This window comes from Bufo gargarizans, chromosome 2 (assembly GCF_014858855.1).
Source record: "Bufo gargarizans isolate SCDJY-AF-19 chromosome 2, ASM1485885v1, whole genome shotgun sequence".
Lineage (NCBI taxonomy): Eukaryota > Metazoa > Chordata > Amphibia > Anura > Bufonidae > Bufo > Bufo gargarizans.
The window spans coordinates 210,544,999-210,617,087 of NC_058081.1; the positions used below are offsets into that span (position 1 = coordinate 210,544,999).

A 72,089-nucleotide genomic window follows, 5' to 3' on the forward strand; every position below is an offset into this window, starting at 1 on the left:
AAATCTTCATAAGGCTGTGAATGGAAAAGTAAAAATATTATGGCTATTGGAAGGCGAGAGGGATAAAACAAAAAAGTGAAAATAAAAATTGGCCCGGTTCTTAAAGTGTTAAGGGACACTGCCTGTGGGAAATGAAGAAGTTAATATTATATGTTCACACTAATTTTACATAGCAACCATTTAATGTATTGTAAGTTCCTAAACTCAAAATTGTTTGCTATAAGCAACCTATTGGGTGAAGACTGCATGACCTGATAGTTTTCTGGACTTGAGGATGGGTGGGTCGTTAGTTGTGAAGTGAAAGTGCTGCACAGTAAAACGCCTCTTTCATTACTCTTTCTGGATCATACTGATGAAGATGGCATACTTCTCTGAAATTCTCTCTGTCTGCTTAATGCTATTACCTACAGGTGAGAGTAAATATTTTAAATGTTGGTGCCTGCACATTATGGAGCTATTCCCATTCACACCAGACATTTTTTTAGATAAGTGCTTATCCTTGATCATATCGCTTGGGGGTTTCTATTTTGGTTTGCAACAAAATGAATTTGAGAAATGTCATTTCTAGTTGTGATGGAGGTTGTCACTGATTTTAAACTGTTCAATAATGGATTAACATGTATACATGACTGATGCTTTTATATGGTTATGTTAGCTTATTAATCCATCCATCCATCTCGTCATTAGCTGCACTGCATGCACAGTACCATACCTTTTTTCCGTAGTATCTCTTGTAACTGTTATTTCTTCAATGCTACATTTTGCAATTCATTGTAACAATTAGGAATACAAAGGTGTCTCAGTTTGTTAGCTCTACACATATGCCTATGAGTTGCATAGGTGCTTGGTCCATATTCCAGATTCCTCCCTTGTCTGGATGGTTTTTCACTGTTTTTAAAGGGGTTTTATGAGATTTTAATACTGATGATCTATCCTCAGGATAGGTCATCAGTATCTGACTGGTGGGTGGCCGACACATGGGATTCCACCAATCAGCTGTTTAAGAAGGCAAGGAGATCCTGTGAACACTGTGGCCTTCTGGCAGCTTACCAAGCACAGCGCCATACAGTGTATAGCGGCTGTGCTTGGTATCGCAGATCAGCCCCATTGAAGTGAATGTGACTGAGCTGCGATAGCAAGCACAGCCGCCAAATAATGTATGAAATTGTGCTTGGTAAGCACGTAAAAGGCTGCTGCGTGGTCCCAGGTGTTGGACCCACACTAATAAGATACTGATCACCTGTCCTGAGGATAGTTCATCAATATCAAAATCTCAGAAAACCCCTTTAATGTCTATTTTTTTTTAATTCCATTTTTCAACAGTAACATTTTATTTAATTGAAGACACTTTTTTTAATACATGGGATGTGTGACTATAAAATGTGTCTGTGAAATACTGTTACACAGGGAGTGCAAAACTTTTCACCAGATTGATTTTAGTCTTTCCATTTGTCAGCTATAAGTAAGAGCCTTGAAGGCTCAAAAAGCATAAGCAGGAAACCATTGTTTTTGGATTTTAATGTATGAAATAAAAGTCACGCTTTTCCATGTATGGTGCAGGACCTTTTGCCCTTTTGCTTAAATTCCTATCTGTCACAATACACCATGCAGCGTGTGCAATCTAAAGCATGTTATAGAACAGGAGGAGCTGAGCAATTTCATATATAGCTCTGTAGGACATATTCAGTAAAACTTGCCGTTTTTTCATTTCATTTAGTTTTTTAAATTTTTCATTCTTTTCATGCATAAATGTCCACTCCCTGCTTCACTATTCAAGTGCCAGCACTCTCATCGTGCCTGCTGGGCGAAACAGTGGATCACCAAGGTCAGGGAATGATAATTCCACAGTCCCTGTGTTCTTGTGCTAAGCACAGCAGATGACATGTTATCACTTTATCGTTCCTGCTCCTAGGGAGAACACGTGTGCTCCATTTACCAGGGGCTAGGTAAGTGTTATTTTTTATTTTACTAACAACACTGGGGCCATCAATACTGTGAGGGGACATTAAAAGGGGCATTCTACTGTGTGGGGACACTAAGGGAGTATTATACTGCAAGGATGCACTAAATGGGACATTCTACTGTGTGGGTACACTAGAGGGGGCATATTACTATGTGGCAACACTAAAGGGGTTATTCTACTGTGTGGGGCCACTAAGGGAGTATTCTACTGCAAGGGTGCACTAAATGGGACATTCTACTGTGTGGGTACACTAGAGGGGGCATATTACTATGTGGCAACACTAAAGGGGTTATTCTACTGTGTGGGGCCACTAAGGGAGTATTCTACTGCAAGGGTGCACTAAATGGGACATTCTACTGTGTGGGTACACTAGAGGGGGCATACTACTATGTGGCAACACTAAAGGGGTTATTCTACTGTGTGGGGCCACTAAGGGAGTATTCTACTGCAAGGGTGCACTAAATGGGACATTCTACTGTGTGGGTACACTAGAGGGGGCATATTACTATGTGGCAACACTAAAGGGGTTATTCTACTGTGTGGGGCCACTAAGGGAGTATTCTACTGCAAGGGTGCACTAAATGGGACATTCTACTGTGTGGGTACACTAGAGGGGGCATACTACTATGTGGCAACACTAAAGGGGTTATTCTACTGTGTGGGGGCAATAAAGGGGGAATTCTACTGCTGCAGCACTAAAGGGGGCATGTAACTGTGTAGGGACACTAAGGGGGCATAACTACTGTCTGAGGGCCCTAAGGGGGCAATATACTGTGGGTGGGCCCAAAGGGTACTGGGGAGGATTGGGACATGTATAGATAGACATTGGGTAGAGTTAGAGGCATGGCTTAGAGTGCCGCTGATAATGTCCCTCCTTTTTAAAAGTTGGGAGGTATGGGGTCAGATTTCTGACTACTGCCAGTACTATTACAACTTACTCTGCAATTACAAAAAAAATTTACACTGGAGTTGTAGGTAGTATTTCTATCGTTTTTTTTCCTTTTTGTCGTGTTACATGTTTATATACTATAGAAATATTGGTTGCAAGTTGATGAACTTATGGCTTTTTTCGACCATATTAACTATGTAAGTTTAAATACTATTTAATTACCAACAAAGGAATACAGACTGGATGCCCCTAAATCTCAGCTGTGAGAAGTATTGTCAGCATGGGTGAACTCAAACACGCCAGATTTGCTGTATACATTTCTGCAACTGTTCCATTTCTCTAAATGGAAGCTGCAGAAATCCATATTCTTTCCACCAAACCTTAATTTAGTTTCAGAAACTTCTGCAACAGGTTTGTGAATATCCCCCAAGAGTTTGTCTTTAGGTGTGGACAAGATGTTTTGTTTAAAAAAAAAAAGGAGAATGCAAATTTAGGTAGAAGGGCAGCATCAATTAGTAAATAACGAAAGAGAATGTCATATACATACTTACAGAAGTCTTTATTTGGCAATTGAAAGTGGGAAGTAATGTCAGAAAACTACATCAAGACAGAACCAGAATATAGATGTTTAACTCTTAGAGGACCATGCGATTTTCCATTTTTGCGTTTTCCAATTTCACTCCCCGCCTTCCCAGAGTCCTAACTTTTTTATTTTTCTGTTTACATAGCTTATTTTTTGCAGGACAAGTTGTACGTTCTAATGGCGCCATTTACAGTTGCATACAATGTAATGGTGCAATTCTGACAGCAACACTGTGCTCACCAACTAGCCGCTGAGAAGGTGGAGTAGAGCACCAATCAGCTCTTACTATAGGTATTACACACAGGGACACATGCAGAAGGCTACTTTTTCCTGTAATAAACCAGCTATGTACTTATAAATCAGATGTAGGGTGGCAGCTCGCAGGGAGAGAAGAGGCAAGTTAGGATGCCTTCCTCTGCATACGGGTGACCATATTCAGTACAGTACACATAAGCAATGCTCATTTAGAGAGTTGCAAAGAAAACACTTTAAAAGCTGACAAAGGTTGACAAAATTGACTAATATAGTATATCACAAAAAGTCATTAAATCTCTTTCCCTACACATTTGAAAAGAAATAAAACCAATTGTTACACTTGAGAATCATCCAACAGTTTTTTGTCAAATTGATTTTGACCCCAAAGAACAAAAGCTTCCAATAAAAGATATTAGAAAATCTATTGTTATTTCAAATACACTTTTTTCATTAATCGAAACAAAATTAACCTTTTTAATTAACCCAAATGATCTGCTAATATTAACATCCTGTGTCATCTTCTTTGCAGCTTTTTATGCGAAAACCAACAAGGCTGCAGATAAGATCCTTGTGTCAAGTGGTGATCATATCAATTTAAACTGCTCTATAAATGCAACGTTGAAGAAATACACTGTATACTGGGAATTCCTCAACATGACCGGATACAGAATCACCAAAAAAATGGATGCTGACCATAATGAAGGAAATACTGACACATCATATAACATTGATCAGGCCAAAATATATGATATTGGGAAGTATAACTGCACCATACATAGGATAATACCACCACCTAGCAAGAACTTGTCAGCGTCTCTTATCCATCTCTTTGTCCAAGGTAAGATAATACAATAAAATAATGCTATACATAAAATAGACTCAATTTACTGATGAACAGCTTGTGTATTATTCTTGTTGCACATATTCATATTACCGACAAGTATTCACATTCCTGACATATTGTTTATGCCATCATTGATTAAACCAACACACTTATTCAAATTGTGCACAAACATGCAAGGCTTCTATAGAAAATGCCTATTTCTTAGTGTCTCTTCTTTCCTTTCTGTTTCAAAGTAAAATATAAAGGATGGTTGGGAAGAATTGGCCGATACCCACAATATCATAAATGTAGATATACAGTAGTATCTATCTAATACAGTATATACAAGCATTATTTATGGTTAATACATATAGCTAATTAATAGATTAATTAGACCACAATGCAGCCATTTAGCCATAGAAGGTATACAAAAATGAAGAACATATAATTCAGGCAACAAAATGAGATTTACAAATGACCATTTTCTAACGAGGAACAAAGCAGCAGCAAAAAAATAAATAAAATTGTACTTGACTCAATAATTCTCTCTTTTTCCAGCTCCTCCAAACATGTCTCTAAATTCTACAATTGGTGACAATGATAATGTAACTGCCCAGTGTTCCCTTCACGAATTCTACCCAAAAGATGTGAATGTCTCCTTGAAAACAACTTGTGGAAATGTCCAATATCTGAATGACCCTCTACTTACAAGAAATGCCGATGGAACTTATAATGCTATCCATGGGTTTTTTGTGAATATCTTCAACTGTGTCCGCATTATAACAGTGACCTGTGTGGCAGAACATCAAACTGGCGGGTTAAACATTTCTGTTAAACTCATAAAAGGAAGACCAGGTAAATCATTAGACATGAATACTGTATGGTGCTGTAAATACAGATCTAAGTGCAAAGTCTACCAAATAACAATATGAAGCAACAACCACTCCAGCAGCTTGTAGTATTTGACTATGTCCTGTTTTTTTCTGCTTTTGCAAACTTCATTGTTTAATATAAGACAAAGAAAGCCAAAGATTTACCGGTGTCAAAAATCCTCTTTACACTGCCCAATAATCAGGGCAATTATAGGGAAGGAGCATTTCTAGGAACACTAGTTCATGATAATTCCCTTCTTGTAAAGGTGCCACCAATCAACTGAAGCAGATTGTGCTGTGTACACTGTGATCTGCTGCCCAGAAACAATGAATCTGTATGGGGATGAACAATCGCAGAAGGGATTGCTAGTCCCCATATAGAGAAGATGACTGCTACCTGAAAATGCTCTGATGAGCACACAATAATCGTGAATGAACAGTTTGTTCCTGATAGTTTCCTGCTGAGTCGGCCTGTGTAAACGGGTCTATAGACACGATTCAGCAAGTTGATCACACCTACAGTCATGTATACCTTATAAGTGTTTGCCCACAAAATGAAGGAAAATATTGCAGAGTGCTTCTAACAACATATAGCACCCTCTATAGCCTTCCCCTTGTCCCTTTTGGGGTGCCCTTTGAACAGGCCTACTATGCCTAAAGGTAAATATAGACTGACCCTGAGCATAAAATACTATTTTTAATATATATATATTTTTAAATGATTAAAATGCAATTGCCCCCTATTGTGTTTTAAACTGGTCTTGGTCAGTCAGCAATTAACCAACAGAATAAATTAAATTATTCTAACTGAAAGTATTCTCGTACAAAGCATGCATGGCATTTGTATTTACAAAAATGATAAAATGTACCATCTAAAAGACAAAATCTTTCAAAAGAAGAAAACAAGGGATACAGGTCAAACTGGTATCATTTCAGCTTTATACAAATAGGTTCTATTTGACTCAACTACTCAAGATATAGGGAAAGTCTTCTCCTGTCTATAACTCATGAGCTGTAGAGTGATGCAGTCAAATCTCTCATGTTGGTTTCCTATTTCTTTGTAGAGCTCTCTTTTTAGAGGAGGGAGACAATATCTCTCTGCTGGATTGGAGAAAGATCACCTTCACACACACATGATCTGATTCACCTCTTAAAATTCTTTAGTACTGCATGGTCCATGCCTTTCTCCCAAAATACAACAGAATATAGAATATTTCTTTACTCATTAACCAGAATTGTAGTGCTCTATGATTACAATGTTTCTATTACTCAGGCTGTGCTCTGTACTTAAAGGGAACCTGTCACCAGGATTTTGTGTATAGAGCTGAGGACATAGGTTGCTAGATGGCCGCTAGCACATCCGCAATATCCAGTCCCCATAGCTCTGTGTGCTTTTATTGTGTAAAGAAAAAAACTATTTGATGCATATGCAAATTACCCTGAGATGAGTCCTGTCCCTGAGATGAGTCACATACAGGACTCATCTCAGGTTAATTTGCATATGTATCAAATGTTTTTTTTTTACACAATAAAAGCACACAGAGCTATGGGGACTGGGTATTGCGGATGTGCTAGCGGCCATCTAGCAACCCATGTCCTCAGCTCTATACACAAAATCCAGGTGACAGGTTCCCTTTAAGGAACTGTATATCAATAATATGTGAACTTGTTTTACTGGTTGTACAAGTGGAATATTTTTTTATTTGCTAGTTTATTAGAGCTAGGCATGTATACCTGAGTTAGTCTGTCAATGATTGTCAAAAGATCTGTAATTACCTCATAAAAACAGCTTTCATTAGGGTTGAGTGAACCCGAACTGTAAAGTTCGGGTTCGTACCTAACTTTAGGATTTTGGACCCCGGACCCGAACATTTCCGTAAAAGTTCGGGTTCGGTGCTTTCTTGGCGCTTTTTGAAAGGCTGCACAGTAACCAATCAACAAGCGTCATACTACTTGCCCCAAGAGGCCATCACAGCCATACCTACTAATGGCATGGCTGTGATTGGCCAGTGCAGCATGTGACCCAGGCTCTATATAAGCTTGAGTCACGTAGCGCTGCACGTCACTCTGCTGCTACAAGAGTAGGGAGAGGATGCTGCTGGTCTTGTGATTTCAGAGAGAATAGGAGAGAAACTCAGCGATAGTAACATAGTATATAAGGCCGAAAAAAGACATTTGTCCATCCAGTTCAGCCTGTTATCCTGCAAGTTGATCCAGAGGAAGGCAAAAAAAAAAAACCTGTGAGATAGAAGCCAATTTTCCTCACTTATGGGGAATAAAAAATTCCTTCCCCACTCCAATCAGGCAATCAGAATAACTCCCTGGATCAATGACCCCTCTCTAGAAGCTATAGCCTGTAATATTATTTTCCAGAAATACGTCCAGGCCCCTCTTGAATTCCTTTTTTCTGTACTCACCATCACCACCTCCTCAGGCAGAGAGTTCCATAGTCTCACTGCTCTTACCGTAAAGAATCCTCTTCTATGTTTGTGTACAAACCTTCTTTACTCCACACGCAGAGGATGTCCCCTCGTCACAGTCACAGTCCTGGGGATAAATAGATGATGGGATAGATCTCTGTACTGACCCCTGATATATTTATACATATTAATTAGATTTCCCCTCAGTTGTCTTTTTTCTAAAGTTAATAGCCCTAATTTTAATAATCTTTCAGGGTACTGTAGTTGCCCCATTCCAGTTATTACTTTAGTTGCCCTCCTCTGGACCTTCTCCACCTCTGCTATGTCTGCCTTGTTTACAGGAGCCCAGAACTGTACACAGTACTCCATGTGTGGTCTGACTAGCGATTTGTAAAGTGGTAGGACTATGTTCTTATCACAGGCATCTATGCCCCTTCTGATGCAACCCATAATCTTATTGGCCTTGGCAGCAGCTGCCTGACACTGTTTTTTGCAGCTTAGTTTGCTGTTTATTAAAATTCCTAGATCCTTTTCCATGTCAGTGTTACTGAGTGTTTTACCATTTAGTATGTACAGGTGACTTGCATTGTTCCTTCCCATGTGCATAACTTTACATTTATCAGTGTTAAATCTCATCTGCCACTTATCTGCCCAAGCCTCCAATCTATCCAGATCCCTCTGTAGTAGTATACTGTCCTCATCAGTGTAAATTACTTTACACAGTTTAGTGTCATCTGCGAAAATTGATACTTTACTATGCAAGCCTTCTACAAGATCATTAATAAATATATTGAAGAGAATAGGGCCCAATACTGACCCCTGAGGTACTCCACTAGTGACAGTGACCCAATCTGAGTGTGTACCGTTAATAACCACCCTCTGTTTTCTATCACTGAGCCAGTTACTTACCCACATACAGACGTTTTCTCCCAGTCCGAGCATTCTCATTTTATATACTAACCTTTTATGTGGTACAGTGTCAAATGCTTTGGAGAAGTACATATATACGACATCCATTGATTTGCCGCTGTCAAGTCTAGAACTTACCTCCTCATAGAAACTGATTAAATTAGTTTGGCATGACCGATCCCTCATGAAGCCATGCTGATATGGCGTTATTTGCTTATTTCCGTTGAGATGCTCTAAGACAGCATCTCTCAGAAAACCTTCAAACAGTTTACCCACAACAGATGTTAAACTTACCGGCCTATAGTTTCCAGGCTCTGTTTTTGGACCCTTTTTGAATATTGGCACCACATTTGCCATGCGCCAATCCTGTGGGACATTCCCTGTCAGTATAGAGTCTGCAAATATCAGAAATAAGGGTCTGGCTATGACATTACTTAATTCCTTTAGGATACGGGGGTGTATGCCATCCGGTCCTGGCGATTTGTCTATTTTAATCTTTTTAAGTCGCTGATGTACTTCCTGGGTCAGACAGGACACTTTTAATGGGGAATTTATTTTAACATTCTGCATGTCATCTGACAGTTTATTTTCCTCAGTGAATACATTGGAGAAAAAAATATTTAACAGCTTTGCTTTCTCCTCGTCGCTCTCTGCGACTCCCCCCTCATTGCTCTTTAAAGGGCCGACACCTTCAGATTTATGCAAAAACACAAATGCAATCGCACTCTGCAAACCAGCACTCTGCCCTGCCTTTATGCTGGATGTTGAACAAGGCATTGGTGTACATTTTGGCCAAAGCGTAATAAGCCACTCACCACGTCAAGGTCGCCTTCATGAGTGGTCCCTAACAATAGTTACTACCTGTTATGGGCCACGACAGCCACACAAAGTCCAGGGAGCGCAGGTACAGCATGCACGCTAAGCACACTCTGCTTTTAACCCCGTCCGGTGCCATTACAGCTTTCATCGGATCCAGGGATGCAAGTACCAACATGCATGCTGAGCCCACTATATACTTCTCCTGGAACCAAATGGCTACTGGTAGGTGCTATATAAGCACACTCAGTTTTATACTGACTTTAAAACCAGCCGCCAGGGCAGATTAACTGGTCAGGTGTGCATGGCTGCATGGAGATCGCCACGCCTCCAATATATACTACAAAGAAAAAATGTAGGGGGTTTCAGCCTGCACAACCTTGTATGCAGGTGCTGATTGTTATGGCAAAATACAGATACAAACGCAAAAACACAAATGCAATCGCACTCTGCAAACCAGCACTCTGCCATGCCTTTATGCTGGATGTTGAATAAGGCATTGGTGTACATTTTGGCCAAAGCCTAATAAGCCACTCACCATGTCAAGGTCGCCTTCATGAGTGGTCCCTAACACTAGTTCCTACCTGTTATGGGCCACGACAACCACACAAAGTCCAGGGAGTGCAGGTACAGCATGCACGCCAAGCACACTCTGCTTTTAACCCCGTCCTGTGCCATTACAGCTTTGATCGGATCCAGGGATGCAAGTACAAACATGCATGCTGAGCCCACTATATACTTCTCCTGGAGCCAAATGGCTACTGGTAGGTGCTATATAAGCACACTCAGTTTTATACTGACTTTAAAACCAGCCGCCAGGGCAGATTAACTGGTCAGGTGTGCATGGCTGCATGGAGATCGCCACGCCTCCAATATATACTACAAAGAAAAAATGTAGGGGGTTTCAGCCTGCACAACCTTGTATGCAGGTGCTGATTGTTATGGCAAAATACAGATACAAACGCAAAAACACAAATGCAATCGCACTCTGCAAACCAGCACTCTGCCATGCCTTTATGCTGGATGTTGAATAAGGCATTGGTGTACATTTTGGCCAAAGCCTAATAAGCCACTCACCATGTCAAGGTCGCCTTCATGAGTGGTCCCTAACACTAGTTCCTACCTGTTATGGGCCACGACAACCACACAAAGTCCAGGGAGTGCAGGTACAGCATGCACGCCAAGCACACTCTGCTTTTAACCCCGTCCTGTGCCATTACAGCTTTGATCGGATCCAGGGATGCAAGTACAAACATGCATGCTGAGCCCACTATATACTTCTCCTGGAGCCAAATGGCTACTGGTAGGTGCTATATAAGCAGACTCAGTTTTATACTGACTTTAAAACCAGCCGCCAGGGCAGATTAACTGGTCAGGTGTGCATGGCTGCATGGAGATCGCCACGCCTCCAATATATACTACAAAGAGAAAATGTGGGGGGTTTCAGCCCGCACAACCTTGTATGCAGGTGCTCATTGCTATGGCGAAATACAGATACAAATGCAAAAACTCAAATGCAATCGCACTCTGCAATCCTTCATGAACTTTATTACTTGAAGAAAACTACAGCTTTTTGACAAAAAAACGCATATGTCAAATAAAAAATGCATCCAAAACGCAACAAAAACGCAAGTGGAAAAAATAACAAAAAATTGAAAAATACTTAAAGATATGGAATGTCTGATAAAAACAAACATAAAAAGCACTTTCCTGATATAAAGAAAACAAAAACAAACGATATAAAGTGAAGGAATTATACTGGCATGTACTCCATGTCTGATCTTCGAATTTTCCAAACAAGAGTATAAAAACCGACTAAAAGTGAAGTAGGGTCATTACCACTGAGGAAGGGGAGAAGCGTCCCCGAAACGCGTTTGGTGTCCAGTGATCTGACCAAAAGATCTGAATATGACCTACTTATAAAAGACTCTTTACATCATATGAAAAATAGTGCACTTTAAATTCATCTGGCTGCAACAATTACAGCTTGAGTCGGAAGAAAGAAACAACTACCGAATCCTTCAGTGCCGATACGTCACTTCCGGAGCGAAGAGTGCGTCTCTGAACCCACGTGGGACGCTGAACAGAGTAACAGCCGGGACGCCGGCTCTCAGCGGGGCTCTGATATATTCAAACAATCGATCAGCACATATGAAGAAAAGGTAAGCCCACATAGTGGGTCATTACTCGGCATATCTCAACTGCCAAATTGTTAAAGTCTATACCGAACATAAAAAGGAACATTTTATTGAAAGCCCAATATAATTTAAATACTTATTTCATCGGACTTTTCCTCTTATCAAGAAGTAGAAGAGAAAGGATCCTTTACCTTCATTATTCCCCTTTGCCATTTTTCCCTTTATAGGTGGTCAATTGTGAAGGAATAGAAGTAATGTCCTATAGAAATTAAGGAAATATATGACCTTGGCGTATTTGTTATTGTATTAAGATTGTTGGTCTATACACAATTTATTTTAGCCTTTTAACCTTTTATGTATTATTAATAAATATTGTGACCTGCTTGAGAACCGTGTGACCCCATTTGTTTGAGAGTGCCAGTCTCCTAGTAATATATCCATTTCTTTAATTGTGAAGGGTGAGTCACTCACCGACTAGAGCACCTCATAGTGGCTGCAAGTGGGTGTAGCTATTTCCTATAAAACACTTTTTTCTGACATACTAAATGGGGATTACAACAGTAAAAAAGTAAAACAGTGTATGGTTAAACAGCGATCTACAGACAAATAGTTGTGTGGGTGCGGGACACAATCGTTTTACCCTGCCCTGAGCTCATTGACCAAAAAAAATAAAAAACTTTTAGAATTCTGTTAATTAGGTGGGAGGCTGCAGCCATTTTATGCAAGCTCAGTGCACCAGCACTGCATCTGAGCTTTTGGGACATTGCAAATCACCATTTTTTTGGGCAAACGACAACATCTGGATTAGTCAGTGTGCAATTTAAGGTAGAAATACACCCATCATTTTCTGGGGTTTGAAAAACACACTTTTTTTTCAAAAAAAAAGTATTTTCCAGATCTGCAAGTGTTAAATTCAAGTTTAATATATATATACAGCTTTCATATTCTGTTACCAAAAAAACACTTCAACAATCTACAACATCTGGATTAGTCATCATGCAATTTAAGCTAGAAATACACCCATCATTTTCTGGGGTTTGAAAAAAACACTTTTTTTTTACAAAAACACTATTTTCAGGCCTTGCAGCTGTCACGACCACGGTTATGGTAATGACTCTTTGGTCGCATGCGGTTGTCAGCGGTTTTGGTCTATGTTTTCAACCACAGGTGAGGGCTTTGGATTTGTTGCCTCACGTGTGGTTGCCGCTGGCAACATAAGGTTGTTGGCAGTGGAGCATCCTGAGCGGTTGCTAGGCGCTCACTGTCACAGCATGCGGTTGCCGCTGGCAACTTATGTTTGTCTGCACTTTCCCTGTTTGGTGTGCACAGGGTTTATTTGTGTGATGTTGTTTGTACACCTCCCTTTTCCGTAGCCTTCTCCCATGCCTGGTGTAGGAAGGGTTAACTCCCTTCTGTGTGTGTGTGAACACTGGGTGTGTCTGTGTGGGTGTGGCTACATGGGCTATTTAGCCTCTGCTGAGAGCAGTAGTCAGAGGGGTACTTCAGCCATGGTCTGCTGGAGTCATCCTCCTACTTATATACCATCCGTCAGTGGGGGCCACCCTTGTGGTCATAAGTTTAAGTTTATACGTGATGTCATTTTATGTTTATGTGGTGTCTGTTATTGTTGCAGCTATGGTTCTGGGTTCCTGTGTGTTTATGTGTGTATGCTGTGTCCTTTTGTGTTGGGTGTGGACACCAGCATGTGTGCACGGGATCCAGTCAGTTTGTCTGTGGCAGGTAGGTGTGGAAGTACTTTTCACCCTCCTGCCATATCCATAGGCTGTTTATCTTTCTGTCCCCTTGCAGCTTGGCCAGTTTAGACTCCTGTTTCTCCGCACCCAGGAGGAACAGGTTGTCTACCCAGCTCCTAGTTCAGGGATCGGCGGAGGGTTAGTAGGGATCCGAGGTTCTGGTGTATGAGCCCTCCCACCATCAGGGTTGACTCATATGGTTAGGAGTCAGGGTAAGAATAGGGATGCAATAGGAGGTGACCTGCTCCCTAATTCTGTCGTCCTGGCCGAGCAGCCACTAACATCTTCTGGCATCGCACAGCTGAGGGTTTTCCCCATCCTCAGCCGTGACAGCAGCATCAGCATGTGTGAAAAATACAGGCTTATATACTGCTGTCAAATTCAGTTGTTAAAAAAAAAACACTTGTTTGGGCCCAAAAAATTTACTTGGCAGCCTTTGATGCAGATGTCATTGTGAGATACACCCTTAATACATTTGGGTTCCATTCAGAGATTTTAAATACCGCCATTTGGTGCACCAATATTAAATTCAGGCATACACTGGTTCAGGCACTGTGAGATACACCCTCTACATACAGGGGTTTGATTCAGGGATTTGAAATACAGCCATTTGAAATACAGCCATTTTGTGCAAAGATATATCTACTTCAGGCCTACACTGGTTCAGGCCCTGTGAGATACTCCCTCTACATACAGGGGTTTGATTCAGGGATTTGAAATACAGCCATTTGAAATACAGCCATTTTGTGCAAAGAAATATTTAGTTCAGGCCTACACTGGTTCAGACCGTGTGAGATATCCCCTCTACATACAGGGGTTTGAATCAGGCATTTGAAATACAGCCATTTGAAATAAAGCCATTTTGGGCAAAGATATATTTACTTCAGGCCTACACTGGTTCAGGCCCTGTGAGATACTCCCTCTACATACAGGGGTTTAGTTCAGGGATTTGAAATACAGGCATTTTTGGCAAATAAATATTTACTTCAGGCCTACACTGGTTCAGGCCCTGTGAGATACACCCTCTACATACAGGGGTTTAATTCAGGGATTTGAAATACAGCCATTTTGTGCAAAGATATATTTACTTCAGGCCTACACTGGTTCAGGCCCTGTGAGATACTCCCTCTACATACAGGGGTTTGATTCAGGGATTTGAAATACAGCCATTTTGTGCAAATAAATATTTAGTTCAGGCCTACACTGGTTCAGACCGTGTGAATCAGTCGTTCTATTCTACTATTAATTAAACACCCATTTAGGGCAAGATCCTAAATTTGAAAAATATGAGGAGAGCGTCAAATAAGGGACGTGGCCCAGGTGGTGGTGCTGCTGGTGGATCTCCTTTTGCAGGGAGAGGACTTTGTCGATCTGTGCCAGCTACACGCACAAATGAAACCCCTTCCCCAGGTGCGAGTAGGCGACAAAACCTGCAGTGGTATTTGGTCAGGCCTAATGCTGCTCTACGAATGGTGAGGCCTGAACAAGTACAGGCGATAGTAGATTGAGTTGCTGACAGTGGATCCAGTTTCTTTACATTGTCTCCCACCCAGTCTCCTGCTGAAAGACCACAGTTGGTACCTGCAGCCCATGTCCATCAGTCTTTCACCTCACCCCCTTGCAAATCAGCCAAGCATTCTGAGTCCCAAGTCATGCAGCAGTCTCTTCTGCTTTTTGATGACTCTGTTAGCAGGGTTTCCCAGGGCCATCCACCTAGCCCTGCCCCAGAAGTGGAAGAGATTGAGTGCACCGATGCCCAACCACTTATCTTTCAAGATGAGTACATGAGAGGACCATCGCAGCACGTCTCGGATGATGACAAAACACAGGTGCCAACTGCTGGGGCTTTCGAAAGTGTGCAGGCCGACAAGGAAGGCAGGGGTGAAGACTGTGTGGAAGATGATGTGGAGGACGATCAGGTCCTCGACCCCACATGGAATCAAGGTCATGCGAGTGACTTTAGTTCGGAGGAAGAGGCGGTGGTCGCACAGAGCCACCAGCACAGCAGAAGAGGGAGCAGGGTGCAAAAGCAGAGAGGCCGTCCTCTAGACAGTACGCCTCCTACTGCCCACCGCAGCAAGGGACCGAGCACACCAAAGCCAGCTCCAAGGAGTTCCCTGGCGTGGCAGTTCTTCAGACAATGTGCTGACGACAAGACACGAGTGGTTTGCACGCTGTGCAATCAGAGCCTGAAGCGAGGCATAAACGTTCTCAACCTGAGCACAACCTGCATGACCAGGCATTTAAGTGCAAAGCACGAGCTGCAGTGGAGTAGACACCTCAAAAACCAAGAAAGGTCTCTGGCTCCTCCTGCTTCCTCTTCTGCTGCAGTCGCGGCCTCTTCATCCACCTCTGGAGTGACAGTGCCACCTGCACCCCGCAAACAGAGGATCTGCCAGCAACACCAACACCTGGGTCACCAAGCATCTCCACAATGTCCCACGGAAGCGTTCAGCTCTCCATATCCCAAACGCTGGAGAGGAAGAGGAAGTACCCCCCTACCCACCCGCGATCCCTAGCCCTGAATGCCAGCATTTCTAAATTACTGGCCTTTGAAATGCTGTCATTCCGTCTGGTGGAGACGGATAGTTTTAAAGGCCTTATGGCGGTGGCTGTCCCACAGTACGTCGTGCCCAGCCGCCACTACTTTTCAAGGCGAGCCATCCCTTCCCTTCACAACCAAGTAGGGGACAAAATCAGGTGTGCACTGCGCAACAGCCATCTGTGGCAAGGTGCACCTGACTACGGATACGTGGACCAGTAAGCACGGTCAGGGCCGTTATATCTCCATAACAGCACACTGGGTAAATGCAGTGGCGGCTGGGCCTGAGGCGGATAGCAGTTTGGCGCATGTCCTTCCACCACCGAGGATTGCAGGGCGCTTCAGTTTGCCTCCTGTTGCTTCCTCCATCCTACTCTGCTTCCTCATCCTCTACCAGCTCCTCATCCGGTCAGCGTAACACCTTCACCACCAACTTCAGCACAGCCAGGGGTAAACGACAGCAGGCAGTTTTAAAACGTATCTGTTTGGGGGACAAACCCCACACCGCGCAGGAGCTGTGGACGGGCCTTGAACAACAGACCGATGAGTGGTTGGTGCCAGTGAGCCTCAAGCCCAGCCTGGTAGTGTGCGATAATGGGTGAAATCTCATAGCAGCTCTGGGACTAACCGGTTTGACACACATCCCTTGCCTGGCGCATGTGCTGAATTTGGTGGTGCAGAGATTCCTTAAAAATTACCCCGACATGTCAGAGCTGCTGCATAAAGTGCGGGCCGTCTGTGCACGCTTTCTGCATTCTCACCCTGCTGCTGCTCGCCTGTTAGCGCTGCAGCGTAACTTCGGCATTCCCGCTCACCGCCTCATATGCAACGTGCCCACAAGTTTCAGCTGCAGCACGCACGGGTGAGTCACTCGGCGGAACAGCACCACTTCACCACCAATGACTGTGCCTCCATGCGAGAACTTTGTTCCTTGTTGCGCTGTTTCGAGTACTCCACCAACATGGCCAGTGCCGATAACGCCGTTCTCAGCGTTACTATCCCACTTCTATGCCTCCTTGAAAGAACACTCCTGGCGATGATGGAAGAGGATGTGGCACAGGAGGAGGAGGAAGAGAGATCAGTTTGTAGGGTTTCCGGCCAGTCATTCCCAAGTGGCTCCGAGGGTGGGTTCCTGCACCCACAAACCCAAGGTACACAATTGTCCAGCCAGGGCACAGTTCTGGAGGATGAGGAGGTGAAGGATGAGGAGGAGGAGATGGAGGAGGAGGAACCATGTTCACAGCAGGGTGGCACCCAGACCAGCTCACGGCCATCACTGGTGCGTGGATGGGGGGATACAGAGGACACAGATGATACACCTCCCACAGAGGACAGCTTTTCGTTGCCTCTGGGCAGCCTGGCACACATGAGCAAAATACATGCTGCAGTGTCTCCGCAACGACCGCCGAGTTGCCCACATTCTAACTTGTGCTGATTACTGGGTGGCCACGCAGCTGGATCCCCGTTACATGGACAACGTACCGTCCTTAATTCCGTCACTGGAGCATGATCGTAAGATGCGCGAGCACAAGCTCACGCTGGTAGACGCGCTACTGGTGGCATTCCCACCTGACAGTGGGGGCACAGTGGAAGCACAATGCGAAGGCAGAGGACGAAGAAGAGGTCGCCAACGCAGCTGGGGCACCGCCAGCACCTCAGAAGGCAGGGTTAGCATGTCCGAAATGTGGAAAAGCTTTGTCAGCACGCCACAACAACCAGCACCACCAGCTGATATGGAACGTCTTAGCAGGAGGCAGCATTTCACCAACATGGTGGAGCAGTATGTGTGCACATGCCTACACGTACTGAATGACGGGTCTGCCCCCTTCAACTTCTGGGTCTCCAAATTGGGCACATGGCCTGAGCTTGCCCTTTACGCCTTGGAGGTGCTGGCCTGCCCTGCAGCCAGTGTATTATCTGAACGTGTGTTTAGCATGGCAGGGGGCGTCATCACAGACAAGCGCAGCCGCCTGTCCACAGCCAATGTGGACAAGCTCACGTTCATTAAAATGAACCAGGCATGGATCCCTCAGGACTTGTCCGTACCTTGTGCAGAATAGACATGTATACCGGCACTAAGCAGCCATTGTTATACTGCAGTGCAATTGCTCATGTTTGTATTTTGGATATTTCACACTCTTTTGGAGTGTACCTTAATTTTACAAAATTAAATTAAAACTAAAAACCTGTGTTGGCTATCTTGTCCTCCTCTACCACCGCTTCCACCTACTCCGCTACGTCCACCGCCTCCTCAAACTCCTACTCCATATGGAACTCCACCTCATAAATCCATTTTTTTTTTTGTACGTGTTTTATTTTATATCATTTCACTACTTTGTTATTTACATTTTCGGGTGAAATTCACCAATTTTTGGGTGTATAGTACCAGTGCTATACCTAGTAGAGAGGTTAAAAAAAATAAAAAATTGTCATTTACATTTTAGGGTGAAATTCACAAATTTTGGTGTGTATAGTACCACTGCTATACCTAGTGGACCGGTAAAAAAATAAAATTAATTGTCAGTTACATTTTATGGTGAATTTAACAAATTTTTGGGTGAATAGTACCACTGCTATACCTAGTAGACAGGTTAAACAAACAAAAAAATTGTCATTTACTTTTTCGGGTGAAATTAACCAATTTTTGGGTGTATAGTACCACTGCTATACCTAGTAGGCCGGTTAAAAATAAATAAATTGTCATTTACATTTTAGGGTGAAATTCACCAATGTTGGTGTGTATAGTACCACTGCTATACCTAGTACAACGGTAAAAAATGAATAAAAAAATTTTAGTTACATTTTCTGGCGAAATAAACAAATTTTGGGGTGTATTGTACCACTGCTATACCTAGTAGACAGGTTAATAAATTGTCAGTTATATATTCTGGTGAAATTCACCAATTTTTGGCTGTGATGTACCACTCCTATACCTAGTAGACCAAAAAAAAATATATAATTGTCAGTTACATTTTTGGGTGAAATTCACCAATTTTTGGGTGTAATATACCCCTCCTCTACCTAGTTGACAGCTTAATAAATTTCACTAATTTTTCTGTTACATTCTTGGGTTGACATTATACAATTTTAGACGTGAATAAACACCTGCTATGCATAGGTGACAGGGAATAAAATCCCATAAATTATTCAGTAATTAATGCGCACCACATCCTTTCATTCAATGCTTAAACTTTGAAAAGTTGTCACACTTTTATGCTTTAATAATTTCTCCCATATTTCAACTCTAATTTTAAATTTGAAAAAATGAATCCTCCCTTGGATGTGGTCTCTCTTTCTCACGCTCCCTCTCTGGCCTGCAACCCTGATTCCCCGCCACCCGTGATCACCATGGTAGGCGCATAAAAGAACATCGAAAGATGATAGAGCAGATATCAAATTGGAACGTGAACATTACGGGGACGTGCGACATGGTGGGGCAGTAAGTGTGCACACGCCTACACAAACTGACTGACAGGGGTCAGCCCCTGCAACTTCTGAGTCTCCAAATTGGGCACATGGCCTGAGCGTGCCCTTTACCCCTTGGATGTGCTGGCCTGCCCTGCAGCCAGTGTATTGTATGAACGTGTGTTTAGCATGACTGGAGGGGGTTATCACAGGTTATATTTCCCAATGTTTTGGGATGTACCCTAATTTTAAAAATAAAATTTAAAACAAAAAACCAGTGTAGGCTACCTCCTCCTCCACTGCCGCTTCCCCCTACACCGCCACATCTACCGCCTCCTCAACCTCCTACTCCATATGGACCTGGTCCTCCTAGATCAAGATTATTATTTTTTATTTTTACGTATTTTATGTTATTTTAAGTCATTTCCCTATCCACATTTGTTTGCAGATCACTTGCCATGCTCTTAACCACATTTCGATGTCATTTGCAGCCCTCTAGCCCTTTCCTTGAAATTTTTACAGCCATTTTAGTGCTCAAAAGTTCGGGTCCCCATTGACTTCAATAGGGTTCGGGGTCAAGTTTGGGTCCCGAACTCGAACTTTTTTCTGAAGTTCGGCCGAACACGTCGAACCCGAACATCCAGGTGTCCGCTCAACTCTAGCTTTCATTAATGTCCTCTGTCCCTTTCCACTGCTCCCTTAAAAGATGGTTGCTATGGCTTGTCTGTCTCGGGCTAAGAAGACAGAAAGACAGAGAGGCGGTCCTTCACACTGCATGCCTGTATTAGGCTTCAGAGTGAGGAGGCGTGTATCTTAGTAATCCAATATGATTGGCTGGCAGGGAGCTGCTGGCTACAGCAAGTGTGTATGGGGAGTGAGGGAAGGCACTTTTGGCCTCAGAGAACTGGCAGAGGAATCATCTTAGGGTCCATTCACAAGTCCGTGAAAATTTTTGAGAATTTTGAGATGACAGACTTTATACCAAAACTGACGCTTGTAACACCCATCTTAATATACAGTATCTTCCCCAATAAGCTGTAACCAAACAGAAGAAGATACAGTACCAGTATAAAAATAATAATGTACATATAAATGTCAAGCAATATGCTATTAATATTTTTTTATATATATACAGTATATGTTTTTTGTTTGTTGCTTATAGAACATATTACACAGTTTAGTAAGTTACGTAATAAATGCACCAAAGTAGTTCATTACAATATCATTGAATAAAGCATAATTAATGGCGGGGGGGGGGGGGGGGGGTTTGAAGGCAAAAACAAAGAATGAGTCACCTTGTTTCTAAAGTTTAAAAAATGCCACCAATTACCCTATGAATAAGCAAATGCTCCTTTTATGTGGTCAGAAAAAAAAAAAATTGTCGGCAGCAGATGCTGCAGTCTAATCACGCTCTGCTGCAGGCAAATAATGATTCTGTATGGGGATGAGTGATGGCATTTGCGATTGTTCCTTCCCATACTGTGGAGGAGATCAATGCGTGTAATTGCAGCAGTTAACTCCACTGACGAGCAGCCGATTGTCAGGAAGGAACACCTCCTTCACTGCAATCTTCTGCTAAATTTATCAGTGTAATACAGCTTTTAGTTGGGGAAAGAGTAGTAAGATGATAAAAGGGTACAAATCACATACTATTGAAATTTGTGGGGCAGTATTGATTAGGCTCTCGCTCAGACAGGTAAATCATACCTTTGTTTCCTATCCTTATCATGGATATAATCAAATTTACTGACACTAATTCATATTGATAGTTGTCCAAATGTGATCACATATCTGTCTGTAAACCAAGTCTACAGCAAAGTATTAAGGTATAATTATTTAAACCTAAAGTCACATATTACATTTTGGCAGGATGCATTGAAAAGTGCAGTTGACTGCATTTTTTCAATACATATTGCATACTGGCCAAACATAAGCCAAAAGATGACATTTTGGGCATATGTTTGACCATCAAAGTTTATGGGCACAAAATATGTTGTGTAAATTGAGACTTAGATATTACTCTTCAACAAAAGAGTAGATATGAGTGGATATAACATGGCTCTTAAGACCAATGTCTAGTATTTTTAGCTTTCTCTTGGTTTCACACCTTGTATAGTATGCTGCCTTGCTCACTTATTTCTGGTTACTCGTCTACTCCTGTGGTTAATGCTGGTTACAAAAATGTGAATTTCAGTAAATCTTATGGTTCTAAGGTGTTATGTTTCCATAATAAACAGGAAGAGTAAATCTATGATGTAGCCTAGTATGTGTAGTGTGCTAGTATTTTCAGCAGCTTGAACAGTGATCTTCTGTATATTTTGCAGCAAGGTTTTTGTAAAAATTGGTTATTTGCTCACCCTCTAGTTTGTATGGTGCAAGCCATCAGTCAGAAGATCTATAGCAAAATAAGGACCAAGCGTGTTGGATTCCAACGTACACAATGCATAGTTCCCCTGAGAAGGAATGGTGAAGATGGAAACTTTGGATGGTTTAATTAATATGTTAATATACAAATTTTAAGAGTTTATCTTCTAAAGCTTTCATTTTCTGCAGACATGTGCTTTCTGCTTCCACAGTGAATCTGTTATCTTTACTTTTCTAAAAGCTCATAAACACTTATTACAGTTTGATAACAATTTCCGAGAAGGGCTTACAGACTACAGACTGACAGATTTACTGAGAAGGGGGGAGGATTTGTCTGCAGATGCACTGAAGGTGAAAGCTATAGTGGAAAAACTGTTGAAAGCTTTTAAAGACCAACTGAAAAAAAATATTTTTAGCTCAAATGAGTAGGATATAATAATAAAAAAAATAATAATAAAAAAATCCCCAAAAGGTGTCCATAGCCTTAAATTAATGTGACGCGTGACATCTGCCCCAGAATAGTGACTCAATTTGAGCATTTTGACTAAATCTCCCCCCAGTGAACTCAAAAAATAAACCAGCATACAGTAAGCTCAGCACACAGTAAGCTCACCATAATGGTGCTGCAGGCAGACACAGTTGAAGACCTTAAAAGTATCCGGTCACTGGCCTCAGCGATTACATGTGCTAGAACCGCATGTCACTGCTGTCCGGTGGGAACTGAAAGCACCTGGCAATGGGGCAGCAGAATAGGAATGGCAGGACTGTAGACAGATTTTTCTTTTTTTTTACTGGACACTGGTTCTGATCATGGGGGTTGTCAATCCCTAAACTGGAGAATCCATTAAATTTGAAAACAAATACAATAAAGTGTGTTATTAAAAGGTGGAGATTTACTTTAAAGGGCTTGGCCACTTTCTGGCTATTGTTGATCAATGTGTTTGTGAGATGATTATATGATACTTGCTAATATAGTCCCTTGTTAAAATTCTGCACCACTTTCTATATTTTATGAGGTATACTCTCTTGTTTTCAAAGTCTTTCATGCTGTCCACACAGAGGTCCTGTCTATAAAATGGCTGCTGATAGAGGGTCATGTGACCAGGCAAATCACCTCCATGTTATGTCTCCTCCATTCAAACACACAGGCACTTGCACTAAACTTCTAACAGAACAAGTGGAGATGGCAGGTGCAGTGTGCTTGAATGGAGGAGGCATCGCACGGAGGTGATTTGCCTGGTCACATGACCCTTCATCAGCAGCCATCTTATGGACAGGACCTCTGTGTGGACAGCATAAAAGACTTTGTAAGAAAGGGGCATACCTCATGAAATATAGAAAATGGTGCAGGATTTCAATAGAGGCTATATTAGTAAGTGTCATATAATCATCTCACAAACACATTGGTCAACTGTAACCAGAAAGTGGCCAAGCCCTTTAATGTTATCTATATTTGCAGTTTGCACTAACAATTACTAGCTAATGCTTTTTCTGTCTGGCTTATAGATGACGGGCTGCAGAAAAAAAAATTCACATGGTACATAATTGGCGGAATTCTGATATTACTGCTTCCTCTAACTTACCTTATCCACCAAATTGGTATGTATTCATTATTTGCTTTTACCTTGTTATGGTAGTGGGTGTGGAACCATTGTAAACACAAATACCGGTAGATTTGACTTTGGATTACTCCAAAGGACATTATTCTGCCAGTCACCTTGTTTTCACCCTTCAACCCCTGTACATGGATCTGGACTTTGCTGCAGGGAAACCACCAGGCTGCTTCCTCCTGTAGTAGTCTCTGTATGATTGACAACTGACCCACAGGGGTCAAGAGACAGCGGTGCAGAGCACTGAGGAGTAGGGCAAAATTGTACTCAGGAATAAGCCGAGGTCAGGACAGGCAGAGTACATGCAGAATACATGTAGCATTCTAAACAGTCCAAGGTCACAGTAGGAAGCATGAGATTATCAATGCATTTATGCCAGCTGTCTCGCGGGAATACATTGAGAAATATGGTCATCAAAATGAGTGCTACTGTATATCTAAGAAACACTTTTTCCGACATAGAAGTCAGGTGAAGTGGGTGGGGCCAAGGTCTGTTTAATTACATTTTTTTTTATTAAAAATGTGTCTGTTTACTAAAATAAAAACCAAAATCAGATATCTGGGGCATTGTTCTTTGCATTCTGCATTGCCTGGGAGTGATTGACGTACCTGTACTGGGAAACTGGGTGAGGCCATTCTAGGCTTTGCTATGAACAGGGCCAGGGTGACAGGTAGGCAGAGATAGGCAAACGCCTAGGGCGCCAGCTCATTTCAGCATCAAATAATTGAGCACCAACCCAGCATCGTTATTCTCACTCCACATGGTCCTTCTCATCGCCAAGGGGCCATAGAGGTCCATTCATGCACATATCTCCTTTGTTGTACGAGAAGCTCAATTCACAAGGACCGTGGCTCCGGATGCTGGCATGGAAAAGGGTGCAGGCCTTGAAGAAAAAGAGGAACGCTGACCAATTATCACTTCACCATTAGACTGATGGAAGCGTTCACTGGTGTCAGCGAATCAGTAACACTGACATATGAGATCTCCATGAGTCTGTGGAGGAAAGCACTTATAGGCCAGTGTTCTTATCCTCCTTCATGGCCCACCCCCTATACCATGCCTGCGTGTGGAACCGCGGCCCTAGCAAATTCAACCTCTAGTACAAGTAAGCAGAAATATGCAGACAAACAGTGCAGGACAACTCCTGACTGGAGCACTTCGACCCACCTGCAGTGTAGAGGAAGTTGTGGAGTGAGACTGATTAGTGCATGGATGTCCCTAACAGTCTGGTTTCCATGAGCGGACTGGGAACTTAAAGTGGCCCTGGAAAAAATACGAAAATTGGCCCCATTTTGTAGTTGGGTTCAAATTGATGGAAGACAGGGCGAGCAATAACATATTGTGGCACATTATACCACCCCAACAGAGCCAAATACCACAGTCCAGCACAAAATACTGCCAGCAGATTACATCCCCAAAAACTTCCACTAGCCAGCCGTGAGGAGGGCTCAGGTGGCCCCTTAGGCATCGGCCCACCGGGAAGTTTCCCTGTTAGGTCTATGGCCAATATGCCGCTGGTGGTTGCCCTCCCCTTACACTCAGAGGAACATTTTCCTTCCTTACTCCATTTAGGCCTGGTACTGTTATGGAACATGGCACATGTCTAGCACCCTGGCAATCAAGAAGTTGGCCAAGTGCTGTCACCTCCATGTCACTCAGCTCCACAAATTGAAAGGAGAAATACAAGACAGATATGGAAGATATAACAGGGCATCACACAAGTGGGAACATAAAGCAGCAGCCATGGGGATGTTGAGTCCAGGAGTTGTCTCCTATATGGTCATATGTTTAGGGTTACTGTTAACTGTTAACCCCTTCCCACATATGGACATAATTATATGCCCATTTTTGCAGTGCATCCCTACAAATGGACATATAGTTATGTACAAGAGCCGTGGCTGCTCCATCAGCATGTCATGGCTGTGATATACAGCCAACATATTGCCCCACACATTTATCCTATAAATTTATGTACAGGGAGTGCAGAATTATTAGGCAAATGAGTATTTTGACCACATCATCCTCTTTATGCATGTTGTCTTACTCCAAGCTGTATAGGCTCGACAGCCTACTACCAATTAAGCATATTAGGTGATGTGCATCTCTGTAATGAGAAGGGGTGTGGTCTAATGACATCAACACACTATATCAGGTGTGCATAATAATTAGGCAACTTCCTTTCCTTTGGCAAAATGGGTCAAAAGAAGGACTTGACAGGCTCAGAAAAGTCAAAAATAGTGAGATATCTTGCAGAGGGATGCAGCACTCCTAACAGGGTCGCAAGAAGCGTGTGGAAAAACCAAGGCGCAAAATAACTGCCCATGAACTGAGAAAAGTCAAGCGTGCAGCTGCCAAGATGCCACTTGCCACCAGTTTGGCCATATTTCAGAGCTGCAACATCACTGGAGTGCCCAAAAGCACAAGGTGTGCAATACTCAGAGACATGGCCAAGGTAAGAAAGGCTGAAAGACGACCACCACTGAACAAGACACACAAGCTGAAACGTCAAGACTGGGCCAAGAAATATCTCAAGACTGATTTTTCTAAGGTTTTATGGACTGATGAAATGAGAGTGAGTCTTGATGGGCCAGATGGATGGGCCTGTGGCTGGATTGGTAAAGGGCAGAGAGCTCCAGTCCGACTCAGACGCCAGCAAGGTGGAGGTGGAGTACTGGTTTGGGCTGGTATCATCAAAGATGAGCTTGTGGGGCCTTTTCGGGTTGAGGATGGAGTCAAGCTCAACTCCCAGTCCTACTGCCAGTTTCTGGAAGACACCTTCTTCAAGCAGTGGTACAGGAAGAAGTCTGCATCCTTCAAGAAAAACATGATTTTCATGCAGGACAATGCCCCATCACACGCGTCCAAGTACTCCACAGCGTGGCTGGCAAGAAAGGGTATAAAAGAAGAAAAACTAATGACATGGCCTCCTTGTTCACCTGATCTGAACCCCATTGAGAACCTGTGGTCCATCATCAAATGTGAGATTTACAAGGAGGGAAAACAGTACACCTCTCTGAACAGTGTCTGGGAGGCTGTGGTTGCTGCTGCACGCAATGTTGATGGTAAACAGATCAAAACACTGACAGAATCCATGGATGGCAGGCTTTTGAGTGTCCTTGCAAAGAAAGGTGGCTATATTGGTCACTGATTTGTTTTTGTTTTGTTTTTGAATGTCAGAAATGTATATTTGTGAATGTTGAGATGTTATATTGGTTTCACTGGTAAAAATAAATAATTGAAATGGGTATATATTTGTTTTTTGTTAAGTTGCCTAATAATTATGCACAGTAATAGTCACCTGCACACACAGATATCCCCCTAAAATAGCTAAAACTAAAAACAAACTAAAAACTACTTCCAAAAATATTCAGCTTTGATATTAATGAGTTTTTTGGGTTCATTGAGAACATGGTTGTTGTTCAATAATAAAATTAATCCTCAAAAATACAACTTGCCTAAAAATTCTGCACTCCCTGTATATGTTTTGTTTTGTTTTTTATTTACAATGGAACCCTACGGTGATGGATGCTATGTATGGCATCCATCTGAGGCTTCCATTTAACTATACGTTTTTGGATATGTTCAACATAAGGCAATAACGTGATGTGAACCCAGCCTAAGGGCTAAAATGCTCCCTCTGTCAAACTATTAGCCCCTCTGACCCAATCGTGAGGTGCCATGACAGCCAAGGTCCTAAACAAAGGCCTTCAGCCTGCCATGACCGTATGCCTATTAAGCATGGACTAAATAGAGTGCCTGTCACTTTTCTACAGATATTATTCAAATATTTACAGTAGTCTAATAGATTAATTGCAATTAGTTTATAACTTTATTGCAAAGAGTCAAAAGTAAATGGTATAATACATTCTGGAAACGCCTCTACATATATTAAACTGGATGTTTCGGTCCACTTGGACCTTCTTCTGTGGATTATTCTGCGGCCCAGATGTGGCTTTGTTTATGAGGCACATGGGGGGCTTTGGGGGGCGCCATTTGCTGTATCTGCCTAGGGCACCAATAAACCTTGTCACGGCCCTGGCTATGAGGCGCTATGAGATCTGAATATTTGGCGAATTGTGGCCAAATGTTTATCTATAGACAGTTGAAGTCATTGTGCACACAGCAGAGCAGAGGGTATTTGGCTGTACTAGGCTCTGATAGATGACGTATATACTGAGCTCTTCTAGCTTCTACTCTTCTACACTTCTAGGGGGAAATAGCTTAGTATATACTGCATGCAATAGAACATGTTGCAATCTAGTTTGGACAGAATTCCACAGAAAACCCTCTGTCTGCCTTCGTGTGGAATTTGAGGCATACAGAAGTACAATAAAGCTCCATGCACCTCTATGGATGCCCTTTTGGGATCAGTGATACAGCCATGTGCATGAGGCTTATAGCCTGGGCAAGCTGGGTACCAGCTGGCAGCTCTCATTGAGTTTAACTCTACTGGCTGGCAATCTAAATATTCTTACAGTAATACAAGAAAAAAGGGGATGTTTTCACTACATAAACCAAGTAGATCTGCAATTCATACATCTAGGGGACTGAAAAGCTTCAAAACTTTCTGACAAACTTATGATTGATCATTATTATTATTAGTAGTAGTAGTAGTAGTAGTAGTAATATGAAGGCAGTTTATTCCCAGACATTTCTGTATACTACGCTTACATCTTAAAAATATGTACCCTTCATTGCAGGAAAAGATCACCGTTCTGCGTTCAGGTATGTATTGAAGTCAAGCATATCATTTCCGACACACAATAATCACAATATACTTTCAATGTGGAGAGATGTGAAAACATTCGTATTGCATGTTATAGAGAAATGTAAAGGAAGAGGGACCAAACCACCAATATCAAAGAGCGCAAGCTTACTGACAAACCTACACACGCAAACCACAAGTAACTAAACACAGGTCATGCAATAGACCTTCAACTTTTTCTTTCCATATTTAGTATATTGTCTTAAGGTGGCCATACAAGTTAGATGATTGTCAGCCAATTAATGATTAAAATGAAGCCTAATTTGTAGCCATATTAAAGGAAATATGGCACCAGAAAATGACCCATTGTTTAAATCATGTTTTTATATGTAACATTTTTAAATAATTATAGATATTTTTAATTTTCCAATTTTCTATATTTAAACCAAAACAATAAAATCCTGCAGTTTTCATGCTGCCCACTAAGCCTAATAATAGGCGCCACTTCTTGGTCTATACAGATCATTTTACAGAAAATTCCATGCTTATCTGTCAGTCTAAGGCTACAGTCACACGACCGTATATGTTTTGCGGATTTGCAAAACACGGATACCGGCTGTGTGAATTTAGCTGGCCCTATGACAGAAATGCCTATTCCCGTCCGGACAAGAATAGGACATGCTCTATCTTTTTTGTGGGGCCACGGATCGGAACTACAGATGTGGACAGCACACAGTGTGTTGTCCGCATCTTTTGTAGCCCTATTGAAATGAATGGGTCCACAACTAGAAAATGTGTTGCTATCTGGTTTTACTTGGAAAATGTTTTGGTGACACATTTCTTATAATGGTTTTCCCATCTCCCCCAAGCACAGTGTGCTCTCCTTCACTTCCAGGGCCACATTCTGGAGATACGAGCAGGTCCCAGAAGTGGGACCCATACCTATCTTACATTGATGTTATTTCCTCAATATGCCATCAATGTCCCAGATGGATCAACCCCTTTAATTATATATTAGAAAACTGTATTATGGGTAATTCTCTAATATATCTTCTATCTGAATCATGCTCAAAAAGGAGGGCTTCAAATAATTATACTGAGCAGCCATCGTGGGTTCAAATTCTCTATAGCTGCAACTTTCAGCAGAATACAGGTGTCTACTATGTTCTATTAAGATGTCTGATCACATGCTACAGATCTGTTTCAGAAATTTCTGCATCTGTTCCAATTCCAATGAGGTTTATAAACGCTCATGCTGATGTATGAAATGGATGTTGAATCACAGAAATATCTGCAACAAATCTGTGTGTGAACATACCCTACGACTATGTTCACATCTGCATTAGGGGTCAGAGCTAATGAAAGAGACATATGAACATAGCCTTACTAGAATTGCCCCTGCTCATTGGAAGCCAGGCTCGGACTGTCCCACAGGGGAACAGGTGAATTCTTCAGTGGGCCCCTGAGCAAAATGGGCCCCTAGTCTCCCACTCCCTGTACAAGTGGCACATAACACAGTAGACTTACTGCACAAAATACATATATTCAATGTACAGCACCTAAACCAGCCTATGTTCATATAAAAAAAACTCCCCTGTTTATTATTATAGACACGATCAGAGCTGAGATTACTTCTAGATATAGAGGAAAGCTACCAGTGTCCTCTTATCCCCAGGACCTACCTTCTCAAAGTTACTGCAGTGACCCCATATTCAGTCATCTAGTAGTATCTTGCTGCTCTGTGAGCAGGTAATATTTGAATGTATCTGTACGGTGGGCCCCCAAAATAAATTACTGGTGGGCCCTAGGCACCCCAGTCCGACACTGTTGGAAGTGATTTAGGTAACATATATTAGGGAAATACCTGTACTTCAATTCTTATGAGGCTCAAATCTTCTACTGCAGTGGCAACGAGGTGGGAGAACCCCAGAAACATTAGGTAGTCTGTCAAAAGTAATTAGTGTCCAAAACCTGCCTCAGCAACAGGGATTGTTCCAGCCTCAGAACAATTTTACTTGTGGCCCAAAAGTGCTTATCCTAAAGAAGAAAGCCACTTACCTATTCACAGTGTCAAGGGATCTATCCCTGCTACTTCCATTCTCCTGTGGACCAGAAGTGTGCCGTTCAATTCAAGATCATGTGCCCTACTGCAACCATTCATGGTCTCAGTGGTGACGTGAATAAGTGGCTTTTTTCTTTTTACTGAGCACTTTCTGGTTCATAAGTACAATGGTTGTGGACGTTGGACAACCTCTTTAATTTCAAAAGCCTTAACAAGACACTTAGGGTCTACACTTTGCTGTGTAGTTCCAGAATGCCTTCTCTATCACATCTTATGTGCATACAAAGCCAATACATTTTTTTGCATAAAATAGTTAGGCATCTAGTTAATTGCAAAATGCACACTCCTTTCTTTAGAATTCATAATGTCTATATTGCATTGAAAATAACATTTTTTTTTAATAAACCAATTGTTATGATTCCCTCCCATGACCACACCAGATCTCCCCATTTGCCCTGGTGTACGATGACATATTGTCCATATACAACTGACAATAACACCTATTCTTTTGTAACTACTGTATATTTTTTATAATGTATTTGTACAATTTACAATAATAGGTACATATGAACAATGTCACAACCTATCAATGACAATCTTATTAGAGGAACAAAACCTCATAAAAGGCACTGATACAAATATACTACCGCGAGAAAAATTAGAATGGTAGGTATGACAATTTTACATCACATCGAACGACAAGTAACACAAGGGAAAGAAGAAGAAGAAGAAAGGAATCTGGAGATGGTCAAACTAGTACAAATTCTGAAAATCTGATCATAACTAGTGTGTGATCCAGTACATGTCCCACAAGATCCACAAAGCATCAGACACAGCCATTTTATCATCTAATAGCGCAGTAAGGTATTCTAAGTTCCTACTTCCTTTAACTCTAGAGTGAAGAACCAAAAGGGATGGTGGAGACCCCTGCTTCACCTGTCTGGCAAATAGGACATCAGCCTGCTGTCAGAATATTCAGGAGCAGTCAAGTGGTTACTTTTTAAATGGGCTGCAGCAAAAAGCTCAATAGGCAAGGCATGGGATCTAAGGGAATTTCACACTCCAGCATTCTCTAAATAAGTGATATGACCTCCAACCGGAGACACTATTCATGACACACCACCATGATAGGTCATCAATGGTTACCTTGTGTCATTCACTGGCCAACACTGAAGTCTACCAAGATAACTAATATCCTTGGAGAGAATAGGAACATTTAATGTATTAAGTTGTTGTTTTTTTATTTCGCTATAGTGTGTCATGTAATCAATAAAGTGTTGTAACCGGTTATTTTTCTTCAGAGCCTGTTACTCATCAAGACAAAACATCACCAGCACCAATGGTAAGCATATAACACCACAACTGTTACCTGTCATCTACTACTGCATTGAAAAAATGACGGCACCTTAATGTAGTGGACTGTATGCTGCTTTAATTTTCCGGCCAAAATGAATAGCTTGGACCCAATGGTGCATATTTATCAAATGAAGTACCAGATAACTAGAGAAAAACACTGGCCCAAAGATGTGTGCAAAACACCATAAGTTAGCATGCTCTGTGTGCAGACATTAGTTGTCTAATGCCAGGCTAGACAGGAGTGCTGCAGATCTAGATAACTAAGACATAGGCCTCTTTCACACAGGCGTCGCGTGTGAGGGCCGGACAAGATGCGGGTGCGTTTGGCGGGAAAATGCGCAAGTGCAAAGTGTTTTAATGCGTTTTGCACACGCTTGAGAAAAATCGGCATGTTTGGTACCCAGACTCCAACCCGGACTTCTTCACAGAAGTTCGGGTTTGGGTTTGGGATCGGTGTTGTGTAGATTTTATTATTTTCCCTTATAACATGGTTATAAGGGAAAATAATAGCATTCTTAATACAGAATGCTAAGTAAATTAGGGATGGAGGGGTTAAATTTTATTTTTTAAATTAAACTCACCTCATCCACTTGTTCGCGCAGCCCGGCTTGTCTTTCTTCTTCTTTGAGGACCTGGGAGAAAAGGACCTTTGGTGACGTCACTACGCTCATCACATGGTCCATCACATGGTCCATCACCATGGTGGTGGACCATGTGATGAGCACAGTGACGTCACTAAAGGTCCTTTTCTCCCAGGTCCTCAAAGAAGAAGAAAGAAGATGAGACGGGCAGCGCAAACAAGTGCATGATGTGAGTTTAATTTTTATTTTTTATTTTTTAACCCCTCAATTCCTAATTTACTTAGCATTCTGTATTAATAATGCTATTATTTTCCCTTATAACCATGTTATAAGGGAAAATAATAAAGATCGGGTCCCTATCCCGATCGCAACCTAGAAACCATGTGTGAAAATCGCACCGCATTCGCATTTGCTTGCGGATGCTTGCGATTTTCACGCAGCCCCATTCACTTCTATGGGGCCTGCGTTGCGCGAAAAACGCACAATATAGAGCATGCTGCGATTTTCACGCAACACACAAGTGATGCATGAAAATCACTGCACATGTGCACAGCCCCATTGAAGTGAATGGGTCCAGATTCAGTGCGGGTGCAATGCGTTCACCTCACGCATCGCACCAGCACTGAATTCTCACCCGTGTGAAAGGGGCAATACAGATGGTCATTTCTCTGTGAGTTTTACCACAGTGGCTTGAGACAAGACAGGCGCTGGAGGTTGTAACCACATCATCTTTACCTCCTACTGATGTGTGTGGTAAAGTACTAAGCAGCAGACCACACATAACTAACAGAGGTACTATAAAAATATGATGAATGATAATGGAAAACTTTAGTTTTAACATTTCCACTTAACTGAGTATTAGGCCTCATGCACACGACAGTATTTGTTCACGGTCCGCAAAACGGGGTTCCGTTGGTCCGTGATCTGTGACCGTTTTTTCGTCCGTGGGTCTTCCTTGATTTTTGGAGGATCCATGGACATGAAAAAAATGTTGTTTTGGTGTCCGCCTGGCCGTGCGGAGCCAAACGGATCCGTCCTGAATTACAATGCAAGTCAATGGGGACGGATCCGTTTTACCTTGACACAATATGGTGCAATTGTAAATGGATCCGTCCCCATTGACTTTCAATGTAAAGTCAGGAGTCCCTTTTATACCATCGGATCGGAGTTTTCCCCAATCCGATGGTATATTTTAACTTGAAGCGTCCCCATCCCCATGGGAACGCCTCTATGTTAGAATATACCATCGGATTTGAGTTACATCGTGAAAACTCATATCCGACAGTATATTGTAACACAGAGGCGTTCGCATTGTGATGGGGACGCTTCTAGTTAGAATATACTACAAACTGTGTACATGACTGCCCCCTGCTGCCTGGCAGCACCCGATCTCTTACAGGAGGCTGTGATCAGCACAATTAACTACTCAGGTGCCGCACTGCTGCTTATCATATCCCCCTGTAAGAGATCAGGGGCTGCCAGGCAGCAGGGGGCAGACCCCCCTCCCTTCCCTCTATTGTATTATCATTGGTGGCCAGTGTGCGGCCCCCCCTCCCTACCTCTATTGTATTATCATTGGTGGCACAGTGTGCGGCCCCCCCGTCCCCCCTCCCTCCCTCTATTGTATTTATATCATTGGTGGCCAGTGTGCGCCCCCCCCCCCCCGCCCTCCCTCTATTGTATTTATATCATTGGTGGCCAGTGTGCGTCCCCCCCGTCCCCCCTCCCTCCCTCTATTGTATTTATATCATTGGTGGCCAGTGTGCGGCCCCCTCCCTCCCTCTATTGTATTTATATCATTGGTGGCACAGTGTGTGGCCCCCCCCGGCCCCCCCTCCCTCCCTCTATTGTATTTATATCATTGGTGGCCAGTGTGCGGCCCCCCGGGCCCCCCTCCCTCCCTCTGGGGCTCCGATCGGTAACCATGGCAACCAGGACGCTACTGCAGTCCTGGTTGCCATGGTTACTTAGCAATATTAGAAGCATCATACTTACCTGCTGGCTGCTGCGCTGTCTGTGACCGGCCAGGAGCTCCTCCTCCTGGTAAATGACAGGTCTGTGCGGTGCATTGCTTAATGATCTGTCACTTACCAGTAGGAGGAGCTCCCGGGCGGTCACAGACAGCGCAGCAGCCAGCAGGTAAGTATGATGCTTCTAATATTGCTAAGTAACCATGGCAACCAAGACCGCAGTAGTGTCCTGGTTGTCATGGTTACCGATCGGAGCCCCAGCTATTAAACTGGGACTCCGATCGGAACTCCGCTGCCACCAATGATTGGGGGGAGGGGGGGAGAGGGCAGGCCGCACACTGGCCACCAATGATATAAATACAATAGAGAGAGGGAGGGGGGCCGGGGGGCCGCACACTGTGCCACCAATGATATAAATACAATAGAGGGAGGGAGGGGGGCCGGAGGGGCCGCACACTGTGCCACCAATGATATAAATACAATAGAGGGAGGGAGGGGGGTTAGGGGGGCCGCACTGGCCACCAATGAAATTGAAACTGGGGAGGGAGGGGGGTCTGCCCCCTGCTGCCTAGCAGCCCCGGATCTCTTACAGGGGGCTATGATACGCACAATTAACCCCTTCAGGTGCGGCACCTGAGGAGTTAATTGTGCTGATCACAGCCCCCTGTATGAGATCGGGTGCTGCCAGGCCAGGCAGCAGGGGGCAGTCATGTACACAGTTCATAGTATATTCTAACTAGAAGCGTCCCCATCACTATGGGAACGCCTCTGTGTTAGAATATACTGTCGGATCTGAGTTGAAAACTCAGCTCTGAAAAAGCTTTTATGCAGACGGATCTTCGGATCCGTCTGTATGAAAGTAACCTACGGCCACGGATCACAGACACGGATGCCAATATTGTGTGCATCCGTGTTTTTTCACGGACCCATTGACTTAAATGGGACCGTGAACTGTTGTCCGTCAAAAAAATAGGACAGGTCCTATTTTTTTGACGGACAGGATACACGGATGACGGAGGCGGATGACAAACGATGCATTTTCCGAGTTTTCAATGGACCCGTTGAAAGTCAATGGATCCGCAGAAAATCACGGAAAACGGAACAACGGCCACGGGTGCACAACGGTTGTGTGCATGAGGCCTTACACATACTGTGAAACATTGACGCATAAAGTACTACATAATTTTTATGTGTCTGATCACAGACATATGACAAGAGCCCTCTGCAGGTTTTTCAGGATATTTCTAGCTCCTGTGTAGAAGCCACAGGAAAATAGTGTAATCATATTTGAAATTATGATAGTAAGGCTGGTTTTGCGCACGTTTCTGAACAATCCAACATTTTGTGACCTTTTTGATACCGTTTTAATGGCTTTTTTTAGTGTTTTGCTGCATGCTCTGTATATTATGTATTGTCTTGCATTTTTACCATGTTTCTCCTAGAACTTCAGAAAAAAAACATTTTAAATGTAATTAATGTTACTAAATAAAATGTCCATATGAGATAAGAACATAGTTCTGCCACTTTACAAATCACTGGGAATACTATTGGCCGTTTTGGGCAGCAGGATATAAGACATTGTACAGCTCGAACTGGTTCAAAGGTGGGCAAGTAAAGTAATGGAATAACTGGAATGAGTGGTCTACAGTACCCAGAAAGAGGATCAAAATTAAGGTTATTTAGTTTAGAAAAAGGATGTCCGAAGGTGACCTAATAACTATGTATAAGTATATCAGGGGTCACAGGTACAGAGATCTCTCCCATCAGCTATTTATCCCCAGGACTGTGACTGTGACGAGGGGACATCCTCTGCGTCTGGAGGAAAGAAGGTTTGTACACAAACATAGAAGAGGATTCTTTCCGGTAAGAGCAGTGAGACTATGGAACTCTCTGCCCGAGGAGGTGGTGATGGTGAGTTCACTAAAAGAGTTCAAGAGAGGCCTGGATGTATTTTGTGAGTAAGTTATAGTTACTTAGGGTTTGTCCCTTCTTCTAGATCAACTATCCAGGATAATAGGTTACCGGTAACTAGATGTGTGAGATTTTTCCTGCCTTACAAACTGTTTTACTATTAAAAACCCTGCAATGGTTAACACACACTTTTATTTTTTATTTTATTTTATTTATTTATTTATTTTTTTGGCTTCTTCTACCATAAGTGCTTTTTGGCCATCAGTGCTTTCTGCCATATTTGTGTGGCATTTTTAGTGGCATTATTTTTTTCTAAATGGCCATGTGAACTGTGTTTTTTTTCCCTATAGTGAAAGATGTAAAAAATATCTGAAACAATCCAGAGCTGAAGCATGCTGTGTTTTTGAAAAGAAGTCAAAGACAAAAGACACCTACCTAATTAAGAAAAATGGCAGAAGCAAAAAAACACATGCGTTTCATATTTCCCATAGACCTAGAACTAACTTTGGGAGCTAACTTCTTTTTACCACAAAAATGCACCCAAAAATGCAGATGCAAAAAAGCCAGTAAAACTGCAAAAGTGCAATAAACCGCCACAAAAAATTGTGTGAAAGCAGCCTAAAAGAGGTGGACACTGAAGGAGTTTTATTAACAAGCATTTAAAATGCTTAAAAAAGGGTGTATGAAAGAGGCCTTAAAGAATTTTTATTTTAACATACTAGAAGCCTAATAAATGAAAAAATAAAATAACTGAATACAAGATGCTGTATCCTGTGTACATACTGGTCACCGTTTCATATGGTTCAAGGAATCTTGGTTATGCAGCAGCCATTGTTTACAATGAATTCAGCCATTGAACAATGGCAAGCAGAAGAATAATCACAAGAGGGGACATACAGGAAAGAACTTCTGTTTTTAGTTAAAGGGGGGTTTCCAGGAATTATATAAAATTGCAAACTATCCTAGAATGTGAGTATGACTGGTTTCCACCACTTGCAGTGCTGCCTAAGGGAGTGAGGGGCTGCGCTCTACAATATACTGCCCTCAAGAGATGGTAATGATGTGATCCTGCCTATGCCATGCACAATAGATGGCAATGATGTGATCCTGCCTATGCCATGCACAATAGATGGTAATGATGTGATCCTGCCTATGCCATGCACAATAGATGGTAATGATGTGATCCTGCCTATGCCATGTACAACAGATGGTAATTATGTGATCCTGCCTATGCCATGTACAATAGATGGTAATGATGTGATCCTGCCTATGCCATGCACAATAGATGGTAATGATGTGATCCTGCCTATGCCATGCACAATAGATGGTAATGATGTGATCCTGCCTATGCCATGTACAATAGATGGTAATTATGTGATCCTGCCTATGCCATGTACAATAGATGGTAATTATGTGATCCTGCCTATGCCATGCACAATAGATGGTAATGATGTGATCCTGCCTATGCCATGCACAATAGATGGTAATGATGTGATCCTGCCTATGCCATGTACAATAGATGGTAATTATGTGATCCTGCTTATGCCATGTACAATAGATGGTAATGATGTGATCCTGCCTATGCCATGCACAATAGATGGTAATGATGTGATCCTGCCTATGCCATGCACAATAGATGGTAATGATGTGATCCTGCCTATGCCATGCACAATAGATGGTAATGATGTGATCCTGCCTATGCCATGTACAATAGATGGTAATTATGTGATCCTGCCTATGCCATGTACAATAGATGGTAATGATGTGATCCTGCCTATGCCATGTACAATAGATGGTAATTATGTGATTCTGCCTATGCCATGTACAATAGATGGTAATTATGTGATCCTGCCTATGCCATGTACAATAGATGGTAATGATGTGATCCTGCCTATGCCATGTACAATAGATGGTAATTATGTGATCCTGCCTATGCCATGTACAATAGATGGTAATTATGTGATTCTGCCTATGCCATGTACAATAGATGGTAATTATGTGATCCTGCCTATGCCATGCACAATAGATGGTAATGATGTGATCCTGCCTATGCCATGCACAATAGATGGCAATGATGTGATCCTGCCTATGCCATGCACAATAGATGGTAATGATGTGATCCTGCCTATGCCATTGTTGTGGAAATTTTATTAGGATGTGTATTTAATATATTGTGTATTGTCATCATGTCTCTCAGTGTCAGGGTAAACCATTGGAGTGGATATCTTCCGTGTATGTCCTGTCACAGCTGCTGGGCGTAGAGGTCTCCGTCAGCAAATGGTCCATGGTCCAATGGTCTGTGGGCTGGGGGAGACTGATGTGTTCAGCAGAGCAGTGTTTTGTTGGCTGATGTATGAACGCCGGCTAGGGCACCCGCGCAAGACACGGATTTATTGGCTTGGCGTGGATGCATTTGTTAAGAGAACAATATAAACGAAAGGAACGTGCGTTTGTTGTCTCTAGTGCGCCTGATCAGCCGCTGGAGATAATGACGTTGTCCTGTAAATAAACATGCATGAGAATCATATTAACTTTATCTGGCATTGGTCACTGAGCAAGGCTGGATAAAATTAGCTCCAGTGGTTATAGTATACATGTGTTTGTTAGCTGGCTATGTTCTCATCTTCCTATGTCATCACTTCCTGTATCCTTGTATTGGGACAGCCCCTTTTACACCTTTTGTGAGTAAATAAAAGAAACAGACTGGGCAGGGGGAAGAGGGAGTTGTTGCTCAGAATTCAAGATGGTAACACCTGTGTCTGACTCTGACTGCGGTTGAGGGAAAGGGGGTTTACATTTCCTTACACAAAGTTTGATGTTAGCGGATTACAACTATTAATATTTCTACGGTTTGGCGAGAACAGGTAGGGAGATCATTTTTATTCCCCCGTTATCAGCAGAACTTAAAGGAGACACAGCTTAATATCCTTTTCCTTACTCTAATTTTTTAGAAAGTTTTGCTCTTTGTGAACTGAAATCTGTGTACTCCAATCTGCTGATATCAGAAAAATATCTACTTAAGAACCTTTTGGTGTATGTGGTTGTTATCTGCTGCGTCAAGGGGTGTAAGGATAAGGTAAGCGCTTTTCCGTTGTGTTGATTGTACAGAGGTTGTATGATTATATAGTGTGCTGAGCAGTACAGGGTATAATTAGGATTTTCAATTGCTGGATATTGTAGACACTATCTTGATTTCCACTGTGAAGGCCATGTGATTTGTCGGCCATTTTATTTTCCTTTGTGTGTGTCAAGCCATGTGCTTTTGTCGGCCATCTTTAATTTCCGTTGTGTGGTGTGAAGACCATGTGCTTTGGCAGACATCTTGGTGAGTTGGCGCTGCAGGTTTTAACAAGGAATTCATTTAGTTTTGGTTTCTATGGAAAGCGATTTGATTGTTTTTGTCTCAAATGTCAGCTTTGTCCAGAATAGATATCTTGTCTTTTTTGTAACCTTTCTATGTACAGTTTGATTTTATTTTGATAAGTTTTGTGCTGGATATCAGTTGAGTGTTCAGTTATGGTATAGCGCAGTGACCAGTCTGATACAGGAATCAATGTGTGAACATTAGTGGCAGTTTAGCGGTGAAATCATCCTATAGTTGATAATTCTGCTTAATGTTTGTATATCTGTGGCTGTTACACTGAATTGTAGAATTGTTTGGCATAATTAATACGGGTACTACAGTGTAGAAAGAAGGTGCTTGTTGTTCTGTGCCAAAAGTATTGGGACAACTCCTAGAGATCGATAGCAGTGTATTTTTTGTAGCAACCATTGTGGTGTTTGTTTTCTTGTGCAATGGAAAGTATTTTTAAAGAAGTTGCAAAGTTGAAGGACACGGCGGCCATTCTTCAGGCTATGCAGGGATCTACTGATCCATGGCTGCAGGCTCAGAATTGTGTAGCAAACCTGATCGGTACCAAAAAATTGCACAAAAGGAAAAGCAAGTATGCTCTGATTTTTGCTGCTGGGTGGATAGCGGATAAATATCAGAAGTCTTGTAGGCTGAAGCTGAGTTTGGAAGGAGAAGTGGAAAATTTAAAAGTGGAAATTGTTAAAGGTAGTCTGTCAGCACATTTACCCTTTTTACCAGTTCCCATAGCGCTGTAGCCGCAACACAGATGATTAAAACAGTACCTTTATATGCTTTTGTGGACTTTTAAAACTGCCAAAAACGAACTTTGATGCATATGTTTATGAGGGCTCGCAAGTGCCCAGGGTGGCGTCCACCGCGTTGGAGCCCAGGCAGCTCTGCCTCTTCGGCTCTTATCCCCGCCCAGCCTCTTCCTCTGCCCGCCCATCTGTTTTCTCTCCCCCTCAGCGAGATCCCGTGCCTACGCGATGACTTCCTTGGTTGGGGCATGCCCATAAGCTACTGCGATGCCGTGCCAGCAATGGGCATCGCAGTGCGAATGCCCCGGCCAAGGAAGTTATCGCGTAGGGGCGGGATCTTGCTGAGGGGGAGAGAAAACAGATGGGCGGGCAGAGGAAGAGGCTGGACTGGGATAAGAGCCGAAGAGGCAGAGCTGCCTGGGCTCCAACGCGGTGGACGCCGCCCTGGGAACTTGCGAGCCCTTATTTACATATGCATCAAAGTTCGTTTTGGCCTGTTTTAAAAGTCCACAAAAGCATATAAAGGTACAGTTTTAATCATCTGTGTTGCGGCTACAGCGCTATGGGAACTCTTAAAAAGGGGTAAATGTGCTGACAGACTCCCTTTAAATTGAGAACTCTTGTCCAGCAGGCAGCTGAAGCTAGCGCTAATTATGAATGTACTGTGAGGTGTAATACTGAGCTGCGCAAGGAAAATGAATGTTTATCTGAAAGCCTGACGCATGCACAGGGTGCTGTAAGGGAATTGTCTGCTCTCTGCAGGAAGACAGAGGATGAGCGTTCTCGGTGCTTAGTGCAGCCAGAGTTATTGAAACAACCGTTAGAGAGTAATGTGTCTAGGATTAGAGGAAATGTATGGGCTGTAAGCATGGATAAGTCTGAGGACTGTGGGTCACATAGTGGATCCAACTCAGGGATGGAGATGGACAATGTGTCTGACCCTGGAGTTGGAAGTATTAACACAAGGCCAGAAGATTCCTCAGATGAGTCCGTGGTAAGTGGACCCAATACAGATAGTAGTGTGGGATCTAGTCATGCTAGGATGGTTAATGTTGCGTGCCAAGTCAAATCACCATGTGCCCAGACAAGGTATTGTGCAGGGAGGCAAGCTATTTGTTGTTTTGCATGCAGTGAATACTGGCACATTGCACGATATTGTGACGTTGCTAATGGCAACAGACACAGGTATGTTAAGTACCCCAGAATCACACCTAGAAGGAAAGTGGTTTATTCAACAAGGTGGGGTAATGGTCCCAGAAATGCTTCTTTGCAAAGGCATAGAATCCAGGGACAGCCAAGGTCTTTGATCAATGAAGCAGATTTGAAATCACATTATGAACGGTTAAAATGTGAAAATTTGAAATTAAGGTCTTTATCTAAAACCTAATTTAAATAGATTTCTCCCTTCCCCTAGAAAAAAAAACTGTTTTGGGACCTCGCAATGTTAAATCCTGCTTCTCTGGTAAAATGAATCTAAAGCTGGTTTGGGGCTGGGCAAATTAACATTTCAATGACTGGGTGGGTAGAAATTCTCCTGCCAGTGTTTACGGTTTGAGGTGAACCCTCCAAAACATTGATTTGTTAATTCAGTCCTATACAGTTGTATGTGTTCCTAAGGTTTTTGTATTTGAGTTTCGGTTTGTAAGTTAAAATTTACTTTTTACTGAATCTCAATGTATATAGCAAGACTTTCTGTAACTGAAGTTTTTTGTATGTTTTTTTTTTCTGTACTTTTTACAGGTCCTATTTTACTAATCCATTTTTATTTTTAGGTTTTTATTTATGTAATCAAGTTTTTTTTCAGTTTTTCCTTATTTACCAACCCATTTTTATTTTTTGTCTATTATTATTTTTTCCTTTTTCATGTTTTGGCTCTTTTCTCTTTCTTTTTCTCTTTCTATTTCTTTCCCTCTCTCTTCTCTGTAGATTTGGTTAGGAGTACTGGGGGTCTCATGATATTGTGTGGGAACTACTGTCTGAATTCAAGGGTTGCTGCTGAGCGAGATGTTTTGGATCAGTCACTGAAAAAAGGGCTTTGTGTGCTGTTCAGCTTGACTATATAGAATCATATCGGCAAAGGAAAGTGAGTTGAGCTTTTTTTAAGGAGACAAGGTGATTTATATCACCCGGGCATACCAATAGCTGTGTGAGTAACCCCTTTCCCCACAGGAGTACTGTGTGTTTGTTTCCTGTGCGCCCCTTTTTTCACTAAAGGTCAATTGGAAGCCTTATCCTGTGGTCCGGTCACTATTCAGAGCCAAAACCAAGGCTGGTATATCTCATTAGGAGACTCTGAGGGCCGCCGTGTGTCGGTGAGAGCCCTTTTTCTCACACTGATTACTCCTTTTCCCGTTTGTCGCGGGACAGTCCATGTGTATGTCGCGGGACACTGGAGGTGGACACACCTACTTTTAGAAAGCTTGAGCATGGGGTTAGGGAAAACTAGGGAACAGAAGGGTACCACTTCTGACTATAGGACAGCCAAGCAGTACATCAAATCCATCTATGGAGAAGGAGTTGTTAAGCCCCTCACAGATTGGCACCAAGGGACTGTAGGTTCAGAGTGGACCATCCCCAAAGAAGGGACCTTTGAGGTCTGGATTGGGAAAAAGTTCATCCGTAAATTCCCCACTAGACTCCAAAGCCATGGTTCCCTCCAGAAAGCAGAACTGTGGCTGCACGAATCCATCGATCTCCAGCAACAGGGCATTCAAAAGTCCCAGACAGTGCGAACTAACACTGTCATGTACTCCCATCCCGCTAAGACTGCAGAGTCCAAGAGAAGCGCTTTTCTCTTTCTCTCTTTCTATCCCTCCCTCATCTCTCCATCTAAGCTTGAGACGATGCACCATGTTTAATCCAGCTTCTCTTCGTCCTGGTTTTAAGGACGATGAAAAGGGGGGAAAGTGGTGCCGAAAACAACGATCTTCAAACTTTTTACTAACCATTCTAACCTCTCAAATGTCAATCAATTTTCTAACCTAGTAGGGAATTACATTGATAACCATCACGACTGCCTTTTCTTTGATGGTACTTGGGTCCGATTTTTGCAAAGAAGGTAAAAATCACGGCCGATCCATGGCCTGAATGAGTTTCTCCCGGACCCAGAATCAATAACCAGTTTTCATTCTAGTCAACCAGGTTATTGGGTCGTGCTAAAGAAACATCCGAGGACGGGACTAGAGCCGAGATATCTTGGGCCATTCCAGGTGCTGCTGATGACGCCAACCTCTCTGAAGTTCGAGGGACGAGACAACTGGATCCACATGGGTCACTGCAAGAAGCTGCTCAACTAAGTCAAAGAATGAAGAGTATCACTTTTGTTTATTTTTTGCAAGGAGACATTTGTTGATAGCACATAACGATACATTCCTATAGGGTAATATCAGCTATAGGTTTAATATTAGCTCTGGCTCCTGCTCCTCGCTTGTTAATCCTGTATGGGTGTCCGGGCAGCTAGACGACCCGTAGATGTGGTATGGTTATGCCTGGCTAGCAGACACCATTGACAAGGGTCAGGCCCATACTGACAGGAGCAGGGTAGAGGCAGAGCTATGACTAGTGAGGGTCGGAATCCTTTTTAAAGCTTTGAGAGGTCTTGGGGCTCACTGGTTTTCCATTGGATCCGGGCGAAAGGAAATAGGACATGTACTTATGTTTTTTGTTTCCATTCCTTCTATATGCCGGAGTGAGATGTTCCTGATGTCTAATCGACCGAATTACCGAAGCCCGAACAGACAAGATGGTCTGAAAACCAAACCATGGACCAGATGCAGAGCATTCCAAACCAGCCGGCGACCAACGCGAAACGCCACCCTCTGAGTCACCTCCCGAAGAAAAGAAGCTACGTGTCAAGATTGACTTTCTGTTTTCCATCATCTGTTTTGTTTTATGGATTACAAGACTGGTTTTTTCAAATAAGAAGCTCGAGATTCATCGAGGGACATAGGGGAGCATATGACAAAGAGGAGGGACTGTTGTGGAAATTTTATTAGGATGTGTATTTAATATATTGTGTATTTTCATCATGTCTCTCAGTGTCAGGGTAAACCATTGAAGTGGATATCTTCCTGCGTATGTCCTGTCACAGCTGCAGGGCGCAGAGGTCTCTGTTGGCGAATGGTCCATCTGCTAAGCACTGGTCTGTGGGCTGGGGGAGACTGATGTGTACAGCAGAGCAGTGTTTTGTTGGCTGATGTAAGGACACCGGCTAGGGCCCCCACGCAAGACGCGGATTTATTGGCTTGGCGTGGATGCATTTGTTAAGAGAACAATATATGAAAGGAACGTGCGTTTGTTATCTCTAGTGCGCCTGATCAGCCGATGGAGATAATGACGTTGTCCTGTAAATAAACATGTATGAGAATCATATTAACTTTATCTGGCATTGATCACTGAGCGAGGCTGGATAAAGTTCGCTTCAGTGGTTATTGTATACATGTGTTTGTTAGCTGGCTATGTTCTCATCTTCCTATGTCATCACTTCCTGTATCCTGGTATTGGGCTAGCCCCTTTTACACCTTTTGTGAGTAAATAAAAGAAACAGACTGGGCAGGGGAAGAGGGAGTTGTTGCTCAGAATTCAAGATGGTAACACCTGTGTCTGACTCTGACTGCGGTTGAGAGGGAATAGGGGTTTACATTTCCTTACACAAAGTTTGATGCTAGCGGATTACAACTATTAATATTTCTACAACACCATGTACAATAGATGGTAATCATGTGATCCTGCCTATGCTATGTACAATAGATGGTAATGATGTGATCCTGCCTATGTCATCATGGCTGAGCAGCCTGGCCAATGTGTAGTATATATGTCAATGCCCTCTCTCCACCCCCAGGCAGCTCTGCAAGTGGTGGCAACCAATCCTGCTCACATTATAGGACAGATTGCTGGCAGACATTCTAAATTATTCCTAGAGAACCCCTTTAAAGAGGACCTTTCACCAGAATAAAACTTCTAAACTAACTATACAGGCATGTAGAGCGGCGCCCAGGGACCCCCTGCACTTACTGTTATACCTGGTCTCCGCTCCGTTCTCCCGTTATTGCCTCCGGTATCTTCATAGTTAGGCTCCACCCAGGGGAACCTGCCGTCGGCTCATTCTCCCATGCTGTAGCGCTGGCCAATCGCATCGCTCAGCTCTCAGCCTGAGAGAGAAAAAAGCCTCTCAGGCTATGAGCTGAGCGCTGTGATTGGCCAGCGCTGCAGCATGGGAGAAGGAGGTGCCGGCAGGTTCCCCTCCGTGGAGCCTAACTATGAAGATAAAGGAGGCAATAACGGGAGAACGGAGTGGCGCCCAGGTATAACAGTAAGTGCAGGGGGGTCCCTGGGCGCCGCTCTACATGCCTGTATAGTTAGTTTAGAAGTTTTATTCTGGTGAAAGGTCCTCTTTAACCACCTCCGGACCGCCTAACGCACATGTGCGTTCCGGAGGTGGCAGGGCTGCGCACAGTCACGCATATACGCGTCATCTCGCGATACGCGAGATTTCCTGTGAACGCGCGCACACAGGCGCGCGCGCTCACAGGAACTGAAGGTAAGCGAGTGGATCTCCAGCCTGCCAGCGGCGATCGCTCGCTGGCAGGCTGGAGATCCGAATTTTTTAACCCCTAACAGGTATATTAGACGCTGTTTTCATAACAGCGTCTAATATACCTCCTACCTGGTCCTCTGGTGGTCCCTTTTGTTTGGATCGACCACCAGAGGACTCAGGTAGGTCAGTACAGTCGCACCAAACACCACACTACACTACACCCCACCCCCCCGTCACTTATTAACCCCTTATAAACCCCTGATCACCCATGATCACCCCATATAAACTCCCTGATCACCCCCCTGTCATTGATCACCGCCCTGTCATTGATCACCCCCCTGTCAGGCTCCGTTCAGACGTCCGCATGATTTTTACGGATCCGATCCATGTATCCATGGATCCGTAAAAATCATGCGGAAGTCTGAATGGAGCCTTACAGGGGGGTGATCAATGACAGGCGGGTGATCACCCATATACACTCCCTGATCACCCCCTGTCATTGATCACCCCCCTGTCACTGATCACCCCCCCTGTAAGGCTCCATTCAGACGTCCGCATGATTTTTACGGATCCGATCCATGTATCCATGGATCCGTAAAAATCATGCGGACGTCTGAATGGAGCCTTACAGGGGGGGTGATCAGTGACAGGGGGGTGATCACCCTGATTACCCTGATCACCCCCTGTCATTGATAACCCCCCTGTCAGGCTCCATTCAGACGTCCGCATGATTTTTACGGATCCGATCCATGTATCCATGGATCCGTAAAAATCATGCGGACGTCTGAATGGAGCCTTACAGGGGGGGTGATCAGTGACAGGGGGGTGATCACCCTGATTACCCCCTGTCATTGATAACCCCCCTGTAAGGCTCCATTCAGACGTCCGCATGCGTTCTGTGGATCCGATCCATGTATCCATGGATCCGTAAAAAATCATGCGGATGTCTGAATGGAGCCTTACAGGGGGGGTGATCAGTGACAGGGGGGTGATCACCCTGATTACCCTGATCACCCCCTGTCATTGATAACCCCCCTGTAAGGCTCCATTCAGACGTCCGCATGCGTTCTGTGGATCCGATCCATGTATCCATGGATCCGTAAAAAATCATGCGGATGTCTGAATGGAGCCTTACAGGGGGGGTGATCAGTGACAGGGGGGTGATCACCCTGATTACCCTGATCACCCGCCTGTCATTGATAACCCCCCTGTAAGGCTCCATTCAGACGTCCGCATGCGTTCTGTGGATCCGATCCATGTATCCATGGATCCGTAAAAAATCATGCGGATGTCTGAATGGAGCCTTACAGGGGGGGTGATCAGTGACAGGGGGGTGATCACCCTGATTACCCTGATCACCCCCTGTCATTGATAACCCCCCTGTAAGGCTCCATTCAGACGTCCGCATGCGTTCTGTGGATCCGATACATGTATCCATGGATCCGTAAAAAATCATGCGGATGTCTGAATGGAGCCTTACAGGGGGGGTGATCAGTGACAGGGGGGTGATCACCCTGATTACCCTGATCACCCCCTGTCATTGATAACCCCCCTGTAAGGCTCCATTCAGACGTCCGCATGCGTTCTGTGGATCCGATACATGTATCCATGGATCCGTAAAAAATCATGCGGATGTCTGAATGGAGCCTTACAGGGGGGGTGATCAATGACAGGGGGGTGATCAGGGAGTCTATATGGGTGATCACCCCCCTGTCATTGATCACCCCCCTGTCATTGATCACTCCCCCCCTGGTAAGGCTCCATTCAGCCATTTTTTTTGGCACAAGTTAGTGGAAATTTTTTGTCTGTTTTTGTTTTCGTTTTTTCTTACAAAGTCTCATATTCCACTAACTTGTGTCAAAAAATAAAATCTCACATGGACGCACCATACCCCTCACGGAATCCAAATGCGTAAACATTTTTAGACATTTATATTCCAGACTTCTTCTCACGCTTTAGGGCCCCTAAAAAGCCAGGGCAGTATAAATACCCCACATGTGACCCCATTTCGGAAAGAAGACACCCCAAGGTATTCCGTGAGGGGCATATTGAGTCCATGAAAGATTGAAATTTTTGTCCTAAGTTAGCGGAAAGTGAGACTTTGTGAGAAAAAAAACAAAAAAAAATCAATATCCGCTAACTTATGCAAAAAAAAAAAAAATTCTAGGAACTCGCCATGCCCCTCATTGAATACCTCGGGGTGTCTTCTTTCCAAAGTGGGGTCACATGTGGGGTATTTATACTGCCCTGGATTTTTAGGGGCCCTAAAGCATGAGAAGAAGTCTGGGATCCAAATGTCTAAAAATGCCCTCCTAAAAGGAATTTGGGCCCCTTTGCGCATCTAGGCTGCAAAAAAGTGTGACACATCTGGTATTGCCGTACTCAGGAGAAGTTGGGGAATGTGTTTTGGGGTGTCATTTTACATATACCCATGCTGGGTGAGAAAAATATCTTGGTCAAATGCCAACTTTGTATAAAAAAATGGGAAAAGTTGTCTTTTGCCAAGATATTTCTCTCACCCAGCATGGTTATATGTAAAATGACCCCCCAAAACACATTCCCCAACTTCTCCTGAGTACGGCGATACCAGATGTGTCACACTTTTTTGCAGCCAAGGTGGGCAAAGGGGCACCTTTCAGATTTCGCAGGCCATTTTTTACACATTTTGATTTCAAGGTACTTCTTACACATTTGGGCCCCTAAATTGCCAGGGCAGTATAACTATGCCACAAGTGACCCCATTTTGGAAAGAAGACACCCCAAGGTATTCCGTGGGGGGCACGGCGAGTTCCTAGAATTTTTTATTTTTTGTCACAATTTAGCAGAAAATGCATGATTTTTCTTTTTTTTTCTTTTTTCCTTACAAAGTCTCATATTCCACTAACTTGCGACAAAAAATAAAAAATTCTAGGAACTCGCCATGCCCCTCACGGAATACCTTGGGGTGTCTTCTTTCCAAAATGGGGTCACTTGTGGGGTAGTTATACTGCCCTGGCAATTTAGGGGCCCAAATGTGTGAGAAGAACTTTGCAATCAAAATGTGTAAAAAATGCCCTGCAAAATCCGAAAGGTGCACTTTGGAATATGTGCCCCTTTGCCCACCTTGGCAGCAAAAAAGTGTGACACCTCTGGTATCGCCGTACTCAGGAGAAGTTGGGCAATGTGTTTTGGGGTGTCATTTTACATATACCCATGCTGGGTGAGAAAAATATCTTGGTCAAATGCCAACTTTGTATAAAAAAATGGGAAAAGTTGTCTTTTGCCAAGATATTTCTCTCACCCAGCATGGGTATATGTAAAATGACAGCCCAAAACACATTCCCCAACTTCTCCTGAGTACGGCGATACCAGATGTGTGACACTTTTTTGATGCCAAGGTGGGCAAAGGGGCACATATTCCAAAGTGCACCTTTCGGATTTCACCGGTCATTTTTTACAGATTTTGATTGCAAAGTACTTCTCACACATTTGGGCCCCTAAATTGCCAGGGCAGTATAACTACGCCACAAGTGACCCCATTTTGGAAAGAAGACACCCCAAGGTATTCCGTGAGGGGCATGGCGAGTTCCTAGAATTTTTTATTTTTTGTCGCAAGTTAGTGGAATATGAGACTTTGTAAGGAAAAAAGAGAAAAAAAAAAAAATCATCATTTTCCGCTAACTTGTGACAAAAAATAAAAAATTCTAGGAACTCGCAGTGCCCCTCACGGAATACCTTAGGGTGTCTTCTTTCCAAAATGGGGTCACTTGTGGCGTAGTTATACTGCCCTGGCAATTTAGGGGCCCAAATGTGTGAGAAGAACTTTGCAATCAAAATGTGTAAAAAATGCCCTGCAAAATCCGAAAGGTGCACTTTGGAATATGTGCCCCTTTGCCCACCTTGGCAGCAAAAAAGTGTGACACATCTGGTATCGCCGTACTCAGGAGAAGTTGGGCAATGTGTTTTGGGGTGTCATTTTACATATACCCATGCTGGGTGAGAAAAATATCTTGGTCAAATGCCAACTTTGTATAAAAAAATGGGAAAAGTTGTCTTTTGCCAAGATATTTCTCTCACCCAGCATGGGTATATGTAAAATGACACCCCAAAACACATTCCCCAACTTCTCCTGAGTACGGCGATACCACATGTGTGACACTTTTTTGCTGCCAAGGTGGGCAAAGGGGCGCATATTCCAAAGTGCACCTTTCGGATTTCACCGGTCATTTCTTACACATTTTGATTGCAAAGTTCTTCTCACACATTTGGGCCCCTAAATTGCCAGGGCAGTATAACTACCCCACAAGTGACCCCATTTTGGAAAGAAGACACCCCAAGGTATTCTGTGAGGGGCATGGTGAGTTCCTAGAATTTTTTATTTTTTGTCGCAAGTTAGTGGAATATGAGACTTTGTAAGAAAAAAAAAAAAAAAAAAAATCATCATCATTTTCCGCTAACTTGTGACAAAAAATAAAAAGTTCTATGAACTCACTATGCCCATCAGCGAATACCTTAGGGTGTCTACTTTCCGAAATGGGGTCATTTGTGGGGTTTTTCTACTGTTTGGGCATTGTAGAACCTCAGGAAACATGACAGGTGCTCAGAAAATCAGAGCCGTTTCAAAAAGCGGAAATTCACATTTTTGTACCATAGTTTGTAAATGCTATAACTTTTACCCAAACCATTTTTTTTTTGCCCAAACATTTTTTTTTTATCAAAGACATGTAGAACTATAAATTTAGCGAAAAATTTATATATGGATGTCGTTTTTTTTGCAAAATTTCACAGCTGAAAGTGAAAAATGTCATTTTTTTGCAAAAAAATCGTTACATTTTGATTAATAACAAAAAAAGTAAAAATGTCAGCAGCAATAAAATACCACCAAATGAAAGCTCCATTAGTGAGAAGAAAAGGAGGTAAAATTCATTTGGGTGGTAAGTTGCATGACCGAGCGATAAACGGTGAAATTAGTGTAGTGCCGAAGTGTAAAAAGTGGCCTGGTCATGAAGGGGGTTTCACCTAGCGGGGCTGAAGTGGTTAAGAAAAGTAATCTCAGAAAAACCCTATATGGGTATTCCGTCTCGACATTTGGTTGTGCTCCCACATTATGTGCTCAGTGTAAAATAATCCTCTATCATATTTATTCAAAAACAGAAATTACACTGACAAAAAATTTGCACTGCTGAAATACCACATATGTTCATGTCCTTACTGGTCACCAGCAAATTACTCAGATTTATTATGTAAAATATTTACTAGCTTTCATATAAGACATGGTATAATTATGATTACATACATTTTATATTAATACGTATATTATCAAATATTGATATACTGTATAACTAATTCTCATGTTTCTGTACAGATGTAGCAGCACAGTCACTGAATGGACGAGTTTGTAAGGTAGGAAAAATACACAACCGAAACATGAATTGTTTCTTCTTTTTATCATTTAAAAGGTCTTCTTCCAGGTGATAAAAAACATTAAACCGGCTAAAATCAGTTAAATGTCCAGATCTTCTGCACCTATCTTTGCATGGAGCTTTTAAACATCCTACAGAATTCCTGTTTACAAGCAGGCAGATCTTTTCTGTGCTATATACAGTGCCTTTAAAACTTTTTTCACATTTTTTCACATTACACCCACAAACTTTAATGTATTTTATTGGGATTTTGTGTGATAGACTAACACAAAGTAGCAAGTGTGAAGTAAAAAGAAAATGATACATTGTTTCCAAAATGTTTAATACAAATTTGGAAAGTGTGGTGTGCATTTGTATTTAGCCCCCCTGAGTCAGTACTTTTGTAGGACCACCTTTAACTGCAGTTACAGCTACAAGTCTTTGGGGGTATGTATCTACCAGCTTTGGACATCTAGACGCTGAAGTTTTTGCCCATTCTTCAAAATAGTTCAAGCTCTGTCAGATTGGATGGAGAGCGTCTGTGAACAGCAATTTTCAAGTCTTGCCACAGATTCTCAATAGGATTTAGGTCAGGACTTTGACTGGGCCATTCTAACACATTAATATGCTTTGATCTAAATCATTCCATTGTGGCTCTGGCTGTATGTTTAGGGTCGTTGTCCTGCTGGAAGGTGATTCTCCGCCCCAGTCTCAAGTCTTTTGCAGCCTCTACCAGGTTTTCATTCAGACTAGAGCACCTTCTTCCACATGTTTACTGTGTCCCTTACATGGCTTGTGGCAAACAGGACTTCTTATGGCTTGTATTGAAAAATAGCTTTCGTCTTGCCACTCTTCCATAAAGGCCAGATTTGTGGTGTGCATGACTAATAGTTGTCCTGTGGACAGATTCTCCCACCTGAGCTGTGGATCTCTGCAGCTCCTCCAGAATGCCTGAATGTCTTATTTATTACCTGGAGAATCTTTTATCTGCAAAATCCAGATTTAAAAGGTAAACCTGGGACTCACCAGTGAAATATATTCTGGGGGCACACCATATACCTACAATAACCCATACATTTTAGAATGATGCTATATAGATATTGGGGAAGATTTAGTAATACTTTCATAGTTAGGGAGCACGACTGTATCCACTTTGTGGTCCGTAAATTGCAGAATACCAATGTGGTCCATGTGCATCCTCCACATTCACTGAAAAAATGCCTATTCTTGTCAGTAAAATGGACAAGATCTGTGTACTGTTCACATTGTTTGAATGAATGGCCCGAATGAATGAATGCACCGAAACTGTTCTTGTGTGAATGCTTAGTCAGGCTTAAATTTAGACTAGACAGTCTATAGATGTGGCAGATGTATCACAGTGGCTGATGTTGGATGATATTTCAGGTGCATCTTTAGACTGTCTGGTCTAACTTTAATACAACATATTAGGCTACTTTCACAACAGTGTTTTGGCTTTCCGTTTGTGAGATCCGTTCAGGGCTCTCACAAGCGGTCCAAAACGGATCAGTTTTGCCCTAATGCATTCTGAATGAAAAAGGATCCGCTCAGAATGCATCAGTTTGCCTCCGTTCAGTCACCATTCCACTCTGGAGGCGGACACCAAAACACTGCCTGGATCCGTCTTGAACACCTTGATACATATGCAAATTATCCTGAGATGAGTCAGAGCTTGAAAATATGACTCTTCTCTGGTCACACAAGTAAGATATGACTCTTTTATGTTAATTTGCATATGTATCAAATTGTTTTTTTTTACACAATAAAAGCACACAGAGCTATGGGGACTGGATATTGCGGATGTGCTAATGGCCACCTAGCAACTCATGTCCTCAGCTCTATACCCCAAATCATGGAGACAGGTTCCCTTTAAAGAGGACCTTTCGCCAGGATACATGTATAGAAATAGTTATATTAGCTTACAATGCGGCCCCCAGTGATGTCTTTCTGCATTTTTTTTTCAAAAGACCCCCCCTTTCGTCCGCTGTGGTCCCTGTTTGTTTTGGCGCCTCATATGCTAATGAGGCCATTCAGTTCAACTAGGCAGGGACTTGAATTTGTCCTGGGCGCGGTTTTCTTCTCCCTAGCTGCAAGCGCATCCAATCAGAGCGTCCCACTCTTAGCCAGGGAGAAGGAGCTCAAGTTCTTGTGAGACTTCACATCCCGAGCCGTGCGCCATCTTGGAAAGACATCACTGGGGGCCGCACTGTAAGCTAATATAACTATTTCAATACATGTATCCTGGTAAAAGGTCCTCTTTAAGCCATGTCCCCCTTTCCCACCAAGCCACACTGACTTTAATCTACTCCCTTGTTGGGTGCAATGGAAAAAGTGTCTATACTCCTTAATAAATGTGTATGGTATGCACAGCGAATTCTACCCCATTGTATGTAATACATGATTAAATTGTTTTTTCTTTTCCTTGTTGCAGGAGGAGGATACGGATATTGTCTATTTAATGCCAACCTTCAAGAGGACAACTGTAAGGGAAACAAAAATCAATGAAAGGGAGACTGAATATGCTGCTTTGAGACATACGATCACAACACCCCCAGGGGCATACAACTGAATACTTTTCAATATGTTAATGTCTATAAATCCATGAATAGTCAACATCTCTAATTTTAATCTTATAAAAAAAAGTGCCACTAGCCAGTGAAAACAAATATAACTGACTGAACAACACAATTTAAAAAAAAATGTATACCCACCAACAGGCTTATCTAAGCCAAGTTCAAAGGTTTTAAAAAATGCTCACTCTATATTTAATATTGAGCCAAAATTGAAGGAGGTAACCAGCCTTTTATAAGTGATGGCCTATCCAGTGACAGCGCTTCACTAAACGGCTTCATCAGCAGGGTGCTGGACCCCCGCTAATCAGCTAGTAATGACCTTCCTAAGGAAAGGCCACCACAAAAAAAAAAAAAGTCTGGAACCTCTCTAAAACAGCATATCCAGAGGTAAGACAAGGTCTCTTGGTGCACAAGGTGGATGTTTTTTTTATAATGCACCTCACCACCCTTGGTCCCTGGACCTGATGGATAGACAATCATTAGTTTAACTATACCTTCCCTGCCAATCTCTACTGATCTATTTTATAATACAGATATTCCCGATTCCCTCTTCTCCCCTCCACATATCTGCAATGCTCAATGATGGACCAGTACAGCATATCTGTCCTGTCTTTCTGCTAGTAAGAGGGGCTCCCCTTGAAGACCCAAATTATGCAGTTGCAGAGTAAATACTTTAATTTCTCGTGATGGTGGCACAAAACCTTTTGGGCAGTTGTTTATAGGAGCCATAGATCTCTCCCTTTAATGGAGGCTGCAGTTAGGGAACTGTTATATTTATTTCACATGGCTATAAGACCATATTCAATAAACTGTTATAATATATGACGACATTAGAAGCGTCATAAAGCTTTATATCTGCTCACGTTTCTTCATGATGTATCTAGGGCAGGTGGATGTTCTTATTTTCCTTCGTCTGCCTTGGCATGCCTTTCTACAAGTTTATCAATAGGAATGTTATGGCCATTCTTGTTGCACACTTTTTTATGACTCGAAGCCCAGGGAAATAGAGGATTAGGATTGCCAGCCAATCGGCACCCACTTGGTCAATGTACTCATGACATTGTCAATGGTCTCTCCCAGTGTAACTTTAGATTGCATATTTTCTTCACTATAAAATGTCTTCTGTAGTTTGTTGGCACTGTTACGGCACTGGCACCTTTCTTCTTTTGGGTACATAGGGACAATGCATAAGGTCTCCTATGTAACTATTCTTCAGTAAAACGTTCATTGTCTGTTCATATGCTAGTATCTTGTCAAGGGAAAGTGAGATCCCTTCCTTCATTATCTCTCTGGGTGAACAGAAAATAACCATGTATTTTCCTCTGTTTCCTACGTTTATCTGTACGATCTTCATCTGTCTCTTTGGAAATAGCTCATCTACTAATGGCCTCCAACAGGTTCAGGCTGGGATTCCTTGGGCTCACCACAGGACTTTAGTCTTGGTGTCCAAACCCCATATCCTCAGTAAAGTCTAATGGGTTTTGACTCAAAGAAGTAGAACCTAGTGGCAGGTAATTGTTTCCAAAGGAAGCTCCAAAAGTTTTTTATTTTTGTTTTCCTGATCTTGTCAGGAACCACAGTAGATCCATAGTTCCTGCATTCCATTTCAGGCTGCTGCACACATACCAACATTTGTGTTGGTATATTCGAGGCATTGAACACCCTCCTCAAAGTGGGGTTTACATAAGCTCTGTCCATTTTAGACATGCCAAATTTGCCAGGGTTGTCTTTGGAAATTTAGGAAAATTCCAGCAAATTCTGGATTGACAATTATACTGTCACAGACAGACTACTACAGCAGTGTCCTGTCCTCGTTACCACGTGTACCCCTGGGGTGTGTATGGACTTGGAAGGCAGATAAACACCCTCCTACTACTCAGTAAATTGAGACCAGGTAATGATCTGTAGCTTTAATGAGCCAAAGTAAGTTGGTGTGAAACTGTGAACCAGTAACATAAAGAATGCAATAAGTACATGAACTGCAAATATACATATCATAGAACAGCATACAACATGTCTGCAAGGGTAGCTGACTAGGCCCTTACTTTACATCTGAACTGCTAACTAGCTGCCTACACAGAAATACACATAATGCATGTCTATAGCTAGTAATAATCACATAGGTATGAAGAACAGCAAGAAATAATGCCTTACCGGCTATGCAGCCTATAGTAGAAGTTTAGATAATCTTGTACAGCAGAGCATGTGAAGGAACATGGCAGCTTCTAGAAACTACACCCCTTCTTGTAGTTAAGTGAGGTCACAAAGGGGAGGAGTAACAAAAGAGGCTGAACATAAACAGAGAAAAATATGGAAGTGGTCAGAAGATGGCGCTAATTGACCATGTTTTAATACAGGACAAACCCTATATGAATTAATTAGCACACATTTATGAGAAGCTGTATGGAGACATGACACTCCCCGTCTGGTATTGATTAATACCACTATCAGTCATCAGGAGATAACAGGAGAATGAGTTCACACACTGGTCTAAGGAACAGCTTGGTCTCTTGTGATCTGCAGACCTTTACTTCCACTTTACGGACATTCCCATCCTCGCTTGGAAATGTCTTTGTGACAAGTCCTAGGGGCCACTCATTTCTTTGCAACTGACTGTCCTTTAGAAGAACAACATCCCCAAGTTTCAGGTTGGGCCTGACAGTTTGCCATTTGTTCCGTGGTTGTAAAGTGGATATGTACTGTTTCTTCCACCTGTCCCAAAATGTATTGGCAAGGCACTGTACTTGTCTCCAATGACGTTTATAAAGATCTTTGGTGCTGAACTCACCAGGAGGAGTACTCACTTTCCCAATCTTCTGGGTAAGGAGGGTTGCAGGAGTGAGAAAGAATGGTTCCTCTGGATCGCTCAGAACTGGAGTCAAAGGTCTAGCATTGATGATGGCTGTGACTTCAGCCATGAAGGTTACAAGGCTCTCGTGAGTGAGTCTAGCAGTTCCTACTTGTAAGCAGATGGAATCCAGGATTCTGCGGGCTATACCAATCATCCTCTCCCAAGCTCCACCCATATGAGAGGAGTGAGGTGGGTTAAAAGTCCAAGTGCAATCCTGGTCTCTCAGGTATCTCTCCACACTCTTGCCATCAATATTGGAGGAGATCTGTAGTTCTTTAGCTGCTCCAACAAAATTGGAGCCTCTGTCAGAGCGAATGCGCTTTACAGGACCCCTGATTGCAATAAAACGTCTAAGAGCGTTGATAAAGCTTGAGGTATCCATCGATTCGATGACTTCAATGTGAACAGCTCTGATGGTCATACACGTGAATAAGACTGCCCAGCATTTGCTGTTTGCTTGGCCTCCTCTAGTTTGACGTGTTGTGACAGACCAGGGTCCAAATACATCCAATCCAACGTTGGTGAAAGGAGGATCCATACTGAGTCTATCAACAGGTAGATTTGCCATCTTCTGTGTCTGTAACATACCACGAAGCTACTCACACGTCTCTTCGCCCCAACTATCCACAATCCAGCAGTATGTAGAGCTCCTTCCGTAAACAGTCTTCCTTGGTGCTTCACTTGGTTGTGATAGTACTGTACAATCAAAGTAGTAACGTGATGATTCACAGGAATTATCAGAGGGTTTCTTTCCTTGAGCTCGAGACTTGCTTGTTTAAGACGACCTCCGACTCTTAGTAGACCATCCTCGTCCAGGAATGGGTCATGCTTTTTTAAAGAGCTACTTTTAGGGATAGACTTATGGTTGGTGATGCAGTCAATCTCTTTGGCAAAGACTTCATGTTGTATGGTGTGAATGATGATTTTCTTTGACTGCTGGAATTCTGTCACAGTGTAAACCTCTTGGCAGTGGTGCCAGCCTTTACACTGCCTAACATCATTTCAATTGGTCTCTTTAAAGGCACGAGCTATGTGGGCTAGACAAGTGATGGCTCGTACAAGCGATTTCCAAGTAGAGAATCTTTTAAAGCGATGAGAACCAAGGGAGTCGAATGATGTCACTGTGTGAAGTGCAGACACTTTGGGACGGATCTCAATGTCTGAGTCTTCGTCCACTAGTTCGCATATGTTGCTCTGGTGAACAGCTGAACCTGGATTACGTAAGAATGCAGGACCAGTGAGCCAGGTTGTGTTTTTGAGACGGCTTGCTGCAACAGCTCTTGTAGCATGGTCTGCAGGATTATTGTCGGTAGGCACATAATGCCATTGTTCTGGACAGGTGGATTTCCTAATCCGAAGCACCCTGTTATTGACATAAACATAGAATCGTCTGGATTCATTATAGATATAACCCAAGACCACCTTGCTGTCTGTGTAGAATTCAACCTTTTTAAGATCAATGTCTATCTCAGACGTGATTAGCTCGGCCATCTCGACGGCCAAGACTGCAGCACAAAGTTCAAGTCTGGGTATAGTGTGTTCAGGTTGTGGTGCGAGTTTTGCCTTGCCCATGATAAACCCAACGTGGTATTGTCCGTTAGTGTCCACGGTTCTGAGATAAGCTACAGCAGATATAGCTTTAACAGAAGCATCGGAAAATACGCAGAGTGTATGGTCTTGGACATCAGGGAGGAGAGCAATGCAATGGGAATTTACATAACACACATAAATGAATTATAAGAATAACCACAGGGTGGCAGCGTTACACAACATGGTAAATGATAATATAATGCAAACACAAATTGTAGAATACAAGAATAAAGGCTGGAACAGCACACTCCCCGTCTGAAATCCTTGGATTTCACTATATATGCAACTACAAAAATGTCCATGAAATGTTGGAACCTGAAAGACAAAAAACAAACAAAAAGAACATACTGGAAATGGTGAACTGGAACAGTCCAACGCCTTGAGTCTTCTGGTTGCCAGGAATAAAGTTCCTCAAGTAAAGAATCATTCCTCCACGGGTAAGAGGAGAAAAATCTCAGATGCAGGCCTGATAAAGGATTTGGGATGGCCTTGTTTTGCGATGGTCACTTCCACCTTGCGATCTTTACTGATGAAGACCTTTGAGATGAGTCCCATGGGCCAGGAGTTTCTTTCCACCTTTTGGTCTTTCATGAGTACGAGATCTCCTATCTATAAGTTTGGCTTGACCTGTTGCCACTTTCTATGTGCTTGCAGAAGCGTTAAATACTCTTTTTTCCACCTGCTCCAGAAACAGTCGGCCAGATGTTGAACGTGCTTCCACTGTTTCAGATATATGTTACTAGAAGAAGACTCTTCAGGTGGATTAGGAACAGATCCAAACTTCTGAGTGAGAAGAGTTGCTGGAGTAAGAATGGCAGGGGATTCTGGATCCATAGATACAGGTACAAGAGGTCTTGAGTTGACAATAGCAGATACCTCAGCCAGGAAAGTAGTCAAAGTCTCATGGGTGAGCCTTGAGAAGTTTGAGTTCATAAGCATACAGTCCAATATTTTGCGGGTGATGCCTATCATTCTTTCCCATGAACCGCCCATATGAGAGGCATGCGGGGGGTTAAAGATCCATGTACAACCATTATTGGCTAAGTAGTCTTGAACTGGTTTAGAGTCAATTTGCAACTCTCGACAGGCTCCTATGAAGTTGGTTCCACAGTCAGATCTTATTTGCTTTACTGGTCCTCTGATGGCGAGGAATCGTCTTAAAGCATTGATGAAGCTAGAAGCGTCCATGGATTCTATTGCTTCAATGTGTATAGCACGTACACTTAAGCATGTAAACAACACTGCCCATCGTTTGCTTTCTGCATGACCACCTCTGGTCTTACGTGCAGTGACTGTCCATGGCCCAAAGACGTCCAGACCAACATAAGTGAACGGTGGTTCGGTGCTTGTCCTATCAACTGGCAAATCAGACATTTGTTGATGTTGTAATTTTCCTCTCGCCTTGCGACAGTTAATGCAATGGTGAATAATATGAGCAACCTGTCTTTTTGCTCCCACTATCCAAAGACCTGCGGCTCTTAAAGCACCCTCAGTGAAATGCCGGCCTTGATGCTGGACTCTTTCATGATAATGCCGTATCAACAGTGTAGTAACGTGGTGTTTGGCAGGAATAATAAGGGGATTCATTTCTGCAATCTCTAGCTTAGCCTTGTTTAGGCGACCACCAACTCTCAGCATGCCACGATCATCAATTACTTGACAATGGGGCTGCCTTTGGTATATCTTGCTTGTCATGTATACATTTCAGTTCCATTTTAAAGGCACTCTGCTGTACGTTACGTATCACAAGCAATTCACTTATGTTCAATAATGTCTTCTGCCGTTAGAGGTTTATGGCACAGGTGCCAACTGCGACAGTCAGTGTTATGCTTCTCAGCATGAAAACAATGAACAATGTGGACTAACCTTGCAATGATGTGAATGAGTCTTGACCATCTAGAGAAGCGTTCAAAGCGATGACAGCCCAAGCCAGCGCTCCTTTCAGACTTGGTGACGAAGGTACTAACTTCAGGCCGAATCTCTGGATCTTCATGAGGGTCCTGGAGACTGAAGACGTCTTGGATAGGAGTTTCTTCATTCTGGTTCAGCAGAAACTCTGGACCTGTCAACCAAGAAGAAGTTGCAGAGACTCTTCCAGATGCTGGTCTGGTGGCGCAATCTGCAGGATTGAGATGAGATGGAACATAGTGCCACTGTTCAGGTTTAGAGGATCTTCTAACCCTTTCGATGCGGTTACTGACATAAATGTAGAAGCGTTTTGACTGGTTGTAGATGTAACCCAGGACAACCTTACTGTCTGTGTAAAATTGAATGTCATCCACCTGAATATCCAGCTCACATTGTATAAAGTCCGCAATCTCTACGGCTAGCACAGTCCCACAAAGTTTGAGTCTAGGAATGGTGTGCTCAGGTTTTGGAGCTAATTTTGCCTTTCCAAACAGAAATCCAACATGTGCTTGATTGGAATAGTCTATTACCTTTAAATAAGCAACAGCTGCAATGGCTTCAGTAGACGCATCTGAGAAGATGTGGATTTCTCTCCTCCGAGTGGCTGTAAGGGATGTTGGAGTGTAACACCTTGGTATGTGAATACTGTCTAATGCAAGCAAGCATTCCTTCCACAACTCCCACCTTTGTTGTTTGTCAGAGGGCAGTGGAGCATCCCAGTCAGATACAGACTCTGAGAACTGTCTTAACAGGAATTTGCCTTGTACAGTCAAAGGTGCCACAAATCCCAGGGGATCATATAGGCTGTTCGCCACTGAGAGAACTCCCCGTTTAGTAAATGGTTTATCTGCACAGTTAACTTGAAATCCAAGGGAGTCATTTGCTAAGTCCCACCTCAGGCCCAGACTTCTCTGTACTGGTGGATTGTCTATCCCTAGATTCAAATCTCTGAATTCTGTGGCATGATCGCTGGGCTGGAAGGCTTTCATTACGGCAGCGCAGTTAGAGGCTATCTTATGTAACCTTAGACGAGACTTTGAAAGCATACCTTGTGTCCTTTTGAGCAGATCTATGGCCTCCTCCGCTGTAGGGAAGGATTTGAGTGCGTCGTCCACATAGAAGTCTCTCACGACAAAGTTTCTGGCATGTTCCCCAAAATCTGACTCACCATCTAAGGCAGCCCTACGTAGGCCATATGTAGCAACAGCAGGTGAAGGACTGTTACCAAACACGTGCACCTTCATGCGGCATTCAACCATTTCTTTGCTGGTGTCATTGTCTCTATGCCAAAGAAACCTGAGGTAGTTTCTATGATCTTGCCGCACGATAAAGCAATGGAACATTTGTTCAATGTCAGCAGTAATGGCTACTGGCTCCTTTCTGAATCTCATGAGCACTCCCACCAGATTATTGGTCAGGTTCGGACCGGTGAGAAGGACGTCGTTCAGAGATACGCCATTATGTTTGGCACTTGAATCGAATACCACTCTTATTTGGTTTGGCTTCCGTGGGTGATATACCCCAAAGGATGGAAGGTACCAGCATTCTTCATGCTCTTGTAAGGGTGGAGCCAGCTCTGCATGATCATTGCGAAATATTTTTTCCATGAAGGCCACAAAATGACTTTTCATTTCTGGTTTGCTTTTTAACGTACGTTGCAAGGAGATGAATCTGGAGAGTGCTTGTTCCCGGTTGTCAGGAAGTCTGGCTCTTACAGCACGGAAAGGTAAAGGTGCAACCCAGTGGTTAGATGCATCTTTGAAGAATTCATCGTCCATTATTTTAATAAACTCTTTGTCATCCATGGACAAGGCCAGTTTGTCGTCGTCTGGTGTTGTACAAAACACAGTTTTTCCCAAGTTGTCATAACTGGTAGGAATGATGTCTGGTGTCTTAAAGAGGTTAGAAAGCCTTTCCTTCACCTCATAATGATGAACACATGGCTTAAAATGAGATGTGCGACCATTGTTGAGCACAAAGGTTTTGAAGGAGTTCACTTGAGATGGTTTGTGGCTCTTATTTATACATACATCGCCCACGATTACCCAGCCTAAATTGAGTCTCTGTGCATATGGAGCATTATCAGGACCGTTGCATTGTTGACGCACCTTGTGGACCCTCAGAATGTCTCTCCCGAGCAGAAGTAGGATGTCAGCATTCATGTCCATAGGGAGGATCTCACTAGCTAGATGTTTCAAGTGGGAATGATGATATGCAGCTTCTGGAGTAGGAATTTCATCTCTTTCATCTGGTATTTGGTCGCATTCAATTAACGTTGGCAAGGGTATATGAACGTTCCCTTTTATGGAGGAGATAAGGTATCCAGTGGCTCTTCTGCCATAAGTCTCTACACGACCAGAACAAGTGTTGAGGGTATATGGCGTTGCTTCTCCTGCTATGCCGAAAATCTCAAAGAATTTAGGTTTTGCCAGAGACCTATTGCTTTGTTCATCAATAATTGCGTACATTCTGATGGCTCTTTCAGATTGCCCTTCTGGGTAGACGTTGACCAAACACACCTTTGCACAGCACTTAGAATCAGCCTCCTTGCCACATATCACCATACAGGAAGAGGAAATAGTAGTTGTAGCTAATTCTTGAGCCGGTGGCTCCCCGCCATGAAGTGCGAAGGCATTGGTCGCAGCTTGAGATGGTGCGTTGTCTGAAGGCAAGGTTGGATGCATTGCTGTAACATGCTTGTCACTGCTGCATTCTGCACACTTGATAATAACCTTACAGTCTTTCGCCATATGATTAGATAAGGCACAACACTTGTAACACACTCCAAGCTCTTTGAGTATCTCTCTGCGTTCTTGCAAGGTCTTTGCCCTGAGCCCACGACACTCCTTTAAAGGATGAGGTCTTTTATGGATGGGGCACATGCGGTTAGGGTCCTTTTCTTTGAGGACAGGGTATTCCTTCCTAGTAGTGCAGGTTGAAATGAGTGGAACATTGGTTTTCCTAACGGATACTGTCCCCCTTAAGTCTCTACGTTTATTTGTGGTGTTGTCATACCTTGAACATGAGGATGAAGCAGGTAGAGTGGATTCAGTGAAGTCAAAGCTGGGGTCATTCTTCCTTCGAGCTTGGTCACTGATGAATCTGGTAAAATAAGAGAAAGAGGGAAAAGACACATTGTGTTCTCTCTTGTATCTGGAGCCCTGGTCTGCCCATTTCTCTTGCATGCCATGTGGTAGTTTCGAAACTATGGTATTGACGCCATGGGCGGTATCAAGGTAACTCAGTCCTGGCAGACGTGGGTCCATTTTTGCCAATTCAAGTTCTTTTAGTAGGTCGCTTAGATCCTGGAGTTTGCGACTGTCTTTGCCAGTTATCCTTGGGAAGGCTTGAAGTCTCCTGAATAGGGCACTTTCTATAGCTTCTGGACTGCCATAGGTCTGTTCAAGTCTCTCCCATGCTGCAGCGAGACCTTCCTCTGAGTGGCCTGCATGAACCACTCTTAATGTCTTTATGCGTTCTGCAGATTCTGGGCCTAACCATTTGATGAGCAAGTCAAGTTCCTCCATGGCAGTGAGGTTTAGATCACCGATTACTGCTTTAAAGGTCGATTTCCAGGCCCTGTAGTTTTCGGCACGGTCATCAAACCTTGAGAGACTAACGTTAATCATCTCCCTGCGCATCATGTATCTGGCAAAGTCTGACATGTCTGATCTCCCACTCCATATCGCTGTATTGCATTGTGGTGTCTCTAGAGCATGTGGGGGCTCTGGCAGATAAGGTTGAGATTGATCAGGATGGAATGATGTGGCATAAGGATTAAGCTGCGGTTTAGTCTCTGGATGATCAGCCTGCTTGGTGTTAGATATTACCTTATTACTGGGCTGTGATGATTTCTGGTACTCTGGGGGTTCACCCAGTTGGTGAGTTAGAAGTGGCGTTGGTGCATGCGATTTTACAGGAGGAGTAGGCGATGGTTGCCTTAGCACATACCTGGCAGTGCGGTCGGCTGGGTCTTCCTCTTCTCCTGGGACGAAACAGTCTGGGTCGGTACCTTGGCCTAATGCTTGCTCGAGGACCTTTAGTTTAGCTAAGGTAGCTGCTTCTTCCCTTTCTGTCTGGAGGATCTTTAGCTGGGCTTCTGTCTCAGCCTCCATTTCTGCTATCTTAGCCTCCATTTCTGCTTTCTTCTTCGTAATCTCCGCCTCCTTCTTAGCAAAGGAACTTCTTACGCTAGCTTCCTCTGCTTCTGCCCGGACTTCTATAAGCTTGTCATGCAAGGCTGACCTTCCGGAACGAGAGGTTTTGGAAGATGAAAGGGTGTATTTTGTATGTTTACTTAAAGTTGACCGATGGGATCTCGCCTCCTGTAAGTGTGCGATGCGGAGTTCTGCCTTGCTCTTAGCATCTTGTACTAGGGCATCCTTCTCTTCAAGGAGATTCTTTCTCTCACTCAGCTCATCAGAGGCTTCGTCAAAATCAGAGTCGCTCAGGAAAGTGATGTACTTAGCAGAGAGTCGCTGATAGCGGACGTAGGAGTTAGTTAAGCGATTCAACGTTGTGGTCAACTTTGTTGGGTCGTTGTTATATTGTAAAAGAGCTGCTATATAGTGTTCAGTTCTCTGCCATAAATCGTTTAAATTGTCACTGAACTCTTTTTTGGTCGCCTCAAAGTTCTCTCTGATCTTTTGTGTTGGCTTGGTAACACGTTTAAATCGTACTGCTTGTTCTTCAGTTAACATGGACTCTGCTTCCTGCATATCTGAGTTTTTGGGAGCAGGGTGACTTTCTGTATGTTCAGTTACTGAGAGATCCATTAAGCCTCTTGTGGACATGTTATTTCTGTTTAAGCGGTACTGTCTCTTTAAGAGGGTATTCCAGCTTGTGCACTGTGCTTATGAAGCCACGTGCGTATAAGATGGCGGACAGCTCTAAGCTCGCAGGCAGACTGTGTGTAGGCATGCAAGACTGTAGATTTAAGCTTCTTTTTGACTATTCGGCCACAGATGTACGTTAGAGATTATCCCCTGATTGATTGTGAGTGATAGCCCCTGTACAAGCAATGGTAGATAGCTGAACTCACTAATATCTCCAGATATAGACACCAGTTGCATGTGATGATCCAGTGAGGAGAATACAATGGTGAAGCTTTGATCATTTATTGATTTGTCTTGAAAACAAATGCAGGGAAATGAGGGTATGCTAGAGGATATTAGAGGTCAAAAAGAATAGCTCTCACCATCATGAAGGTCTGCGACAAAGAGGAAGTACGAAGGACCTTTCAGAGGATGTGATGTCACAAAAGAGGGAGGAGAGCAATGCAATGGGAATTTACATAACACACATAAATGAATTATAAGAATAACCACAGGGTGGCAGCGTTACACAACATGGTAAATGATAATATAATGCAAACACAAATTGTAGAATACAAGAATAAAGGCTGGAACAGCACATAGTCCGATATCTGGGTTTCTTATATTAATGGACTTGATTCTTTTTACATGCTCAGCAGATGCAGTCCCTAGCCACTTAGCTAAGAGGTCTATCTCTTCGCTGGGGGATAGTCCAACGTCTTTGATTGTGTTCTATAACTCTCAGGGTGATCATCAAACTTCCCAAGTCCCTTGGCAACCAGCTCATGCCTTGTGAGGAACTTAACAATGTCCATGCTGGTTTGATCAGGAGAAGAGTACGCTGGCAGTGTGTTGCGATAGTGATAAAATGGTGTATAATCATACCTGTCAGTAGTCTCTCTTTTAGGTTGGACTGTATCATACCTTCTAGGCACGAAAAAGGATGTTTCTGGAACATTATGCGCAGGCTGGAACTCCTGATGAGAAGGCGGGTGGTCCCTACTTAGTTCATTTCCTGGATTGTCCTCTGGCCTGCGGGTTAGAGACTTATCCTGGACTTCCGGGGTTGCTGTGAGGCGAGTTCGATGAAATCCGTCGATGAGGTCTTGTTGAAGATCTTCTGTCGGCTGGAGAGTGTCGATCATTCTGGAATGTCGATGGACATACTCTGAAGTGCGCTGCAGGGAATCTTGATGGATGAGATCTAGGTTGGCTGGACCGCTGCATCTTTCGTCGTCTGGGTAAAAGAGTGCTTCCAGGGCCTCTGCTTTGGCAATGGCTGCGGCAGCTTCCTTCTGCGCTGAGAGCTTCTCCAGTGCCGCTTGCTGACTTGCCTTCTCAGCTTCGAATGTCGCTTGACGTAGCTTTAGTTGCATCTCTTGCTCTGCAAAGGCAGCGCGTGCTTTTGCCGCCTCCGCTTCTGCGCGTGCAATGGCGGTGGCATTGCTGACTGCTGAGGATCTTGCAGAGCGACTGGCTTTAGACCTTGTCTTGTAAGAAGTTTGGCTTTGTGATAGGGCTGAAACGATTATTCGAATAACTCGATTAAATCGAGTCAAAAAATTCATCGATGCAGTTTCCCTGCATCGAGGAATCGTTTAGATCACGTGATCACGGAGCGGGAGTGAAATTAAGCGTCTCACTCACCGCTTCCGTGTCCTCCGGAGGCCAGAGAGGCAGGACTGAGCCGGCCGGCACAGCTGAGGAGGAGGAGGGAGTCTCTCCCTCCCTACTGTGCGCGGCTGCCGCTGAAGACCAATGAGGACAGAGTAGGAGGAGGAGGGGAGGGACTGTGGCCACTGCGCTACCAATGACTGTGCCGGCCATATCCCACAGGGTCCCCCTCCTCCCCCCATCATTCGTGGCAGTGTCAGTTCCGATTGGAGCCCCAGCAGTGTAATGCTGGGGCTCCGATCGGTTACCATGGCAGCCAGGACGCTACTGAAGCCCTGGCTGCCATGGTATGTTAGTGAGCAGAGAGCAGCGCATTATACTCACGTGCGCTGTGGCCGGCGGTCGCTCCTTCTCATAGGTCTGTGCGGCGCATTGCTAATGCTGTAAGCATTAGCAATCCGCCGCACAGACAGAAGAAGGAGCGACCGGCGGCCACAGCGCACGTGAGTATAATGCGCTGCTCTCTGCCCCAGCATTACACTGCTGGGGCTCCGATCGGAACTGACACTGCCACCAATGATGGGGGGGAGGAGGGGGACCCTGTGGCCACTGCCACCAATGATTAATACTGGGGAGGGAGGGGGGGGTTGCGTTACCAGAGGGGGCAGGCAGATCAGAGGCTGGGGGGAGGGGGGAGGCAGATCAGAGGCTGGGGGGAGGCAGATCAGAGGCTGGGGGGAGGGGGAGGCAGATCAGAGGCTGGGGGCAGGCAGATCAGAGGCTGGGGGAGGGGGAGGCAGATCAGAGGCTGGGGGGAGGCAGATCAGAGGCTGGGGGCAGGCAGATCAGAGGCTGGGGGGAGGCAGATCAGAGGCTAGGGGGGAGGCAGATCAGAGGCTAGGGGGGAGGCAGATCAGAGGCTGGGGCAAGCAGATCAGAGGCTGGGGGGGCAGATCAGAGGCTGGGGGGGAGCCAGATCAGAGGCTGGGGGGGAGGCAGATCAGAGGCTGGGGGGGAGGCAGATCAGAGGCTGGGGGGGCAGATCAGAGGCTGGGGGGGAGCCAGATCAGAGGCTGGGGGGGGAGGCAGATCAGAGGCTGGGGGGGAGGCAGATCAGAGGCTGGGGGGGAGGCAGATCAGAGGCTGGGGGGGAGGCAGATCAGAGGCTGGGGGGGAGGCAGATCAGAGGCTGGGGGGGAGCCAGATCAGAGGCTGGGGCAAGCAGATCAGAGGCTGGGGGCAAGCAGATCAGAGGCTGGGGGGAGGCAGATGGAGAGAGAGTGGTTAATGGAGGCTGCAAGCACCACCTTGGCATGTATAAAGTTATTGGTTTAGAGAGGGGTTAATGAAGGCACCTCCAAGGTGCTTTCATTAACCTCTTCAAACCAATAACTTTATACATGCCTAATGCCAAGGTGCTTCCATTAACCCCTCCAAACCCAATGGGCATGTATAAAGTTATTGGTTTGGAGGGGTTAATGGAAGCACCTTGGCATTAGGCATGTATAAAGTTATTAACCCCATCAAACCAATAACTTTATACATACCTAATTACGTACGTTATTTTAAGTAGCTTTTTCTTATTAGATTACTTGATGAATCGAGAAATATAATCGATAGAATACTCGATTACAAAAATATTCGTTTACTGCAGCCCTACTTTGTGACATGATGCTGCTGTTCAGAATCTTGACTGTGAGGAGACTGCTGTGTTCTCATATGCAGGTAGCTGCGTGGTGGGATAGTGGCCTCTGAAGTCTGTATCTTATTTTCCACTCGCCAGGTCGCAGCCGTTTCACTGTCCTGTCCTCGTTACCACGTGTACCCCTGGGGTGTGTATGGACTTGGCAGGCAGATAAACACCCTCCTACTACTCAGTAAATTGAGACCAGGTAATGATCTGTAGCTTTAATGAGCCGAAGTAAGTTGGTGTGAAACTGTGAACCAGTAACATAAAGAATGCAATAAGTACATGAACTGCAAATATACATATCATAGAACAGCATACAACATGTCTGCAAGGGTAGCTGACTAGGCCCTTACTTTACATCTGAACTGCTAACTAGCTGCCTACACAGAAATACACATAATGCATGTCTATAGCTAGTAATAATCACATAGGTATGAAGAACAGCAAGAAATAATGCCTTACCGGCTATGCAGCCTATAGTAGAAGTTTAGATAATCTTGTACAGCAGAGCATGTGAAGGAACATGGCAGCTTCTAGAAACTACACCCCTTCTTGTAGATAAGTGAGGTCACAAAGGGGACAAGTAACAAAAGAGGCTGAACATACACAGAGAACAATATGGAAGTGGTCAGAAGATGGCGCTAATTGACCATGTTTTAATACAGGACAAACCCTATATGAATTAATTAGCACACATTTATGAGAAGCTGTATGGAGACATGACAAGCAGAAGTGGATGAATTAAAGAATTTGTCTGTAGGCGAGTAAGGGAAATTGTAGGATACTGTGGGGGAGATTCATCAAGACTGGCGTATGATCTCACTGGGCTGGAGTAAGATACGCCTAATTTATTAAGAGGTAAGAGCATCTCTGTTCCTCCATACGCCAGAAACTCAAGTCTACGCCAGCCAGTTTCTGGCATCAGTTATAGTAAATCCGGCGGGCCACACAAAGCCTTGCCGTCTGCTGCTAAGTGCCTTCCCTTTTCTTGCCAACTTTGGAAGAGTGGCAAGAAGCTCAAAAAGTCACAAATTATGGGGCAAATATGGTGTGAGCCATAATTTGTGACTTTTTTATGCATACATAGCTTAATAAATGTCCCCCTGTGTCTCATAAGGAGACAGTGTAAAACTGGAAATATTACTTTACTTTACTTACCTGATGCTTGCTGACACAATGGTCCTATGGACCTAAATAGTCCTATATTACCTTTAGGTGAGCCAAGTAGTTTATCTGAAAAATATTCATATAAAAATTAAAACAATTAAAAATCCAGCCTTAATTCCAAAACTTTTTTTATATTTTATACCTAATAATTGGCTGCAGAATGACAGTCTCTATTAGCTCACTTTTGAACTGTACGTAGAAGTAAGCTACATGAAACAAAGGGGTTTTCCAGGAGTGCAGTACTGATGACCTATCCTCCTGATCATCAATATCTGTCAATGGGGGGTCAGACACCCAAGACCCCCACAAATCAGCTGTTTTAAGAAGCCACACGGTCGCCTCACTGCTCACCAGCACAGCACAGTGGATTAGACAGCAGCTGTGCTTGGTATTGCAACACAGGCTCATTCACTTGAGCTGCACCTAGACCATGTAACCAATGCATGTGACGTCACTGGAGTAGGAGGAGGCCGCAGTGCTCATTGGAGTGCTGCACCCTCTTCAAACAGCTGCCAGGAGTTAGACACCGACTGATCAGACATTGATGTCCTGAGGATAGGTCATCAATTTTGTACTCCTGGAAAACCACTAAGAGATTATTCACATAGCTTTATACTGTACCTGTAACAAGCTTTCCTTATACCATTTTTTGTGACGGTTTTGGTGGCATTTTACATTTAGTGTTATTTTGTACATGCTTATTTTCGGCTGTATTTCATGTCCTATAGAGAAGCCATATAGGAAAATTGCCCACAATGTTTTTGGTACAAAAATAAATAAGTAAAAAAAAAAAAAGGGTTTTAATTTCATTTATGCAGCATATTGTTCAACCAAGATAAGAGTTTATAGTGCATGTTGTTACTGTTATGGGAGTAAAAAATATGTGCAGATTTTATTGCAATAAATTTGTTTTAGAAAAAAAGGAGTTTTGTGGAGTTTTTCACATTTTGATTTTACAATAATTTATTTTATTGTTTGTCCCATTACCATACTTTGCATTGGCACAGATTCTATAAGCAATATTCTTGTATACTTACAGTATGCATGACAGTCTATTGTGCCCACACTTGCTATGCCTTTACTTGGCTTGAGCAAGAGACAGCCCTGGGGACCATTATCTGATGCCAGCTTCAGTGTTCATGGCTATACAGGGGAAACCTTCCCCCAGTAATGAGATGGGATCATCAAACCACTGAATAGGTTAACTGCCAGGATCAATGTTTTTGCTAATCCTGGTTTTGCAGAGGATATGTGCCGATGTACTACAGTCATCTTCCGACCATACATTGGGGAGCACAGTAGCAGTGCCCATGCTATCACCTTAATCCAAGGCTTTCACATTTGCAGCACAAAACCTGCCTGAGTTCTCCGGATCCAGCGTTGCTGGATGCTACCTAAATGCCAGTCGACCCCATTAACTATAATGGGGTCCGGTGGAGATTCGGCTGCAACCCAGGAAATATGCCAAGAATCGGTCGGACAGAAACTGCTTCAAAATATAGGTGTGGGTTCCAGAGGTAGGACCCCCACCTACTGTATCAAACATTGGGTGAATATCATAGCGATACGCCCCCAATATCTGAAATGGGAATAGCCCTTTAACTAGACCTTGAGACATGACTTGGATAATAATTAAACCAGCATCTCATCTGCAGACAGCTGTTTCGGGGTAACTGGCCCTCATCAGTGCAGGGCAGAGAGTACTGGCTTTACTGCGTGAAAGGACTAGGTCAGGCTTTGGGTGGTACTTTCTCTCCTTGAGGAGAGCGCTTTAATCGGCGTGAGGAGGCTTATAAGCCATACAAGGTGAGATAGTACTCCCCTCCCCCCCCAAAAAATAGTAAGTCTAGTGTGTGCGGAATGAGTGTGGAGAGAATGGGGGGGCACTATTCCTGTTAGTGCCGCCGGCAGCAGAAAGGCTAAGTGTACCCCTGATTAGGAAGGAGAGCATGGACATCTGCTGCAATCAGGACTTCCCACTAGGCACTTACAGTCTAATTTGATCTCACTACACGTCACAAAGCTATGTTTGTAAATGTGTTACAGCAACTTACCCAGCATTGTAATAAATTAAATTAATGGTGAGTAAGGCACTAACAGACTCCCTTTAGGCTAGGGCTATGCAGCAACCCTGGTCGTGTGACCAGTGTCGCCGTGTAGCCCCAGCCTTAAAGGGAACCTGTCACCATGAAATGCAGTGCACTCGGCAGGCAGCATGCTGTACAGCAGAAAGGGCTGGGCAGAGTTTTATTGAATTGCAAGTTTTAGTGAATCTTTTTCCACAAAACTATATATCAATCTGCTCAGCTCCTCCTGCTCTATAACATGCTGCCTGCAGAGAGCACTGCATTTCACAGTGACAGGTTCTTTTTAAGTCTATACAACCCTGTCCTTTATCATTTGTAACTAAAATCATTTCTGAAGATCAAGTTGTGAGGAATATGGATTAATATTTACTGTCAGCCATGTCCTCACACCCCCCATTTGCTGACAGGATTTCCCTGCTTCAAAGCCCCCAGCCCTGATTGTAATTTTATGCACCTCTTGGCATGACTCAGTTGGCCAGGAAGACACCCCTCAGGGGGTCCAAGCTTCAAGGAGAAGTTCACACCTCTGTGCAGCAGTTGGGAGCCACCTGAATCTGCAGGAAAAACCCCCAGCAGGGGGTATCTGCTTTGGCCTGGATCAATGAGATTTCCTAGACATATTGGCACCTACCTCTCATAAGGAATTATGAATCACCTGGCCACCGCAGACGCAAACCGGATACATATTTGTGTCCCGGTGGCCACGAGGTACGGTCCCATGGTCTTTGTTTACTCGTACCCAGTCGGGGTAGGGAGATACCCATATCTCCCCATAGAAGCCACCTACCGGTACCAGGTTTGGGCTCTAATTGTAGCCTGAAC

The 72,089-nt window shown here is 43.4% G+C and overlaps 1 protein-coding gene across 5 annotated transcripts; it reads left to right on the forward strand.

Annotated features, from left to right (window-relative positions):
* The first annotated feature begins 334 nt into the window (after positions 1 to 334).
* On the forward strand, positions 335 to 53,542 carry LOC122927773. 5 transcript variants are annotated; one of them, XM_044279955.1, is made up of 9 exons: positions 362 to 410; positions 1,913 to 1,946; positions 4,220 to 4,528; positions 5,072 to 5,368; positions 23,240 to 23,332; positions 28,044 to 28,068; positions 31,412 to 31,452; positions 50,919 to 50,956; positions 53,405 to 53,542. In XM_044279955.1, exons 3-9 carry the CDS (start codon positions 4,345 to 4,347, stop codon positions 53,540 to 53,542), a joined length of 816 nt encoding a protein of 271 aa, XP_044135890.1. In that variant the 5' UTR covers positions 362 to 410; positions 1,913 to 1,946; positions 4,220 to 4,344. The 5 variants fall into 5 exon arrangements, with proteins under 5 accessions (XP_044135888.1, XP_044135891.1, XP_044135889.1 ...); XM_044279953.1 differs by lacking the exon at positions 1,913 to 1,946 and having other exon boundaries at positions 335 to 410; XM_044279956.1 differs by lacking the exons at positions 1,913 to 1,946; positions 28,044 to 28,068 and having other exon boundaries at positions 335 to 410; positions 53,405 to 53,495.
* Positions 53,543 to 72,089: the final 18,547 nt, after the last annotated feature.

Coding starts and splice junctions, on each gene's coding strand:
- LOC122927773 (XM_044279953.1), top strand. CDS start 353: ATGAAGATGGCATACTTCTCTGAAATTCTCTCTGTCTGCTTAATGCTA. Junction 4,529..5,071: donor TATCCATCTCTTTGTCCAAG/GTAAGATAATAC, acceptor CTCTTTTTCCAG/CTCCTCCAAACATGTCTCTA. Junction 50,957..53,404: donor TGAATGGACGAGTTTGTAAG/GTAGGAAAAATA, acceptor TCCTTGTTGCAG/GAGGAGGATACGGATATTGT.